We start from the raw sequence: 69413 nt of genomic DNA, 5'->3' as shown, positions 1-69413 counted from the left end.
AGCTGGGAACAAGCTAGCTAGCTTTAGCCAGAATTGGTTGGCTTCCCTATGCATACTCTATCAGGAGGAAATTGCCTGTTGTAACGGGCTTCAAAAAAGTATTACTTCTTACCTGTCCTCTCTGTCATATGGTGTTTTAAAGCCAAGGGAGAGGCAGCTGTGTGGTACTTTCTCTCTCCTTTCACGTGTTTCAAATTCTAAGGAGGGGCAGATGTGATACTTACTCTTAACATCAGTGTTGCCAGGGACATAGGAGCGGGTGCAAAGTCGATCACAGAAGTGGAGTCCATCCTAAATGATGTCTAAACCTGCCAATGTGTGACTGACCACCTAACAGTTGCAGAGAACATGCATGAGATATATGGGTATTCAATTATTCTGTGATGTTCAGGCAGGAAATGAGCTTGTCTGTCTGCTCTGGGTATTTCATATATATTCTCATGGTAACAGTTATATTAGCCAATGTCAGAACAAAGATAAAAATGCCTGATTACAAAGATATTTCTTGGTTGCATTTTGAGTTGTTTTTTTAGAAAAAAAAAAAAAAGACCTTTTAGATATGTCACCTGCTAGTAATTTGAAATCTAGCCAATAATGATGATATTTCTAAGCCAGTACCTGCTTGTCTTTTCCATGTAATTATGACTCAAGTATATGGTGTCTTCACCAATAAGGTCTTACTATCAAGTTCACGGGGGTAAGCAGGAGCAGTGGCAATAACCTTTAATGTTTAGGGAGCTTGGTGTGGACCCACTGTCAAACAACTTGGGAAAAAGGTAGCACATAATGGTACTAGGTTTTACAATGGATAACATATGGTGTTTAGGGAATTACTGTCCCCTTTATAGTGTAACTCCATTTAAATTGATTTTCTATGTGTATGCATTTTAGGATGCTTCTAAAGTGGTCAGTTTTCTATAAAAATTTCAAAGTGCTTTAGTATTATTTATTCCTTTCCATACCCCCTTCTCTGCTTTGCTCTCTCTTTCCTTAACACTACTTAACCTCTTCTTCATACTATCAGCGTTTTTCTCATCTCCCTTCAAAGCTTGCCCTTCCAGCACCTTCCTAGTTTTTGTTTGTTTGTTGGTTTGGCCTTCTATAAGTACTTCAATGTAAACACACCTGTCTGAAGTTTCAAAGCTGGCATCCACATCCGAGAAGGAACATGGGGCATTTGTTATGCTGTAGAAATAATATTCCCATAAAAATAGACACATTAATCAATGCAAATAAAACTGAGAACGCAGATATAAGCCCACACTTTCTCAGCTATCTGATGCTTGACAAAGATGCAAAAAATAAACACTGGAGATAAGACATTTTCAACAAATGGTCCTCATCATTTGCATAGTTACATGTAGAAGAATGAAATTAAATCATTATCTCATCCCTGCACAAAACTCAACCATACATTGATCAAGGACCTCAGCATAAAAGCTATATCCCAGTTTGCTTCTCAGTTGTTGTGATAAAACACTAAATTAAACTAACTTGGATAGGAATCAGTTTATTTGGCTTATGATTTGTGATCACAGTTCATTACTGAGCAAATTAAGCAGGAGCCTAGAGATAGGAATTGAAGCAGAACCACAGAGGAGGTTTTTTGGCTTGTTCTCATGACTTGCTCAGTTTGTTTTCATATAAAACCTAGGATCATGGGTCCAGGAGTGGCAATGACAGTAGAGGCATGGGCCCTCCTATATCAATCATTACTCAAGAAAATGCTTCCAAAAAAAAAAAAGAAAAAAAAAGGGTTGGGGATTTAGCTCAGTAGTAGAGTGCTTGCCTAGTAAGTGCAAGGCCCTGGGTTCCATCCTCAGCTTTAAAAAAAAAAAGGAAAGAAAATGCCTCTTAGACACACACCCACAGGCCAGTCTGATGAAGCAATTCCCAAATTGAGACTCCTTCATGAGTTTCCCATATGAGCCTAGTTGGTGTCAAGTAGTGAATATTTAGATAGGACAACCTGATATTCTGAATCCAATATAGGAGAAAGTAGGAAATACACTTTGACTTATCATCCCAAGAGATGACTTTCTGAACAAGGACTTTGCTATCACAGACATTAATATCAAAATTGACAAATGGGGCACATGAAACTAAAAAGCTTCTGTGTAGCAAAGAGTACCATCATGATGGTAAACAGAAAGAATAGGAAAAAGTCTTTATCAATTTTATATCTGTCAGAATTACTGTCTTGAATATATAAAGCACTAAAACACTAAACTCCAAGAAAACAATCCCAGAACAAATGTGATATAGAACGAAACAGAGAGTTCTCAGAATAAGAAGCACAAGACCAAGAAATATATCAGGAAAACACAAAACAGAAGTCTTTGGATTTCATTGTAAAACAACCAGAATGTCCAAGGTGAAAAATACAAATCATAACAAATACTGGTGAAGATTTGGGGAAAGAATACTTCTTCATTGTTGGTAGGTGTGTAACCTGTTGGAGCCACTATAGGAATCAATGTGAATCTTCCTCAAGAGGATAGAAATAGATCTACTACATGTTCCCAAGATGAGTGGGATGTCTGAGGCATGAGACATCTGCCAAGGAGAGCCAGAAACAGATAGTGAAACAAGCACAAGTAGGAACTGTATGTTGAAGGCAGCAAAGCTAGAGGGCTGGAGCCATCAAAACCCTTTGAGACTAATACACCAGATGCCTCATACACCAGATATAGAGCTATAGGAGTTAGTGTTTTCCCTGCTGGATTTCTGTCTTGCTCTGCTATACCCTTTCCTTATTATATCCTCATTTTATCTATTTTTGTTTATTTGTTTGTTTTTATGTGCATTGGTTTTGCGCCATAGTTGTTGGTTCCCTTGGAACTGCAGTTACAGACAGTTGTCAGCTGCCATGTGGTTGCTGGGAATTGAACCTGGGTCCTCTGGAAGAGCAGTCAGTACTCTTAACCACTAAGCCATCTCTCCAGCCCATTTCTCTATTTTTAAATGGGGATTTATATTATGTTGGAAATATGTAATTCTGTTTTATTTATTTATTTTTTATTATTGTTCATGAGGTCACAGGTAAGATTTAGTCTTAAGTCTCAGGATTGACTTTAGACTTTAGAATTTTGATCCGTGTTGAGACTATTAAGTACTATGGGGATTTTTGTGTTGGACTAAATAGGTTTTGCATTATGGCAATGACTCTTTGGGGTAAAGAGTGGAATACTGTGATATGAATGAGAGAAGGCTCATAGCTTTATGTATTTGAACATTTGGTCCTCAAGTAATGAAACTGGGGAGGTATGAAAATTCTAGTACTACCTCATTTCTTCTCAGCCTATGTAACTTTGCTGAAGGAAGAATAACATTGGAATCATGCTTGAGAGTTTGTAGCCCTGCTGGTTTACAATTTGCTCTCTTGTGCTTCCTGTGTGAAGCTGAAATGTGGTCTCTCAGCTGCATGGCTATTTTAAGAACAGGGACTTAGTCTATGCCCTGTCCTTTTGTTAATTTCTCAGTTTATAGAGTGCTCCAAGTCTATAATTCTGCAAGAACTTCTCATCCCCAGGCCTGGTTCTTTTGTCCTTCCCTTCTTCCTCAAAATAAAGCTCTCTGCTACTAAGCAACTGAGTTCTGTTGTGCTGTGACCGTGACCGTTCCACAGGGAACCAGTGCTGTAACCAGCACCATTTATTAGTCATTTCATGCTGACCATCAATTGAGGCTCAGGTGAAGGTCTGTGAGGGCTGGGTCTGAATTCCCTCTAAGGACCAGACAACTCCCTTTTCCTTCCTGTTGAGAGGTTTTATTCCTTTCTGCTTCTATTTTTACTTATGTCATGAGAATCAGGGTCCCTTGTGTAACTTCTTGTAATAGAAAAACTCAATAATGGTCTGAAGAAGAAACTTAAGGACAGATTTATTGGAGTTTTAGAGAAAAAAAAAAGCATCCCAGGTGTCAATCTTAGTAACTACCAAGAGGAGGAGATGGGTAAGAGAAAGAGAGTCATATTTTCAGAATCAGAGCTTTAAAAACAAAACAAAACAACAAACAAAACCAAGCAGCCTCAGCAATGGTGTTAACAGGTTTGTAGTTACATCCTGTGCCCCAACAAGCCAGGTTCTGCCACCCATCCTAGATAAGCCAAATAAAAGAGGCAAATTAACAACAAAAAGCAGAAAAAGGTTTCATTCAATGTGGGTACATAGAGAAGAAGCATAAAGAGATTCAGAGATATTTCAACCTCCCCTATGTTTGTCTTTGTGGTCCTTAAAGGAAGTAAGTTTTCAATAGAAGAAAGAGATGCATAACTAAACAGTCTGGCTAAGGTGTGGCCCAATGCCTACCACCGTCTCAGCTCTGGTAAAGATCCAAATTCTGTTCATTGTAAATTTTTAGTCTCAGATAAGGTCACCTGCAAGGCAAGCCACTGGGCACTATCCTGAGGGACTTTTTTTCCCTGTATTTAAATATATTTATTTATTAAAATTTTTTCATTTTACATATCAACCCCTGTTTCCCCCTCCTCCCCCTTCTCCTGCCTCCTCACCTAACTCCCACTCTACCCCGATCTACTCCTCAGAGTGGGTAAGGCCTCCCATGGTAGTCAACAAAGTCTGGCATACCAAATTGAAGGAGAGCCTAGCCCATCCCCATTGTATCAAGGCTGAGCAAGGTATCCTACCACAGGGAATGGGCTCCAATAAGCCAGTTCATGCATCTGGGATAAATCCTGGCCCTGCTGCCAGGGACCCCACTAACAGATCAAAGCCATACAACGGTCACCCACATTCAGCGGGCCTAGTTCGGTCCCATACAGGTTCTGGAGCTGTTAGTCCAGAGTCAGTGAGCTCCAACTAGCACTGGTCAGCTGTCTCTGTGGGTTTCCCCATCATGATCTTGATCCCTCCTCCTCCTCCTTCTCCTTCTCCTTCCTCTCTCTCTCTCTTTTTTTTTTTTTTTTTGAATTCCAAATGCCTTTTATTGAAGGAGGGAGGAGGTCTTAAATACAGGCTTACAGCACAATGGGAGAACCCCAGAGGGCAGAAGTTCACTTCTGATTTTTTTTTTTTTTTTTTTGAGCTGAGGATTGAACCCTGGGCCTTGCGCTTGCTAGGCCAGCACTCTACAATTGGGCTAAATCCCCACCCCCACTCCTGATGTTTTACCATCTTGCATCTAAGCTGTTAACGCCCAATACGCTAGATACACAAACAAGGAGCTTCCCTTAAGCATTCTGGAGGGTGGAATCTAGCAGGGAATCAGTATAGGGAGGGTATCAAGGTCAAGGTCAGCAAGCAAGGCAACAGTTACCCAAAATGGGGGCCAGGGACCTACAGGTCCCCCCTTTTACTAAAAAAATGAGCTTCTGACTTAGGTTGTGTGGTACATCAGCAGGTCATCTTACCTGTCATGGACACACCTGTCCAGGCCACACAGGCGTTCTGTCTTAGGTTGGTGAGTGCCCCCCAGGAATTGCCCGTCTCTGAATACTCATTATCATAAAAGCTCAATCATGTGAGAGCTGCAGAGTTAACTGTTGCCAAAGATCTCTAAGTGGCACTGAGCTTGCAATCTGTGTGTTTGACACAGAAAAGACCAACAAAAGTCTTAACCCATCCATAGCCAGTAGGCTAAAGGAAGCTGAGCCATTCTCTTTCTTATCGAGCCTTACTGCAAATTTGAGTCCTTGTAAGATGGTATCCCGAGAGCAAATGGAACTTGAGTTTGTAAATTTATAACTTTCAAAGCCAATCGAAATGTATATAACTATTGATTTAAATTTGTCATGCCCAATAGAAGGAAAAATTAGTTAACTGTGGTAGCTACTTTTGCTGCCAGGGTCTCCACTGTGCTAGCTGTAGTAACCAGTTATGAAATAGCAATCCCAGAAACAGTAGTAGCAGTGGTCATCACTGTTATAACAGCAACAACGGCAGCAGTGATGTCAAATTCTCTTCTGGAGTGTGTGGGTATCCATTGGCATGGACACAACTCCAGGAACATGAACTGCTGAGGCCCATTATTCTTCATCCCAGCATGACTTAAGCTGGCAGTTCTGCAAAAGAGCAACTAAGAACCATAAAGGAAAAACAGGCAGCTCACAAGCAGCAGAACTAATGGTCTCATAATGGCTACATCCAGACTCACAAACTTTAAGGTATCGTCAAAGGGGGCTAAATGAACTTCAGGAGGCCAAAAAATGTTGCACAGAGCCACTCCTGAGAAGTAGGTACCGCTCCAGCTTGAATAGGGTTGTGAGAATGAAAATGCTTAGCTGGCATGCTACTGTTACTAAATGGAGGTCAGTGATCTTCAGGGTTATCCTTAATCACCTAGGTGTCTGGGTGACACGTTCTCAAACATACTTGAAAAAGCAGTTACCTCTCTTTCTCTTCCTTCACTCTTGTTTCCAGGGACTGGTCTCTGCTCTCTTCTATGCCCCTTCTTTGCCCCTTCTCTCCCATCCCCTCCCATGTGGGCCCTGTTGTATGGTGTGACTCCTTCCCTGCTATTTTAAAAATACATTTGGTGATGAGATTTAGATTCAGTCTGAGACATGCTGGGACCCTGCACCTGGCCCACCAATGACAGCCCTACTTTTTTCCGACCTAACGAATTGCTGGGTCTCTCCATCCAACACTGACGATTGTTTTTGTGAGTTCCAGGGAGTCGACTTGGATCCACCTCAAACAGCCTGACAGTTCCACAGAGCCTGGACAGTGAAGTGTTCAGCTATCTACCCCAGGACATGGCCAGCACCCCAGATTTCTCAGGTCTCCCAAAGATGATTGATGTCCCCAGACCAGAAGGAAGCAGTCTCAAGAACGTGGCACCCTCATCCCTGCCTCACCTGGTACCCCTTTCTAACTCCTCACCTTTTTATAATAAACCGAAGGGAGGAATGTGGCATTTAGGCATCTGTACTGGCCTGCCCTTAGGGTCCTGTCAGGATATATCCTCAGCTGCTGCCACTAAGAGCACACCCTAGGCATTCGCTATGTTTCCTTATAAAAGGGGGCCTTTTACACCCTGAGGGACTTCTTAATCAGACAGTTTAAAATGTTAAGACCTACCCTAGGCATCGCCAACAACCTTTGGTTGGCAGCCCACATCAAAAGACATGAGAGAAGGAAAGTTTGGCTTTCTGCTGCCTGCCTTCATTCTTGCTGGAAGTTTGTCTGTTTTGTTTGCTCTCACTGTGCCATTACTTTCCTGATATTAGAACCAGCTTCTTCAATCTTCTAACACAAACTGAAAGCCAGCAAGCCTCCATATTGGGTCTGTTGAGAGATTCATTCTTATGGACTGACACACTTACTCAGCCTTTCTGGTCTGAAACAGCCATTATTGGACGAGCCTGACTGTATCATGTAAACTGCTCTTTAACATATATTCATTCTATTGGTTCTGTTCCTCTACAGAATCCTGACTAAATATAACACTTGACAACTTATTCTTTCTCTGGAAGACAGCCTCTGCTTCTGCCTGCAAGTTCCTTGTCAGGAGCACACTATGCCAGAAACAGACAAACACGGTTGTTATCTTCCCATAGTGTCAGAATTTACTGAATAACAAAAATTTGTAAGGTTACCCATTTTCAGTGACTGCAATTTCCCAGATAATCCCACCTATTTTGGTAATCTGATAGTGGCAAATACAGGTTATTTTATCTTAATTTTAACTACTAAATATTAACTCTCATACTACATATCACACAGCACATAATAAATGTTCTTTCATATATGCAGTTTTCATAATGAAATTATGTTAAAGTGGTTATAGTAGCATTTAAGAGGTTTGAGAAATGGGCTGAGAAATACAAGCAGAGTCTATATTAATAAGATAAGGAACCCAAAACTAGCCATTGGGAAGTAGCCATGGTCCAGAGCCAAGCTTCTGGGTGGAAGTCCAGCTGCAAGGGGAAAGGAGCAGGCAATGGTGTGTTCAGGCCCATCAGGTGAGCATGTGATTGGGCCACATTAACAGCAGGGAATCAAGCCAAGCTCAATCCCCAGGAAGAGTCAGAAATTATCTGCTTGGTTGGTCTCTGGTGCACATAGCAGTTGTTAGATGATAGATTGGTTTGGAGGCCACTGTCATCATAGTCCCGGGTTTCTGCTCTTTATGGTGAAAGAGGTGTACCTTTTTCTTTGTTTGGCAAGTTTTGGGTCTGGTTTACACAATAAGAATTTAATACAAACATGTGCCCATGTTACAGTAAAGAGGGCATCTACTCACTGGTGAAAACATGTCAGTGTTTGTTCATTTAATAGTTAGTCCACTGGTGCTAGTTAGTTACCTGGCCAAGGGACCCTTCCCTCATCCCAGGAAAAGTGGAGCCACCTTAACTCATGCTAGAGATAAGTAGAATAATTATCCCTTAGTGAGACAATGTTCTTTTCCTTCCCAGAATTCCTGCCTCTAGTGCAGTAGCTTACAGAGTCAAGACTATACAGTTTCCTAAGTCTGCCCCTTTTACTGAATTACTCAGAAAAGTGTAATTCTCCCTTTGCTTCTTTCTGTCTCTTTGCAACCATGGTTTCCCTGACACCTTTGATTTACTGCGTTTTCTAAAGCCGTCCTTCAAGCCGTGTGACTGCTTATCCACCATGTGGCTGACCTCCATGCAGCATAACAATATGTTCCAAGCTTTTTATCTCCCTGCTCCATGATTTACAGCTTGCCTGCCCTGAATTTCTCTTTTCAATTCAAATAAAATTGTAATTGAGCCTCCTTTTGAGTCCATTTTTAAATTATTCTATTAATGAGACAAAGAATCCCAAGAGGGTACCCCAACTTCACTTGTTAATAGCTACAGTTTCAGTTCACCCTGATAAATCTACAAGGTGACACCCTTCTCACTCTCAGAAACAATCACTTCCCAGTCTGTGCTGTGTGGGTGGTGCTCATTGAATGAGGAAAACTGTAGATATGAGGGAGAAAACAGACAGAGGTATCTGGAAGTGTCCAGACTGAACTGGGCCATAGTTCGGGGTGGGAAAGAAAGGATGAGAAGAGAGAGGGAGCAAAGGGTGCATCTGTGAGCCTAGAGAACAAGAGGCAGAAAGACTGCGTGTCCAAAATGGCTGAGGTTATTCAGGGAAGGGGAGCTGGGGAAGGAGAACAGAAACCCAGATCAGGGGTTGGAGCGGTTCAGGATGGGGGCAGGGACAGAAGAACTGAGAAGAACCAGAACTCAGCAAGAGTTAGTTGTGATCCTGGGGTTTGCTGTGAGAACCTGGCAGCCAAGTCTGCTTTGCTATGTTAAACAGGCACCCCAGGTAGCCATTTGTTCTGAGTTTGAAACCTTACACTAGTGATAAGGCATTGTTTACATGTCCTTCCAGTAGTGCAAGTGCCTTTGGTCATCAAAATGGAGTCCAAAGTTGCTTGTAAAATGGACTCTTTCAGGACAAGGCACAACATGAAAAACCCATGCTGTAGTTGATTCATTTGCACATATATGCAAATATATATACATGTATACATACACACACATATGTATGCTTTTTTTCTATTTACTCTTTCCATATAATTCCAGTGGACAAGTGAACCTTGAATGAATAAAGACTCTGATAGGAAATCACAACATGTCCACACAGTTGGGCTTGCCTGGCGGACCGCCTAATTTTTTCCGGTTCAAAATAGCCATTTCCAGGTCAGAACATCTCGAGTGGCTAGGACTCCATGGCTTTACATGGTTGCATAAAGCACACACGCACACACAGCCATGTAATCTATGTGCATGCGTGGAGTAGCCACATGCGGTCCTGTACGCATGAGCGGCCCACTCTTTTAAAAAGCCGGCGCCATTTTGCACAGGTCTCTCTCTTCTTTTCTCTCCTCTTCTCACTCACATGTGTGCTTCACACAGGCCTGTCACATTCTCTTTCTATCCTATATTAATAAACAGCTCTTCTGTGGATTTGTCGTGTTCGGGATATGTTCCTCGCTGGGTAAGAGTGCCAATAAATAACTAACAGGTTCTCTTCCCATGTTCTGTCTCTTTTGAATGATTTATCCTGTTGCTTTCTGCCAAGTCTTGCCTAGTCCTCCTGCGCTTTAGTAGTCACATGCTGTGATCCAGGAAGAGTTAGGATCTGTCTTATACACCTGAGATTTCAGAGAGTGAGACAACACTCTCTGGGGACCACAGTATTGTGCTTTATGAAGTAGAGAAAGACTTCTTTGCACAGTACAGCTCTGATGATGTAAAACAAACAAACAAACCCAACTAAACTAACAAAACAAATGCTCTTACCTCAAAGGGGATAAGATAATGTATTGTGTAGCTAAACATGAGTGACCATGGCCCAGGGATGACTCAGCTTGTTTCAAATATTATGTTCCAATATGGTAACAGTTCAATGAAGTTTTCATAGTCACAGAACAATAAAAATCATTAATCAATTCACTTTTCAACACAGTGGCAGAAACATGAGTGGGGCAGGCTACATCAAAGAGAGGAAATCTCTGCTTAGGGCCTCAGATCCTATGTGACGACATTTTCATAACCTTTGAGTTGGTAGAATCTAGATGTTTGTTTGCAGTTTCTGAAATATTTATCTCATAGTTATGAGATTGTTAGGTCAAATACAGAAGTGGACACAAATGGCTATTTAGGGGCTAAGATAGCCCAAGATAACGTAAGATATAGCATTCCAACTCTCCAAAGTAATTGGAGTTCTAATCAGTTAGTCTTGAAGTCAACACTTAAAATAGGTTCGGCCTTCTACCACCCTGCCTTCCACTGGAAACTTCAGTTAACATTTCCTCTTATCATTTAAGCCACCCGTGCCCTGCTACTGAAGAGACATTCAGTTTCATTTCTCAGTCAAAGCCCATTTCTCAGAAATGTTTATTTATAGCCACAAGTGAAAGTAGTGTTGTCATTCAGCTTGATGTCTGTTGATTAACCAACTTGGATATTTTTGGTAAGCTATTTTTTCCATGCTTTCCTGTTTCTTTCATTTTGTTTTCTTTTGCTATCACTTCCCAAATTTATACTCCATTTGAAACTTTGAAGTAAGAAGACTTGTAGCACCGTCTGTTGTCTGTTATATTTAGAGCATTGTGGAAGCTGACCCAGTCTTCAACACTGTTGTTTGTGGATACTGGCATGTTATGTGTAGTACAGGCAGCATGAAAGGAAAAAGTGCTTTCCTCCATCTATCCCAGGGTGGGCTGGGTCCCAAAGACCACTGGATGACAGCTGTGCAAATAGACAGACCAAATGCTGGTAAGAATCAAGGAGCCATAGCCTCTGGTGACCTTCCTTGTCTTAATTCCACTTGTTGAGAATAAGACCACTACCATAATTTAAAGCCAGAGTTGAAGCCAGCTTTAATCAAATACCAGTCAGGTGGATGGGCTCTGGCCAGGTCCATACCCAGTTTCCCAGAAAATGGCCCCAAATCACATTTTGCAGTAACATAAATATTTCCCATCAACTCTAATCACAGGCAAGCATATATCCTGATGTACACCAGCCTACATCCAATCAGGAGCAAGCATACATCCTGGCATATTTCCTGCCCATGAACCTCCCGCCCAGATGTGATCAAGCATATCAAGTATAGATGAATCAAACAAACTTGTTTAGGGAGTGAAAACCTGTGGTTTGTTATCTCTCATAAACAATAGCCTTCAGCATTTCAGAAACTATCTGCCCTTGGGCAAGGGGTTTGAAGATCAGAGACATTTTTGTTCCTATGGATCTCTTAGGCATAGTAATTAAAGCTTAAAATGTAACTTTGGCTCTCATACTTGCTCCCTATTAACCTCCACACTTTCTCTAGAATGGTGGTTATTTGTCCTGTAGGCGAATATCTGAATTCATCTCATAAAGTAAGTATGGTAGTAAAAATATTCTAACATTCAAATCAAAGGTCTTCAGCCATATACTTTACAGGAATGTATTTTAAAAAATATTATTCTAAAATAATTAAAACCCCAGTTCTGATGGTTTTCTTTTTTGGAAGATGTCATTCTGTCCTCAGCTCTGGGCTTCTTAACCATCTGTAGACTTCTTCCATTTGCTACCTCACACTTTTGATCCTCTTTTCAGTCTAAGGCTGGAGCCGGTGCCTCCTCAGAGGAGTCAAGGGGGCAGCTCTAGATAAGACTGTATTGAATAAGTATGGACAACTTTGTCTTATTCCTTATTTTAGTGGAATTGCTTTGAGTTTCTCTCTACTTAAATTGATGTTGGCTGTGGGCTTGTTGCAAAGTGAATTTATTATGTTGAGGTAAGTCCCCTTTACCCCGAATCTGTCCAGTACTTTTATCATGAAGAGGTTTTAGATTTTTTCAAAGGCATTTTATGCATCTAATGAAATGGTCATGTGGTTTTTATCTTTCAGGTTGTTTATATGGTGGATTAATTTTCTAATTCATGTATATTGAACCATCCCTACATTTCTGGAGTGGAACCTATTTGATCATGGTGGATGATCTTTTTGATGTGTTCTTATATTTGAGTTGCAGGTATTTGATTGAGTACTTTTACATCTATGTCCATAAGGGAAATTGGTCTGTAATCCTTTCTTTGTTGGGTATTTATGTGGTTTGGGAATCAGGGTATAACTGTGGCCTCATAAAATGAATTGAGCAATGTTTCTTCTGTTTTATTTTATGAAATAATTTGAGAACTATTGGCATTAACTCTTAGTTGAAAGTCTGTTAGCATTTTGCATTAAAACCATCTGGCTCTGCGCTTTGTTTTTTAAATGACTGCTTCTATTTTATTATAGCATATAGATCTGTTTAAACTGTTTATCTGATCTTTGTTTAACTTTGGTAAGTGCCAGAGTTCAGCTCCAGATAGGGTCTGAAGATGGGTGGATGTAAGAGCGGTAACTAAGGAATCAGATATGGGGTACTTCTTAGTTTTATTTTAGGAAAGGTGGACAGAGAAGAAGTATTTGGAAGTCATCCCTAGTGGGACAGGTCCCAGAAGAGGATGTAAAGAGTCAGCAGGTAAAGGAAGTGAACCAGGCCATGGTGGTTGGAAGAATCTTGCAGCTTGACTGACTAGCAGCCAGGGTGTTTATTTATACAGAACTTAATAAACAGGGATACATTCATGATATTCCAAAACATAGATCATATAATTTTTGATTTTGGACATGTGTTTAACTTCCTTTTGCTCATCTTTTAATCACCACTAATAAACTATGACAGAACAGACTTATCATATCTAATCATTTCCCCTCAAGTTTTGACATCATTAATAAACAGAGTTATCGTTCTTACTCATTAACCCCATAACTCAATTTTTAAGAATCTAGAAGCATATGACAGCCTGTTCTCAGGCTGGTAGCTTTGGTAGCTTCAAGGACACTAGAGTCTGAGATGAATCTGGAAGATTTGACTAGAAGGATGGAGGAGAAAGTGAAGACCTGCAGTCAGCCTGCTTGCTTCCCTAGAAGATGTCCAAAATACCATAATAACATACATATATATATATATATATATATATATATATATATACACATATATATATATATATGTTACAGTGAATAGTGAAAGCACAATTTATTTTCTATATTGTAAAAACACACTTGTCATTTTATAGAGAGGAATTACCACATTCACTTGGTAATCAGTTCAGCAGGTCTAAAATGGCTAGAGGTTATTGGTTTTGTTCTTCTTGTTTATTTGTCCTTTGATTTTTCTATGTTAAGCTTCTAATTAGAGGTTATGGTCAGGAGTATGTAAGTCAGTGGCCTTGGTATATGAAAAACCTGGATCTCTGCACACAGATCCAATAATGAAGGAAAAAAAGAACTGCAGAGACAAGGCTGATCACCTGGCCAGAGGGACAAGATTAAACTAGGGTTGATTTATCACTGGTTTTGTTCTGGTTCTGTATGGAATATGTTAGAAGGCTCAGGGAAGGCATATTTCCCTCTGAATTTGCAAAGTCCAGTCTTTATGAAAATAAAATCTAATAATATGACAATGCCACAGTCATATTTTTGGTGTTAGTATATCATTGATTTTTTTCCATGTCTATTGTACTGTCCACCCATTCACCACTTTCTTTTTCACTTACTTGTCATCTTGAGGATGAACTCCTGCTTTCAAGTTGTTGCTCCAGAAACAAGTACATGGAGATCATACAGCTTCTTCCAGGCTAATTAGCTGATGACTGCTGATTGTCAGCTATGACTCATATATCATTCTCTGTATGTAGGCAGAGGCTAAATTTACTGTCAGAGCAAGATACCTCCCAGTTGTACTTGCTGTTACAGGAAGTTTTGCTTTTTCCACATGAAATACTTAGTTGTGTCACTTGGAAACACAGGGAGACTTTTCTAAGTTCTTAGTCTTGCTGATAAAATAATTTCAAGATGGACTCTGTAGGAAATGAGGTCAATTTTTATTGGTATTTGAGTAAAGCAGAAAAAAAGCCATCAACAGAGCAGATTGAGATCTTAGCATCTGGTGAAATGAGGGGGATAGAAGAGAGAAAGTCAGACTCTTGGAGTCAGAGGTCATTATATAATCTGGCAGGCTCTAAAATGAGTGTCTAAATAACTAAATGTTCATGCTGTGTGCTTACATGTCTTAGTAGAAAGAATGAGACTGTCCAGAGTGCCAGCAAAAGTACCTTTAGGATTACAGATGGCACAGACACAGGGCTAGGCCAGGCATGATGACACAGAAGGCAGGTGGATTTACAACTTTTAGCATAATCTGGACTAGAAAGTGAGTTTGAGGTCAACCAGAGTTAAAGTGTAAAACTCCGGTTTGAAAAAATACAGAAGGAAGAATTCAGAAATAGGAATGGGGAATGTTTCTATGGGATAGTGGGATTTTCTTGAGAGGAATGGAGGATGCCTACTCTCTGATGGGCTTTAATTCAGGAATTACAATGCTGTATACTCATGGAGAAAAAGCCAGAGACACTTCCAGACTCTTGTCTTATGAATTTGAAGAATTAGTTTCATGGACAATGGGAGGGTGAGTTTAAAACAGAGGTTTTTTAGTGGATTTTGTTGCTGTTGTTTTGTTGATGGGAGCATAAGAGAAAGAGCCAGTCCCTGAAATAGGATATCAGCAAGGGTCTCCACTTTGAAATTAATAAGGTTTTATTGGATGGAGTCATGGCTGGGGTTCAACTGGCTGGTCCAATATGTTCCTTCAGAAGGTTTCCAGGTGCCTCTCAGTTTTGATTTCCCACCTTTGGGTATAGTTTCAAGATATGGTGTCAACTTTGTTGAAGAGAGAAGAGGAGATTATTCCTCCTTTCTGGCATTCCTGGCCTCTGGCCAGACCACAACTGAAGACATTTTGTCTTTAACATTTCTAGCATCTCTGGCCTTTAACAAGTACAGAACCAAGAGTATTTCAGATTTTGACCAAGAAAAACTACTCACTTTCAGGGTCATTACACTTCAATTGCCCTGTCAGTTCTTAATCTCCTGTCCTCATAAATGTTGATCTTTCTTAATTAGGATTCAAAAGTAGGCAGGCTTAATAGTGAGGAATATAAGCATTTCCATAAATGAAGGACTTTTGGGATTTATAAGTAAATATATCATTAAGATTATATTATATTAATACAAGAATAATTATTCTTTCTACTCGAGAGTATCAGATCTGTTGATGTTTCTGGAACACACAGCTTTTTGGAGAAGGATTTTCTTGCCTAAATCACTGACAAGTCCACTTGGATTAACTCCTAAAATAAGGGACATTGATAGTTTTTTTTGTAACTTAAAAATGATTTAGATAGTTTAGAATGTTACGTCTCTACCCAGGGCCAGAGTTATAATTCGAATTCTATTCTTGGACATATATGTATGTATGTATGTATATACATATATATGTAAAATCTCATATATACCATATATATGTAAAATCTCTTGCATTATACATATTCAGTTACTAGGCCAAATTTTGCTTCTCATTAAAAACTCTGTCCTATACAGGAAGGGAAATAGCAGCTAGAAGAGCCCACTGCATCTGATTATGTTACCAACAGACAATTTAAAAAGTTTGTAAATGAGCAGATTTATGCTATTCCCCCTCATTTCTCTCCTTTTCTCCTTCCCTCCCTCTTTCCCTCCTTCCCTCCCTCCTTCCTGCCTCACTTCTGTATTTCCTAGACTCACTTACAGCAATTCTTGTGTCTTAGTTTCCAATCTGTGTTTGTGTGTTTTTACAGGAATGAGCCACCACACATTACATTGTAAGTATATATAGTTAATATAATTAACTAACAAAGTAACAGGTTTCCATATGGGATGGATTTTCACATGTACTACATTTTGGTTGATTCTCACTCTCTTTGTCTACTTGTTCACATTACCCCATTCTCCCTTTTTACCTCATGTATTTCTCCTCCAATTTCTTCTACTTTGGTCCTCAATCACCTAATAGCCTCTGATTTTCTGTTTTGTCTTGTTTTATTTCATTTATTTGTTATTTATTTATTTATCTATTTATTTATGTGTGTGTGTGTATGTGTGTGTGTGTGTGTGTGTGTGTGTGTGTGTGTGTGCGTGCAGCCTCATGGGCCTAGTTCTAGTTTCCTGGTCTTTCACCATGTTACACCAACCCAATGGTTTGTTATCTCAAAGGTCTGTTGCTTTAAGCCTATTTCTTCTGCTATTGGTGTCTGTCAGATGAAAATGTACTTTTAGATAAACTCCTTATTTTTAGTAGGTACTATCACTTTAAAGTACTTGTTTAAAATATTATTACATTAAATATATATCAATGATATACAAAATTTCTTTGTATACTGTTTTATAAGTATAATTAATATAAGTATAAAATTACAAATAGATCTTAAGGATTCAGAATACTTAGCCAGATAGTTAAGTACAAATTTTACTTGTGACATAGTGAAACAAATTAATATTTAGTTCATAATACCAAACCCCATTTTATTTTAGTAATTTTTAAACAAATGTCTTTGCTATCAGAATTTTAAGATATCATTTTCCCCCATATTTTCTCCCTTATTACCCAAAGTTTTCTCTTGAACACCTGTACTTCACTTAGAACACAATGAGGTAATAATCTTAAAAAAAAAAAAGGTTTTGTTTCTTTCTATGTAAAACAGACATCATAGGTGAAAATTCTTAGGGCCATCATTGAGAAAAGGGGAGCAAGGAGTGGTATCTGGGTTTGAAGGGGCATTCTGACTACTGTGTCACTTTGTAGCATGCTCTCCTTCAGGAAAGATGTCAGAAGCCTCAGTGTTCAGGAAATAAAAAGACAAAAAACAAAAACTGATGTGCTCAAAACACACACACACACACACACACACACACACACACACACACACACACACCTGTGACATCTTAACTTGGAAAGAGAGCAGAGAATTTAAGTGTTCTCACACAGTGTCTTACCAATAATGCTTAACTTCTCCAACATTTGGGACTGCAGATATGTCCTAGACAGCAAGAATTTTAATAGTAGTCACAGATAAGTTATTACTAGCAAGGGTAATAAAAGTCATCATTTTGAACATATTTCTGGGACATACTTTTGATCAGTTATTCAGAGAAACAGAAAATTCACATATCTCAGCCATTGGAAAGACTTTGAAAAGCCATCCATCCTTTCATACACATGGACATAACACAAAGATAGACAGACAGACACACAAACACATAAATAGAGTTGTAAGTAGTTGTTTTTCAATTGATATTTCCTTTTCCTCCTTGAAAGACCTTTACACAGGTAGAAGAGATGGGTCTGATACCAACCTAGGAATCCATACATTTATTTGCTGCTTTTCAGGAATCCTCTGTGTACGACGATGGACATGATTTCCTGTGCATCGCCTGTCCCCATCATTCTAGAGCCTGGGTCACTCACGCTTCTTTCCCCAGAAGTCCAATTTCCCACCCCTTTTCTATTCCACACAAAGTTGAGTCAGCTTTCCCCTCTCCACATGGTCCTGCATTTTAATAAATGTGTGTGAACTTTCCTGTTTGTCTGAGTATGATCGGTTAATTTCACAGAGAATAAATGATCAGACGCTGAGAGGACAGAGGAAAATCTAAAACCTCCCTCTACTGTCTCTGCCCTTAATATGAGCAGGACAACCTCACCCTCACATGCAGACAAGGATCAGATAAACTGTGTTTGCTGTAGTAAGATCTAACTGAATAACTGTCATGGGGATAAAATGAAGGTTGTTTTTAGTTAATCTTAGTGTTTGGCCTGTATAAATGTTCGCAAATGAATTCCCTTCTCAGCAGCATAGAATTGAATTTGAAGATCAAACCTGTCAAACAATAGGAGAAATCAGAAAAAAACACCGTGACATTAAGTTTGAACCTCTGAAGGTTTCCTTATGACAGCTTCTGTCTTCAGATTTAGGACTTCATATAATGACATTTCCCAAACATATTTCTTTGGCATGCAGAGCAATTTGATATGAGGGGAGAAGATCTTCCTAATCCCCTCATCTATCTTAGGACCACACCACAAAAGGAAACATAATTGCCTTCCACCTCCACCATGCATTTCCATTATCTATCTAAGAAAGACTGAGGTCACTTTCCTTACTAGGACCTGTCTCTTAAACTCATTCAGATTGCAAAGATACTATTCTTGAAACCATTCACTCACCTAAAAATAATTTGGGAACTCTAAATATTGTCTCTATTCCTCAACTTCTTCGTATTCCAAACTATGGTAACTTTACTTCTGTGCTTCCTTTTATGTTTTATTCATTTCATTTTGAGTGCTAGTAAGTCTTAATTTTCTCCTATGAATTTTTGCCAATTAATTCCAGTTAACTTTGAGAAAGCAGGGGCAACCTCTTTTTATCCTTACCTGGTTTCTGATGAAGTTTTTACTGTTTCACTCTGCGATCTCTTGAGTTAGGCCTCATGTGCTCTTTCTTGCTATACTATGGGATGAAAAATGACAGCATTTGTTTGATGGACTTTGAGATTTCATCTCAGTGAGGCCACACTACCAATACACAGAGTCATCTTAGTACATGTATGTTATTGACATGGCTAAAGATTTCCTCCCACAGTAAAGCTCCTTTAATGAAAAAACAGGAAAGCTCTACCCAGATCAAAGGGAATGAGGTAATTTATTGTAGAGTCAAATACAAGTGACCATGGCCCATTAACAGAGTCATGTCATCCTAAAAACTGTGTTTACTTAGTTTTATGAGGTTTCTGTAATAAACTAAAGAAAAAAATATAAATCAGGGCACTTTCAAACATGTTAGTGGAAGAATTGAATGTGTTCCAGCACAGCAGAAAAATTTCTGGTATGGGCTTCAGCTACCATCTGATAAAATTCTTAGTCTTAGTTTGCTGGGGCTTTTGGCCTGTTCAGGTTTGTCTAATAGTTATATGCACAGAGGTGAGTAGCATTTGGCTATTTAGAGACTGTGATATCACAAGATGATTTGGCCTTGGGATATGATCCCAACTATCTACAGTTGTTGGAATTCTAATTAGCCTTGTAGATTGTTTAAGCATTAAACATTGCTTAAAATACTTGCCTTTTCTTCTTTGAACTTCAGCTGACAGATTCCTCCATGACTCATACCTCAGTATTGCAAAGAGACATTCAGTTTCATTTCTCAGTGAAACCACAATTCTCAGAAGTGCTTTTGCTTTCTCTCTCTCCCTCCCTCCCTCCCTCTCCCTCTCTCTCTCTCTCTCTCCCTCTCTCCCTCTCCCCCTCTCCCTCCCTCCCCCTCTCTCTCCCTCCCCCCTCTCTCTCCCTCCCCCTCCCCTCCCCCCTCTCTCCCTCTCTCCCTCCCCCCTCTCTCTTGGTGTCTGTCTCTCTCTCTTAAAGCACAAGAATTTTGATTGCTCTCAGTCAGGAATCAGGAGTACATTTTTTGATTAATCACCATATTTGTAAGCTATTTTTTCTAGGCACGTTGGCTTTTCGCATTAAAATAATTGTTCTCACTTTGTAAATTTAAGACTTATTGAAAAAATCATACCATGCTGTTATTCATTAAAGCATACAAGTTTAACCACATATTCCTGTTTATCTATTATAAGCAGAGCAATTTAAAAGCTTGTTGATTCTGGATTTTTTTTTTTTTTTTTTTTATAGAGACTGCTATCTTTTGTAGTTTTATCAAGAACAGAAAAATCTCTTCCTTATAAACTTAATGCAAGAAGTTTAACACATTATATATTCATGATGTTGCATAAACGACTGCCTTAATAAAATTTCTGCTTAGGAATTTTATGTATAAATTACCATGGGAAGGCAAAACAGAAATAATCAAGAAAAGAATGATTAATGTCCAACATTTCAAAGTATTTAAATCCACACAAAAATATGACCCATAATTATCTTAAAGCTCCAGTGCTTAAAGATTATTTCCTCTATGTCACTAATCTATATTAGATGAAAATGCACTTTAAGTACAGCATTCATTTTTGGATAATTTTGTTCCTCTAAAATAGATGCTTTTATGTAATTTGATTAGATGTCTCTTAATAATGCACAAAAATGTTTTTGAATGCTACTGTTTCACAAAACATACTAATAAGCCCAAGCGTGATTTCAAGTGTATTTTAAGAATTAAAGAATATGTGAATTCAAAAGACAAAGTTGAATAATACTGTTCTTTACTAAATCATGCTTAAGACATAGTGAAACCAGTTGTGAAATAAATTATGATCACCAGTTTATGTAATCAGACTCTAAATTTGTTTTGTTGTATGTCTTAAGCAAATCTTATTGCTACTGCAATTTTAAAATATCTTTCAGCATTACATTATTTTTAAATATTAACTTTCTAGTAATTTCTATTATTCGTTATTAGAGGAATTTCTCTGAATGAGTAGAGTCCTGGAAGTCCTGGGAGAGGCACAAAGTTCTCTCCTGTCTGTACAGTTGGCTCTTGGCTTTGTTTTACTAAAATGTGTTTCTTTGCACATTTTCCCCCTTCAGCCCCAATTATGTTTAATTCTTTTATATCTGCATTTCAATTAGTGTCTGTTGAGGTATCAATATTGAAAAATAATAATTTTTTTCTTAAAATAGACACCAGGAAAAGAAAGAATCCAAAAAGGAAGAAACAAACCTAGAATTGTAGCCGGAAAAACACTTTCAAGATGCTTGCACCCACATATATACCATGCCCATAGGAAAACATTTCAATATATATGGCAAGACTGTCAGATTAAACATGTCTATAGGATGAACTCAAACAAAAATGCAAAGATGATATCACCACAGGTATAGTTACCAAGATGTGAAAATTGCAACAAAGATCTCACCTTAATGTTCAAGTGGCTCATATAAATTATAATAGAGTACACCGTTAGTCAGGGGAAAATATGCATACCAGGTTTGAAATGGCAGGATTTTTTCCCATTTGAATTGTACTGAATTTAAACATCTGAAGCTCAAGGTTTCAATGGCCATTTTAAACGTTTAGGATTTAGATTAAAAGCATTATGTAAACCAAAGTTAGTAACTAGAGATGAAGAGATTTAAGAAAAGGCAAAGGAAGGTGAGATCCTGTTTGGGGTCTCAAGATGAGATCTCTTTGTTCTCCTTCCCAATGAGGCCACATTGAAAATGTTTTCTTTTCTGCTTTCCATTATCAATGTGCTTCTTTAATTGACGTATTAGAAATGAGTGCCTAACGTAGCTATTTAGGTCTGGATTAATCACTAATTCGTCAAATCACACATGCATACATAGGAAATGATCTCCTGTGACAATGTATGCAAGGCTACTCTCTACTTTCTCTTCTGTTAGGTTCAGTGTAACTGGATTTATGTTGAAGTCTTTGATTCACTTGGACTTGAGTTTTGTGCATGGTGATAGATACGGATCTATTTGCATTCTTCTTACATGCTGACAGCCAGTTAGACCAGCACTATTTGTTGAAGATGCTTTCTTTTTATCATTTGTTAAAAATCAGGTGTTCATAGATATGTAGATTTGTGTCAGGTCTTTAATTTGATTCCATTGATCTCAGAGTTTGTTTTTAAGCCAATACCAAGCTGTTTTTATTACTATAGCTCTGTAGTAGAGCTTGAAATCAGGGATGATGATACTTCCAGAAGTTCCTTTATTGCACAGGATTGTTTGGCTATCCTGGTTTTTTGTTTTTCAGTGTGAAGTTGAGTATTGTTCTTTTGAGGTCTGTGAAGAATTGTGTTGGGATTTTGATGGGGATTGCACTGAATCTGTAGATTGCTTTTGGTAAGATTGCCATTTTTACTATGTTAATCCTACTGACCCATGGGCATGGGAGATCTTTCCATTTTCTGATATCTTCTTCAATTTCTTTCTTCAGAGACGTAAAGTTCTTGTCATACAGATCTTTCACTTGTTTGGTAGGAGTTACCCCAAGATATTTTATATTATTTGTGGCTATCATAAAGGGTGTTGTTTCTCTGATTTCTTCCTCAGCCCATTTTTCATTTGTTTGTAGGAGGGATATTGATTTAATCTTGTATCCTGCCACATTACTGTAAGTGTTTATCAGCTATAGGAGCTCCCTGGTAAAATTTTTTTGGGTCACTTATGAATACTATCATATCATCTGCAAATAGTGAAAGTTTGACTTCTTCCTTTCCAATTTGAATCCCCTTGATCTCCTTTGTTGTCTTATTGCTCTAGCTAGAACTTTGAGTACTGTATTGAATAGATGTGGAGTGAACAGCCTTGTCATGGCCCTGATTTTAGTGGAATTGCTTTGAGTTTCACTCCATTTAATTTGATGTTGACTGTCAGCTTGCTGTATATTGCTTTTATTATGTTTAGGTATGTTCCTTGATCCCTGATCTCTCCAAGACCTTTATCATAAAGGGGTGCTGGATTTTGTCAAAGGCTTTTTCAGTATCTAACGAGATGATTATATATTTTTTCTTTCAGTTTGCTTATATGGTGGATTACAATGACAGATTTTCATATGTTGAACCATCTCTGCAACTCTAGGATGAAGCCTACTTGGTTGTGGTGAATGATTTTTTTAATGTATTCTTGGATTCTGTTTGCCAGTACTTTATTGAGTATTTTTCCATCAATGTTCATGAGGAAGATTAGTCTGTAATTCTCTTTCTTAGCTTGTCTTTGTGTGGTTTGTGTATCAGGGTAACTGTAGACTAATTAAAAGAGTTTGGCAATGTTTCTTCTGTTTCTATTGTGTGGAACAATTTGAGGAGTACTGGTATTAGCTCTTCTTCAAAATTGTGGTAGAATTCTGTGCTGAAAGTTTCTGGCCCTGGGCCTTTTTTGGTTGGGAGACTTTTAATGATTACTTCTATTTCTTTAGGGGTTATAGGCTTATTTAAATTGTTTATTTGGTCTTGACTTAATTTTGGTATGTGGTACCTATCAAGAAAATTGTCCATTTTGGTATGTGGTACTTTTCAAGAAAATTGTCTTTTAGATTTTTGAATTTTGTGGAGTGCAGGATTTTGAAGTATGACCTAATGATTCTCTGGATTTCCTCAATGTCTGTTGTTATGTCCCTTTTTACATTTCTGATTTCATTAATATGGATATTTCTCTCTGCCTTTTGGTTAGTTTGGATAAAGGTTTGCATTAGTTTGGATAAGGGTTTGTCCATTAGGCTGTTTTATACTAATAATGAAAATGGCTTGAAATATTAAGTAAGGATCTAGAGATGCTTTCAGTGGTAGAGCACTTGCCTAGCATGCACAGACCCTGGGCTCTATCTACAGAACCACACATGCATGTACACACACACACACACACACACACACACACACACACTCACACACTCACACACCCACTGTTCTTAATTATTCAGCATCAATCTGTTCAGATGTACCTGTCAGTGTATCTCCAAAGGGAACCTTTTTGAAGCATGATGAACACTTTCATGAGTCTCCATTCTCTACCATTGTACTATCAGGACTTCAGGTTAAGAAAGTTAACATAATGGCTAACCCCACTGAGTACCACATGGCAGCCAGTAGTTTGAATGCTTACATGCACTTCTTCTGCAGTCATTCCTGTCATTGTACAATACATGCCATTATGTATTTAGAGGAGAAACATGAAGTTTATGGGGGTTAGACTTTTTTCTTAATCAAGGAGTAGAATACACACAGAAATTCTTGTAATGCTCTCTTCTATGACTCCCTTGCATCTCTACTATCTTCCTAACAGGTATTCCATGGCATATGTGAGGAACACAGGACAATTTTGTTCAGTGCTTTCTTAGAAGGACTAATATTTTTTTTATAACACAGTCTGTATTCACATGCAGTGTGTGATCAGCAGTGTGTACTAGTGCTTCTTACTATGGTTCCAAACAACTTTGTTGGTAGTCAAGTGTGATTTCCATAAGTCTCAATCAAGAAAAATGTTGAAATTTTCATGGGGTCTGAGTTTTATTTTTGTTTTCTTCTTCTTTTTTTTTAATTAAGAGATTTTATATTCATTTGCATACCAACCACAGATTCCCCTGTCCTCCCTCCTTCCCCCCCACCCCCAGCCTTCTGGAATTCAGCAATTTTGTGGCTATCATTGTCACATGTTGATACTTGTGTATATTGGAATGGCCATAAAAGATAATGAAGACAGATTTAAACAATTGCTCACTATCAAGCTATATAAATTTGATGAGTCATTTTCGTTCACTTCTGGGAATGGGGATGAGACACAATCTTCTTGACAGATCTCTTTCCAGTTCTCATCATTTCCACTCTAGCATAACCCCATGAGAGATTAAATGCTAAGTCCAGGAGGTGTGGATGCTGCTGATCCCAGAAGTCCATAAGCACCTGAGCTGATAATAACTTAAGGGATTTTCCAGATACAGTCATGTAGTTCTTAGGACAGAGAGTTTAAAGAAGCAACAGGGGGATATGTACAAGGCATGGTCCCCAATGATGTTCTTTCTTTCTTTACACTGCCCATTCTCAGGTAGGTGAACTGAAGCACCTGGTACTCCAAAATCAAGTCCTAAGATTCTGTTGTTAGCTTAGAAACCACAGAACTACAATATTGCAGTTTGAAGAAGGAAAGCCTATTCCTCCTTCTCTCTCCTCTCCTCTCCTCTTTTGTTTTTCCCCTCACTTCTTTCCCCTTTACTTTTCCTTCCCCTCCCCTCCCCTGTTTTCTATCTGTTGCTCTTTGTCTAAGAAACATCACCTGCTTTCTGCATCATATATGACTTTCTCAGAAAGAGTAGCAAATGAGGCTGTATTGTGAATGCTGACTTTGTGAATGCAATATCTGCCTCCATAGTTTTCTAAGAGAAATCTAGTATTTAGGATACATCAAAACACCTTAGCAGAGAAAGTGTTCATAAAGAAGCTGTAACCCTAGAAGTTTAAGAGGGAAGAACGGAGATAGCACTGCTTATCATTATCAGCCATGTGTCATAGGAGATGGTGTCTTCTGAGAATAAGCCTGTAAAATGAGTTTTTCCTTTGTATTTTGTTATTCATATCTTTTATACAACATATTAGGCTTGCCAGTGTTTCTCCCACAAGTCCATGCACTGTGCTTCTTTTCAGTTCTTCTCCTTAGAACTCTTCCTTCCTCAACCTCCTGTTCCTCTTTCTGTATCTTCCTTCCCCTTTCAGATATTTTTCACCTTAAGAAGTTTCCATATTTGGATAATCATATTACCCTTCTCTTTCTATGTTTGGTTTCCTTTGGAAGATGATTTGAATGGGTGTGTCCAGTTATTTAACGTAATGGGTGTATGCAATAGGTGCATACAATGGGTCCATATACTGTCGTGGAATCCAGTGGGCATTAGGGAGCTACATGCAAAATTTGATTGATAGCAAGCAGAGTGGGTATCTGGAGGGACAAGAAAAATAATTTTGAAGATTAAAATATGAAGTACTGACCAGAAGTCTTAGTTTGAGGCTCATGAACATAAATTTGGTCTTATAATGAGACTCCATTTAAAGTTTTAAGTCAGAAAATTCTGCTTTCATATATACTTTTGAAACAACATCTTTTAGGAATGGAGGTGGATTTGAGAGATGCAAGAGGTTTGAAGGGGCTGTTGTCATGGGCTAGTGATGTGGTACCCTGTGTCTGAGGCAGGGGCTGCAAGTGGAAAGAGGTGGAGAGAGGTACTTTGGGTCAGTAGTTCTATCAGGTGTTATCTGCTTACCATAGTAAGCAATGGAAAAGGTGTTGTCCAGGTCATATTTAGGATCTCAACCTTGAGTGTAATGGTAATGTCATTCAAAGACAGAACTTCATGCATGGAAGCAATATTATTGCTTAGAGAAGTGACTATTAATTCCATAGCTTTCAGAAATTAAGCATAAGTTGATTCTGAACTATTAATTGTTCAGAATTGTTATAAATTACTTTCAGTAAATCATAATATTCAGGGAGAAAAGTGATGTCATAGCTGAGTATGTAGAGGAATAAGAGAAGGAGGTAGGAAGGGAAGAAGAAAGCGTAAATATAGTTAGTGAATACCTGAATGGTTATCACTATGGATGGTAATTTTAAAAGATAAGGTCTTGCCACGGGGCTTAATAATTCCTAGAACTTCCAGTTTCCTAGTCTCACCCTCTGAATGACCATGATAGATATGAGCCACCACATCCTGCTGTGGGATGTTCTGCATGTCAAATGTGTTGCTCTGATTGGTTAAAATAAATAAAGTGCTGATTGTCCAGTAGCCAGGAAGGAAGGATAGGGTAGGTGGGACAAGGAAGAGGAGAATTCTGGGAAGTGAAGGTGGGGCATAGAGAGATACTGCCAGCTGCAGCGATGACAAGAAAGAGATAAGGTAATGGTAAGCCACAAGCCACATAGCAAAGTATAGATTAATAGAAATGGACTAAATATAAGAGTAAGAGCTAGACAATGGTAGGCCTGAGCTAATGGCCAAGCAGTTTAAATAATATGAATGTCTGTGTATTTATTTTATAAGTGGGTTGTTGGACTAACAGGGCTTGGCGGGGGCTGGAGAGAAGCTCTCCGACTACAACATCCAGCTTGCATAGCTATCTTTCTGGCCATTTGTCCCCCATCTGGATAAATGGATGGAGGCAATGGGTGACTGGTGTATAGGACTAGGGACCACAGAGTGTAGAAGGCTCAGTTCCATCAAAATGTAGAGAGAGGAAAAGATTGTGGTCTGATGATTAACTGCTTTGTATCAAAAGAGGGCCTAATAATTAAAGTCCCTGAGACCAATAGACTTTCATCTTGATACTAGAAAAGACTCATTTCAATATATCAATAAAATGAGTTTCAGCCTCAAGGATAAGAAAAAGTAATAGGCACTGGTGAGAGGAAGGGCAAGTGCCTATTTCTAGGTGAATTCAGTGGGACAGCTCCAGAGTTTCCAGAAGACAAAGTGGAGTGTTACCAAAATCAGAGCTTGTCTAAATGAGGGACTGCATGAGCATGAGGAAGAAAATAATATTGGCCTCAGGCCACACATGAAACTCTGTCTTTGTTTTCCTTATAGGGCGGAAGTCTAAGCATCGATGAGGGAGTCTCGGGATGGTTGGTGAAGGCCACAACAGCTCTGGGTTGCCTCCCTTCATCTTGACAGGATTGCCAGGGATGGGGACCTCCCAGCATTGGTTGTTTCTGCTCCTTGGTGTCCTTTACACCGTCTCCATAGTGGGCAACGCCCTGATACTTTTCATCATCAAGGAAGAACAGAGTCTGCACCAGCCCATGTACTACTTCCTATCTCTGCTGTCAGTCAATGACCTGGGTGTGTCTTTCTCCACACTGCCCACAGTCCTGGCTGTGTTTTGCTTCCACTTAAGAGAAATCAGTTTTAATTCTTGCATGTCCCAAATGTTCTTTATCCACCTTTTCTCTTTCATGGAATCTGGTATCCTGCTGGCCATGAGCTTTGATCGCTATGTAGCCATCTGTAACCCACTGCGCTATTCCACAGTGCTCACTGATGCCCGGGTGGTGTGGATGGGGGTGTGTGTGTTCCTTCGAAGTTTCTGTATGGTTTTCCCATTACCTTTCCTCCTGAAGAGGTTGCCCTTCTGCAAGGCTAATGTGCTCTCCCATGCCTGCTGCCTTCATCCAGATCTGATTCGCCTGCCCTGTGGTGATATCACCGTTAATAACATATTTGGTCTTTTCATAGTCATCTCTACCCTTGGACTTGATTCTGCACTCATTCTCCTTTCTTACGTGCTCATCCTTCACTCTGTACTGGCTATTGCTTCCCAGAAAGAAAGACTGAAGACCCTAAACACATGTGTGTCACACCTGTGTGCTGTGCTAATCTTCTATGTGCCCATGGTAGGTGTGTCCATGGCTGCTCGCTATGGGAGGCATGCCCCACGGTATGTGCACACGCTCCTGTCACTTGTTTATCTGTTTGTGCCTCCAATGCTCAACCTTGTCATCTATTCCATCAAAACCAAGGAGATTCGTAGGAGGCTTTGCAAAATCCTGCTGGGGAACAAGTTTTGAGCTGGGGAAGGTAAGGTCAGTGTACAAAGGATGTTTACCCTGACTGCATGACCTTGTGCTCTGAAGACCTGCTTCAACCTGGAATTTTAATCAATCTCTCTCTGTCTCTCTGTCTGTCTCTCTCTCTGTCTCTGTCTCTCTGTCTCTCTGTCTCTCTCTTTTTCTCTCTCTCTCTGAAATTTCTGTTGGGATTCTTGCTATCAGATGGTATATGTCAGTGACATCATGGTTAAAATTCACACCAACAGACTTTGATGGGGTAAAAGTGGTCAGATCATAATTCCATTTCCTTCTTTTCAAAATAAAAAATGTAAATTCCTGTAATCATCCTCTCATTATGTCACAGTATACCCTGGTTTTCTTTATTAAAAGTCTTATATCACCTTAGATTTCTTATTAACAGAGAAACATTGTCATAATGGGAATTAGATTTTTTCCCCAAAGCGTTTGGTCAAGAGATATTAACTAAATTTTCTGTTTCTCTCTTTCTCTCTCTTACACATGTACACTAATTACATGTAAATATTTTATACAGTATGGTGTCTATCTGGCCTCTAAGATTAGATAACTGTTATTTTATATAAATTATATTAAAAGATCATTTTTAGTAATATTAAAATTTAGCATATCTTCATATTACTGCTTAAATTGTATACAATTTAATGTATGGCACCCGTTAATAAAATAATTAAAATGTTAGGAAGGCTATGTAACAAAATACTTGCATTATATGAAACGATGATTTGATTTAGGATATGACAAAATAATGTACTACTTTATAAAATGGTTGAAGTGCTTTAAAGAAATTAATTAGTGGGTATGGAAAAGATGGCAAGTTATTCAGTTTTGATCCTTTAACAAACTTTCAGACTAGACCAACTTTTAGAAAATGTAACCCAATTTAAAATGAAACTTGGACATTCTATGTCTTCCCATGGTGGAGATACTTCCAAGGCTGTAATAGTGTGTGTGTGTGTGTGTGTGTGTGTGTGTGTGTGTGTGTGTGTGTGTAATTGTTGTGAATGTGTGTGTAATTGTTGTGAATGTGTATGTGTTTTATGTTGGGATATATACCCACCTATATATATGCCCAGGCCAGTGGGGTTTCAATGGCGGGGGGACCCACCTGTGGGAGCGAATGAAAGAGACAGGGGACACAAGAGACGAACAGCAAGACAGGATTCTGATCAAGCTGCCAATTTTATTTTAATCTGCAAAGCTTATATAGCATAGGAAGGAGGGAAGGGGAAAAGGGGCGTGTAGAACATGGAAGGGGTGCAAGATGTGTGAGACAGATCATGCAACTGCGAGATGTCGGCTAAGGTCACTGGTCAGGGGCCTTTTATTCTGTTGCTAGGCTACCTGACCATGGGATGCTCTTTACGTTCGGTTGTCATGGCACCTGACTGTGGGATGTTCTCTTATCTTTGGGCGCCTCTGGCTACTACTCTGGGAAGGGGCTTATGACTTGTTCTCTGGCCTAGCTAGTACTTTCCATGGTTCATGTTTGGTTCCTGACATCTTGGTCCCTAACATATATACATGGAATAGAAAGAGTTGTTACATCTTCCAGGTTGATCCTCTTGTTTCATCCCCCTTAATGGCTTAGCCTACATATATTATATAATTAAAGTGACCCTGATTTTAGAAATCTCTCAGTATACCTTCTCATATTAATGAGTAAAATAGTGAAAGATATGCATAAGCAATAACAAATTTAAAGGAATACCTCCCTCAGAAACCTAGGCAATGCTTAGACACACATTTTCCTATTTCATGATTTCATATACTTTCTTGTTAAAATATGCTTTTAATTCTTCTGCAGACGACAATGGGCTGGTTTCTCTCAGCCTTTAAATCTCTCACTCACCTCATGTAGTTTTCATTCTTCCAGTGGAAGTTCTATGCTTCTGAGGGGACGCACATTAAATTTATTTTTATCAGAAACATCCCAAAACACTAAAAATCATCACTATCATAAAGTGTGTCATTTTTCTTTTAAAATATTTTATTAATTTTTTGAGAATTTAATATACACATACAGTATACTTTGATAATATTTATCCCCCAGTCATCCTCCTAACTCCTCCAAGATCCATTTTCTACCCCTTCTCAACTTCGCGTCTTTTTTAAAAATCAGATTTCATTTATATTTGAGGATTATATACATGGGTACACTGTACTTGCATAATTTCCACCCTTCCCCGTCCACTTCCTCCCATGTCCCTCCTACAACCCTTCTTGAGTTTATGACCTCTTCTACATTACAAATACATATGTACACACACACACGCACACACACACACACACACACACACACACACACTTCCTACTGAATCTAATTAGTGTTATTCTTACTTCGTTGTGCTTTGGACTAAGTGCTTAGGATTGGGGTCTCATTCCTGAAATAAGAAGAAAATGAATACATAAACAAATATTGGCTCACTCTACCTCAGCAGCCATTGACTGCTTGTGGCTCTTCATATAGGTGTGAGTCCTTGTGAAATATACCTCCTTCCAAGTTAGGATGTTTACAGGTGTTGTCTTTTCAGGTGTTACGCTGGCAGATATTTTGTTGGGAATTCATGGGAATGACTTCCTTGTCCAGTGCAAAGACAGTATTGTACAGCCACTGTCCTTATTCTCAGTCTCTTACAATCTTTTCATCCCCTTTCAATGATGTTCCCTAAGCCTTAGCTGTAACAATTGTGTCATAAATGTCTCATTTGAGTCTGGGAACCCTATGGTCACTTATTGTCTGCATTTGGATCAGATGTGTGGATCTCTCTGCAAAAATACATCTCCATCAAAAAGAATCTTCTTTGATGGGAGGTGAGAGTTGCACTTACTTATGGGTATAAGAATGAGTGTTTAGAGGGCAGTTGAGACTATATCATGTTGGTTATACAGTAGTACTAGGTTTTTTTCCCCTGGGGCCCATGATCTTTCTAGCCATGAGTTTGTAACTTAGTTGACCATGCCAGGCATGAGTTCTCTCCAGTTGAGCAGGTAATGACAGTTATTGGTTGCACCAAAGATTCAAGTGTCACTGTTGTACTGTTAGGGATATTTTGCAGGTCCTGTCTTGGTTGAGGTTCTCAAGCTTTAGAGGTGGCTAGCACTGCTGATAGCTTTTCTCCTTTGACAGCTTTTATAGCAGCACCTTCTCAGTATAGTATGAGCTAATCCTCAGGCAGGAGGCTCCCAGATCAGTAGCAGCTTGATTCCTCCATCTCCTGTGACTGAAGTATGATGTATCTTCAGCAATAAGATATTACCTTGATGTTCTTGTTGGCAACCATGAACAACAGCAATAGCTTATGTATTGGAGTGTAGTCTATAGCTCTCTCTCTCTCTGTAAGATGTGGGTGACCATCTATGTAGATGTAACCGTCTTGTTAAATAAGAAACACAGAGCCAATTGCAGAGTTAAAAGCCAAAAGGTCAGAGCAATAAACCTTACCCTTCACTGCTGTCTTTCCTCTCCACAAGAGGCCTACTTCCTGTGTCCTGTCTTTTATATAGACTTTCTGTTCTGCCTTCTCATTGGTTGTAAACCCAGCCACATGACCTCCTTGTCACTGCCTATCTGTACAGACCTCCAGGTCTTCTATGGTTGGTATTGAGATTAAAGGCATGTGTTGCCATGCTGGCTGTGTCCTTGAACACACAGAGATCCTGCCTAGCTCTGCCTCCCAAGTGCTGGGATTAAAGGCATGCACCATCACCACCCAGCTTCTGCTATGGCATGCTCTAACCCCAAAGCAACTTTATTAACATACAAATAAAATCGCATTTCAGTACAAATAAAATATCACTATCTATCTATCTATCTATCTATCTATCTATCTATCTATCTATCTATCTGCATTTTCCCACCATGGGGGCAAAATTGTACTAAAACTGTATATGTGTATATATGTATAAATATTATACATGTATTTTCAAGTAAGCACATAAAATAATATGTTTCCCTATGGCTTTTTCCAAACATCCATAGTGTTATTTATGCTTTTTCTTATCTCATCCTATTATCCTCTTATTACTCCCCAATTAACTATCCCCCATTTCTCGGATTCCCCTTCTTAAAACCCTTTTCCTCACCTCTCTAGAGCTCTTCCCACTCCCCCAATGGTCCTTTCCTATCTTCCAGGTTTTTGTAGTTACTCCAAGTTACACACAAACCTGAAGATTCAGATCTAAAATCTACAAATAAAACAGAAAATGAGACATTTGTCTTTCTGGGCCTTGATTACTTTACACAGTACCTTATTTTTCAGTTCCATCCATTTCCATGCAAATTTCATTTTTCTTTACAGCTGAATAGAAATCCAGTGTGTATATATACACCACATTTTCATTATTCATTCATCAGTGGACAGTTATGTAGGCTAGTTCCATTTTCATTCTCTTATGAGTAACACAGCATAGATACTGAACATAAATGCACAAGCACCACGGATTATGAGGTGTTGCCTTTTGAGCACCATCTGAAAGCCTTGTGAGATGTGAATCACTGGTTTGTGTTTGCATCACCATGAGCACTGCTTTGTATTTTGTCATTCTCCCATGCTGTTGTTATTGAAATGACAATTGTTTTGTCTTGATTTAAGAAAAGGGAATAAAAGAAGACACTTCATTTTTTTCTCAGTTTCCCCATTTCCATTTGCCATTGGAAATGGGGAAAAAACCCACTAATATATTTCCAGTGATGGCAATAGAGAGACATTGTTTAGACTGTTTTACTTCCTTGTTGACAATTATGCTTTTGAGTGGTGGTTGTTCTATTCTTTTGACACAATGTGCTTTGTATTATTATTTAATGTTATAGGGAAAAAGCTATGATTTCTAGTGCCACAGGTTCAATTTAGTACATAAACAATACACCTGTTCATTTGTACTTTTTAAATTTTTTTGTTGGTTTTCCTGAGACAGGGTTGTTTTGGAGCCTGTCCTGGAACTTGCTCTTTAGACCAGGCTGGCCTTGAACTCACAGAGATCTGCCTGCCTTTGCCTCTCGAGTGCTGCGATTAAAGGTGTGCTCCACCACTGTCCAGCTCATTTGTACTTTTTATTAGTGTATAGTCATTGTACATACAGATTAATTTCATAGTTATATTTGAATAAATGTATGTCATAAGTATATTTTGTAGATATTCTCTCTTCCCTTTTCTTCCCACTCCTCATTGGATCAATGCTCATTCATTCAGACTTACTTTTAGTTTCATGACATATCTATCTGTCTATCTATCTGTCTATCTATCTATCTATCTATCTATCTATCTCTATCTACTATATATCTCACTTTATATATCTATATAAAACATATTCACAAGTAAGAGAAAACATGATAATTTTATTTCTGAGTCTGACTTATTTAGTTTAAAGGAGGTGGGGCGGAGAGAATAGAAGGAGAGGAGGGAGTGGAAACTGTAATTGGTATGTAAAAATAAAAATAATTAATTAAAAAAAGAAAAAAAGTCCCTTTGCCCTAAATGTTCTGTTACCTTAAATGAATGTGCTTGTATTTATTTACAACATTCGTGTATTTATCTTAGGTGCAGTAAACAAATTCATAAGGTTTCCTCCTAAGTGTGCACTTGGCTGGAGTATAAGTTCATTGATTTCTCTTTTATTCTCTAATCCTGATAAGAGAGCATGGACAGTGATGATAATCTGGATGTATATCAGGATAATTTACATTCAAATTCTGACATTGTAAATCACTTCTCTATACTTATCAGTAAATTTTTTCAGCTTGAGTCTCCATTTCTCCATTATAAAAGTTTGGCTGTGGTACATAATGGCCCAAGAGCTCTTTTAATTTTAAAACTTTAAATTAAATTTCTGTCTTAGAAGTCAATCTGTATTCAGAGACAACTGGCCTTTCTACTATTCCTCTTCTTTTCTGTGGAGAAAAAAGAGCAAGTTTTCCAGCAGTTTCAAAAGTTCTTGCTAGGTGGTGTTGTGCTCAGATCTATAGGAATTTGTCCTTCATGTTACAAATAAGGGATCTGAAAACCAAAAGAATTAAATCAACTTAATGGCACTCACTTAGGGAAGGAGCTGGGTTTTAAAAATGTATTTTTAAATGTATTTATTTATTTTCATTATATGTGCATGAATGTTTTGCCTGCACATAAGTGCACATACCACTTTGTATCCTGTACCATGGAGACAAGAAGAGGCCATTAGATCTCATGTAATTGGAGCTGATATGTGTGTACTGGCACTAACCCTGGGTCATTTGCAAGAGCAATCAGTGCTTTTAACTGCTGAGCCATTTCTCCAGCCTGAGGAAGCTAGCTTTGACTTTAGGTCTGGCTGCATGGTAACAAACGTCAAGCAGATTCTTCTCTTGAAAGACTTTCAACAGTTAATCAGGTGATTTTCCAGATAGACCAGGATGTTTTGTCCTGTTTGCTGACACCATATAACTAGGCTTTTACTGGATGTATTATTCCTTTCTTGAAATCTCTTTGAATCATGGAATGGTTAACAGAAAAATCTCTCTTCTGAGAGTCAGGAGGAATCCATGGGTCTGAGAATCTACCCAGCTCTGGTGATGAGTTACAGAATCAACTGTTTCTGAGTCTCAGTTCTACCAAATGAAGAGCTGAATAAGGGGAACATTCCAGGATAACCCCAGCTTTTACTCTCAACTTCTTTGATATCTTTAAGTCGGAAAAATGGCAGAGCACAGGGGAGCAAAATTACTCAAGAGTTTTCCCACTTCTCATTGCCTTAGCCATCTCCCCAGGCTGCACTAACTAGGCTCAGGGGACTCTTAAGAGGCAGCTTTGTAGATCCCAGAACAGGAAGTGAATATAGACTAGCACAGTATGAAGAGCAGAGCTGTGTTCTGAGGATTTAGAGCATTTGGTGTTTGAGGAGTTAGAGCATTTGGTGTTTCTCCTCTGGACAAGCACCTTGACTATCTCTTTTCTCACAGCTACTAGATCTACCCTGAAGGGGTAAGTGGGGACCTTAGCCCTTCTGTCACAGGGATCCCCAGGAACTGCTTCCTAACTCTTGGATTCTGAGATGACTAGGTTATGAAAATTTCAGGAAAGTCCATCAACTCAGCATCTAGTTCTAAATGGTTACAACACTGTTCTGGGCCTCATTCTCCATTTACACTATGGGTCCTGGCATGGAGCCTCAGAGAGGCATCTAGTCTTTTGTTTCTCATAGACAGTTTCTATTGGGATCAATGTTTCAGTGTGATTAACCCCGTTATTTTCATTAGGTAATTAGACAAGAATGATATAAAAGAAGAGAGTCTATGAATGGGAAACTGGTTGGAACTAGGCAAGTAGTTTGAAGGCAAGACCAGGTACTCTGACCTTCTAAGAATCTGCTTTCATTGCTACCTTCTTATCTGTCATTTATTCAGCATATGACTTGCACTAGAGGCCTGAATATTCACATTAAGTACTTCATTCTGCATTAATTTTCATATTCTTAAATGTGAAAATGGTTTATTAGAAAGTTAAATTTACAGTTAGTATGTTAGAAAGTGAGTTGAGATTAATTTACATGTATCAAGAACTTTACACTTAAAACGTAGGTGTTAATATACTGTTAAAAGCAGTTTATCAATTTAGTAACATTTTGTAAAAGTTTAAAACTAGAACTAGCAATCTCTGAGTCCTAGTTTAGGAATTTGCATGTCATTTTACCTGCCTAAGCATTGAGGATAAAATGAGGAGAATGGAGATGTGAGATGGCTTAGCTGGCAAAGGCAATTGCCACTGACCTTGATAGCCTGAGCTTCTTCCTGGGACCCACATGGTAGAAGTGGAAAAGCAACTCTGCAAGTTATCTTCTGATTTTCACATGTGTCATGGTGCATGCTCTTACACTAAACAGGTAAATGCAAATAGAATATAATTTAAAAATAGAAGGAAATGCAGGCGATGATGGGAGCTCATAATTTATTAAGGTAGAAAGACACTAATCAAATAACCATGTGTCTGTCACTTAATAACCTATGATAAAAAAACAATAAATAAAATATGGTAAAGCAAGAGCCAAACTCTTGAGTCACCTTAGGGGTGTGCCAGTCGATGAATAGATAAAGGAAATGCACACACACACACACACACACACACACACACACACACACGTGTGTATGTGTATAAACATGAATTTTATTCTCCTTAAGAAACAATGAAATTGGGCTGGAGAGATGGCTCAGAGGTTAAGAGCACTGACTGCTCTTCCAGAGGTCCTGAGTTCAATTCCCAGCAACCACATGGTGGCTCACAACCATCTGTAATGAGATCTGATGCCCTCTTCTGGCCTTCAGTCATACATGCTGTATATGTAATAAATAAATAAATCTTTTTTTTTTTTTTTAAAGAAACAATGAAATTACACCATTTTCAAGAAAATATATGCACTAAAGACAGTCATTAGGTGAAATAAGCCAGACTGGGAAAGAAAAAAAATATTACATTACCTTTTTTAGGGGATTTGCTAGTCCTTCTTGCAAGCTTTCAGATGCAACTTCTACGCATGTGACCTGAATAGCATTTTTAAGTCCCTCAAGTCAATGCAGCATACAGTTCAATTTGAGAATATTTGACCCAAGGAAACATATGAACACATAGGAAGCAAAATCAAAGGCAACAGGAGTGACAGAGAGTGAGGTTATTGAATTCTAATGACTAAATGAAAGGGTCAGAGAACAAAGAGGAGATGAGTTACTGGGTGATATTTGAATCCAGGAGAAAGCAGACAGACAGCTTAGAATCTAGTCAAAATGGGTCATAACTTGCATAGAAGAGAATAAATATGCCTAACATATTAAGAACTGAATTCATTGAGCATTGGTTATATGATGATGTCTAAAAACCAGAGGCAAGACAGTCCAGGTCATACAAATGTAAGCATCTGAAATAACATGGCACAGGAAGAATAAAAGATAATGCTTGAAAAAGAGTCAAGGGAAGTCTCTGGGGAAAGGGAAAGGGCTTATACAGTCTGTCCCCCCCCCCCCCCGCCCCAGATCTTTCCATGGTCTTTAGTGTGAGAATCTAAGCATCATTTCCCTCCTATCTTGAGACTCTTGCTGGCCCTACTCTTCAGTTTTTCCTTGGCACAATCTCACCTCACTCTGGTGTATCTCCCTACAGCTGTTAGGTAGCTATTCTGCAATCCTGATGAGGAGCGTCCAGACTAACACTTCAAGTACCACTAGCTTCATACTAATGGGCTTCCCAGAGATGGGGAGTCTGGAGCACTGGCTGGCTGCCCTCCTGCTGCTGCTGTACGTTATCTCCATTGTAGGCAATGCCCTGATTCTCTTCATCATAAAGGAGGAACAGAGCTTGCACCAGCCAATGTACTATTTCCTGTCCCTTCTTTCTGTCAATGACCTGGGGGTGTCCTTTTCGACTTTGCCCACGGTGCTGGCTTCTATGTGTTTTCATGTCCCAGAGATGGCCTTCGATGCCTGCTTGGCCCAGATGTTCTTCATACACTTTTTTTCCTGGACAGAGTCTGGGATTCTCCTGGCCATGAGTTTTGACAGGTATGTGGCCATCTGTAACCCCTTGCACTATTCCTCTGTGCTTACAGATGCTCGTGTGGTCCATATGGGCATGTCCATCATTATCCGTAGCTTCTGCATGGTCTTTCCACTTCCTTTCCTACTGAAGAGGCTGCCCTTCTGTAAGGCCAATGTTTTGACCCATTCCTACTGCTTACACCCAGACCTCATACGCCTACCCTGTGGAGATACCACCATCAACAGCATGTATGGTCTGTTTATTGTCATCTCTGCCTTCGGTATAGATTCAGTGCTCATCCTTCTCTCCTATGTGCTCATTCTGCGCTCTGTGCTAGCCATTGCCTCCCAGGAAGAGAGGCTTAAGACACTCAACACGTGTGTGTCACATATCTCTGCTGTGCTCATCTTCTATGTGCCCATGATTAGTGTGTCAATGGTCCACAGATTTGTAAAGCATGCCCCAGAGTATGTGCACAAGTTCACATCCTTGGTCTATCTCTTTGTGCCTCCAATGCTCAATCCCATTATCTATTCCATCAAGACAAAAGAGATTCGCAGGAGGCTACACAAGATGTTATTTGGCACCAAGTTCTGATTGGGGATGCATTTTCTGACATTTTTGTTTTTCCTGATATTTTAATGTATCAAGATAGTCTGTGGAGCCTTTATATATATATTCCTATATTTGGGAGTATGCATTACTTGCAAGATACAGCCTAGACAAAATCTGTAACTCAAAACACCATGTAATTAATTAGGTCATAGTTTGCTGCAAATTAATTCTCTCCAACCAAACAAGAAAAAGGCTCTTGAATTAGATCTTGTCTGGTTCCAATACACCACCACTAGCTATGTTATCAAGTAATATAAAAATAACTTTATTCATATATATAAAATATATAATACATACATATGATATTATCTGATAAAATAATAATCATTTTGGATATTTTTAACCTTTAAAGTTTTGAGTTATACAATAGCCATCACTCAGGCACAACTAAAGGGAAGATTAAATTTCTCCTAAGAAGCTAACAGACACCCTGAGTGGATGATGAACTGGTATTAGTGACTAATGGAGGGGCAAGATCCCTTTATTAGGTATGGCAATGTGACCTATAGTCTACTGGCATGTGGTTCCTGTCCTACAATGAGTAGCACTGCCAAAGACCACCCCTTGAGCTACAACAGAGACCAAGAAATGACAGATACCAGGGAAATCACAGAATCACAGCTATAAAAAGGCAGAAATCTTCTGAGATCTATAAATGTGAACACAACCCACATGACACAGGCAGGTGGACACTGGTAGTGTTAAACACAGTTGCCTGGGGACTTCCATCAGGCAGTGGACAGGACATCATGTAAGTCAAACTTGAAGGGGGGCAATGGAGAAAGCAGGTACTTCAGGCAGAATTCTTTTAAAAGTGATATCTCTTTACATTTTTCTTGTTAGATGATGAAATAAGTTTCAGAAAGTAAAGCTCTCTGGACCAAGTAATAGGACAGTGACCTAAACAAAAGAGAATATACACTTGAATTGCTGCTAAATGCCCATCCTTGAATGCAAATTAAGCAACAGAAAAGTAAAATAAAAACCTACATATGACATAATGAATGTAACAGAGATAGAGAAATACTTGTTTCCAACAATAAGCAAATATATTTCAAGAAGAAACTTGAGTAGATGGCTTTGCTATGGATTGGTAAAACTAGGAATGAAGCTTACGTTTTCCAAAGTCTCAGAGGCATGAGGTGACCAAGTACTGCCACCATAGTCCCAAGACTCTGCCAGTCTCAAAAATGCTCAGCAAATGAGCTCTTTTAAAAGAATTCAGACACGACCTTAAGTAAAGTGCATTAAGTGAATGCATGAGGGAATTGTGCTAGATAAAGAAGGTTCTGAAAGGGCAGCAGGAAGAGTACAGGGAGTCAGGTAGAAGAGAGTGCTGTAGTGTTGCAAGCTGAGGGCTGACTTGGGAGCCACTCCTCTACATGAGGCTGTAGCAGAGATTGGATGGAACATCCTCCAGAACACAGAACACAGTCAGCTCTGACTCAGAAACATGCTACATTGATCTGGTTGCAAAGCTACAGGAAAAAACTAAAAGCAAAGCCAGCAGAAGTTTTCTCTCTCCAGAACTTTTTGGGTCATCATAGAAGCCAACTTTATTAGTATTTGGAGAGAAAGAGGGAAAGAAGGCAATTCTACACACAGTTATGTGCAAATATGCAAAATGCCAAGGATGACAATGAGCCCTTGGCTTTTAATTCATATTAGCAGGAATTTGTGCACTCTCTCTGAAATCATAAACCACCTTCTGGAGTTCAGTGTTTTTCATGCTTTTTAAAAATTGCCATTTGGGATGAGTGAGATGGTTCAGCAGGTAGAGGACCTTGCACATAAACCCTGATGACCTGGGTACAATCCCTGGATCCATCACAGTTTGGTTTCGACAGAATCAACTTCTGAGAGTTGTCCTCTGACCTCCATTTGCTTACCATGGTACAGATATGTCTGTATTCTCACACACACTAAATGAAGAGATAGATAAGTAAATAAATAAGTAAATACAGTGAAAAGTACAGTGAAGCTCAATTTTAGCTATATAATTTAGTTACACAATAGGGCATAAGAATGATAAGTGAATACTTGAATCATACTGTTATAGGGGAAGTACTGTACCCAAATTGAGCATGGAAAGTATTTGCCAATCATACTAACAAGTGTGTGTTCTGCTTTGCTACTGCTGAACAAATATGAATCTAATCCATAAATAAGAAATTTAAATTTTTTCTTTCTGAATGAATATATTTGTTCTTACTGTCAACTTCTAATAAATTAAGAACCATTGATAGTGTTTTTGTATTGACTGGAAGCTTCATTATTTTGAAAAAAAATTATGCCTAATAATAAATAAAATAACATTGTCCAGTTTGTACCTGTTTTATTTCCAACAACTCTTCTTTATAGTTGGAAACAGTTATTTATGCTATTTATAAAAATAGTCTTATAGACATCTGGATTCTAAATGCTGAGTTGTATTTCTTATTAACCATAATGACAAATTTCCCTTCTTGTTGAATAATTATTTTATGAAACATTTCCAATCTACTACCTGTCACTCACTTACATACAGGCTTTGGATATGTCTGCTAGCAGGAATATGTTTGAGTTTTTAAAGTTATTTCACGTACTTTCCTACATCTGCAAAAATCAGCTTTGTGTTAAGTTGTGTTGAGTAGCCACTCGAGCATCTGTTAAGCTCCAACCCCATCAATATTTAAGGAACAGCTCATCTCAGCTAACAACAATAATGGGAATTGGATGTCAAGACCAGAAAGAACTGGAGATGCAGTTCAGGAGCACAGTGCTAGTCCAGCATGCACCAGGCCCTGGGTTCAAGCCTCAGAACCTAGGAATCTTGTTTCTTCCAGCTTATGTTTACCTTCAATATATAGTTTTGTGGTATTCAGCCTTTGTTATGTCTTCACACAATTTATATGGAGATTGACTTCACTGGTGATATTATGTCATTGCAATTACTCACAAATACCACATGTTCTCCCTTTATGTGGAATTTGAGAAAGAAACCTGGGTGTAGAGCTCTAATTACTAGAGGTTGTGAAGGGGAGGGTGGATAAAAGGTATACAGCATGTATGAATCAAAATATCACACCAAATCTCATTACCATGTGTAATTAATAATGTTAATAAATAAGAGGAACAAAAAAGGAAAAAAAAAAGGAATGTGTGTGTAGATAAAAAATAATCGCTGGAGTAATTGAAAGACCACATTCTTCCTGTAACTCTTCATATAGGATTTTCCCCAGCCTCCAATGACTAAATCATATTGTCACAGTTCTAATCCCACATCTGGTACATTGCAGGTCTCAATAAATATTATTGAGTGAATAAATAAATGAGTGAGCCATGACATTCCTTTAAATGAAAGAACAAAGTTCAGAAACATTGCACTGGACCTTCAGAACCTTTCATTCCCCAATCTCCATAGTGTTTTAAAGCTGGGATTAGATACAGGCTGGTAATTAATTTCTGTCCTAGGAAGAATGAACTCTGAAAAGTAGTACTTTAGAGGGAATTTTCTGAGCAACATGCTGGAAGCAAATGATGTAAGAATGAGGTTGTCTGACACGCAGCTCTGCCTTTAGAACTTCTACTGAATGAGACTCTCTTGACATCTGAGCCTGCCATGCACCAGTTCTTGGGTGAGTAACATCTGCATCCAGAGATTCAAAGAAGTCTTATCTTGATATTGTACTATCTGTTTGAAGAGTGTTGGAAGTTTAAGTGAATTGCAAGGAAATAGCAAACCTTTAAGTGCTGTCAGCTGGTGTGTAAATTATACAAGCACAGATAAAATCAATAAATTAAACATTCATTTAAGGATAATTATTTCCTCTACTTTATCATGTATGTTTGATGAACTAATCCTCTGTCCATGATGGAAGGAAAGGGCAAGGTCTTTTATTTAATAAATATGAACAAGATGTACAAGCAGCAGCAAATAGATCCCTTCCTAGCTGAGCATGAAACAGAATGACAGACGACACTGAGTTCCTGGCTCATCATCACAATTAGAAAATATATCCAGTTGGTGTGGAGCAGTGAATCCTCTCGATGAAGAAATGCCCTTGGGGGTACCTAACCTAACTTGGGAGATGAACTTATTGTCCCCTTCTTTGTTTATTACTTTATAAAGTCTGGCAGGTGGAGACCCTTTCCTGGTCAGCCGAACTTTAGCTGTAGCAGCAAAGTTGTGGCATCTGAGAAGAGCTGGTCAGATTTACAAACCACTTCCTGAATTCTGCTTCATGACATAGAAAATGACACTAATGGACAGCTAGGGTCAGGGGCATGGTTACTATATTCTTGTGAGGATCATTTCTGAAGAATCTCTCCTTCCCTGAGTTCCCGTGGAGCTTCCTGCAATGTGACTTGGTGATTTCTTATGTTCTGTATTGGATCTTATTTATCATAGGACTTTTATGAGTCTAGATACTTTGTTATTTCAATATGGGAACTAATCTTGGGTTCAAAGGAAACATTGTAACAAAACAACAACAACAATAAAATCAAATGGTGTGTGGCTTGGGTCTGTTTAGGGTTACAGCTGCAGAGGTGGCCTGCCTATGTCTATGGCAATAACTCTATGAGCTGTCACAACACCCAAAACAAAGCAAAACAGAACTCCAGTCTTTCCCCTTTGCTTCTGAAAAGCGTTAGGATTTGTATTTGATTGTGGAGAAAGGAAGGGAGAAAGTGGAGCAGAACCAGAGTCCATTTGAAGAGCCCCCTAGCCTCCTGGTCCTTATTTTTTGTTTTTGTTTTCTTTTTTCTCTTAATGTCAGATTATGGTCAAACAAAGCCCCCCCCCCTCTGTCTTTGGTTGGTCACCAGGGAGTGTTTTACTTATGTTTATTTAGTAACTCCCTTCAGCTTTTTCTTTACATCAATATCTTTATTTAGAAATAAAATCTCATGCCATTAAAATTATCATTTGTATCCTCAAGCAAGATAGGAGTTTCTTATAATACTCATCAAAGTTATTTTTAAATTTACAGTTACATTTGACTCTATTTATTTTTCCTTTGAAACCATGTTGCTACATTATTCAACAATTCTCTAAAATGTTACCAATGCACCAGTAAACAAATGAATTTGTTACTGTAGTCAGGGGTGAATTTTGAGATCTGGCCCACAAGTACTGACACTATCTACATTCACAGAGAGCTCCCCTTCCCGCTTTGTAGCTCATTTTTGATATTTCCCCAGTAGAGCCTTGCATACAGAAGAAAACATTGTGTCAATGATGTCCTGGGTCTCTAACTATTTTCCTGACAAGACAGATTTCATAGTCACCCTCACCTAATTTTTTTCAGCTGGAAATAAGCCTAAGCTTAGTCTGAGATAATCAAAATTAGGCTAAGGGATTTCCTAGTATTTGTTAGCTCTCTGTCATCAATGAAATGACATACAAGGAAAATCATTCTAAAAGAAGGGAAGAAAGAATTACTTTCTAATTGTGAATCACGAATGTTTTATGCTGTATATCCCAGAGATTTTTTTCTTTTTCTTAGAATCCCAGAACATAGTTTCTGACATCTCTTAGCATGAAAGAGAATTATTATCCCAAGAAAGGAAGTGAAAAGAGAAACCATGTCTCCGGCATATGGGCCACCCTATAGAAAAGTTCATTATTTAGAAATCTGTGATATTGAGCACTGTCTTGGAAAAAGATAAATGCAGTAGACAGGAAAGATGCAGAAAGAAGCCTAGAAAGTTCTTAGTGTCATCAGCTGTCAGCATTCTGCTTCATCTTTGTTCATTCTCTTCTGTAGTGAGTTCTAAAAGAATACCAGATTCCACCTTGTGAAGTTAAAGCGACCTGTGAATGTTGAGAGCAACAGTGTTGGGGATTAGGACAGCAATGGTGATTTTCTGCAATGCAGATCAGACAATGAAACACTATTTGTACAGTTAGATGTTACACCAGAATGGGAGACGGACATGAATTTAATCTCAAGTATCTATGTAACTCTGAGAAATTGATTCTCTGTGCCTCATATGATTAGTATGAACATTAAGTAAGTCAATGCATATAAAAATTTTAGAATAGAACACGGCACATTTAGTGACTCAGTAACATTGTTACATTCAGAAAATTTGCTATTTTTATAAAAATAATTCCTAGTTTAGGTTAATCTGTAAGACATTACATAACTACTCAATCACCTCCAACATTTACCTTTCTGGGGATGACACAGGTGCCAGCTGAATGCACTATTGCTTTCTATCTCCTTATTTTATGTTTTAAGTTTTATATTTCAATTTTCCTGGTCTCATAGCTTCCCCTAGATTTGCATATCCATATCATACTTATGATATTGATAATGCTCATGCTTAAAATTATAATCATAATGACATCATCAATGAAAATCCATAAGCACTGTAATCATCAGATCCTAAAGAAAGATGTGAAAGTCACTGTTTGATTCGGTGAAACATTCGGAAGATGGCACGGCGGATCTCTTTGGTCTTGGCACTGTAAATGAGAGGGTTGAGTACAGGAGGCACAAAGAGGTAGATGTTGGACATGAGGACATGTATGTATCGTGGGACATGCTTCCCAAAGCGGTGTACTGTAGAGACCCCTATCATTGGCACATAAAATGCAAGTACAGCCAAGATATGTGACACACATGTGTTGAGAGCTTTGAGGCGTTCTTCATGAGAAGCAATGGCCATAACAGAACGCAAAATGAGCACATAAGAGAGGAAGATACAGAGCAGGTCCATACCAAAGGTGGACACAAGAACAAAGAGCCCATAGATACTGTTGATGGTGATATCAGCACAGGCAAGCTTCATCATGTCTGGGTGCAGGCAGTAGGAGTGGGAAAGAACATTGGATCTGCAGATTGGTAGCCTCTTGATGAGGAAGGGCAGAGGGAACAGGGTGATGAAGCTTCGAGCAGTCACAGCTAACCCCATCCCAGCAATGAATTCATTGGTGAGCACAGTGGCATAATGTAAGGGGTCACATATGGCCACATAGCGGTCAAAGCTCATGGCCAGAAGAATCCCCGACTCCATCATGGAGAAAGAGTGAATCAGGAACATCTGGACTAGGCAGGCATCAAAAGCAATGCTGCGGGCATCAAAGCAGAAGGTTCTAAGCACAGTGGGCAGTGTGGCCATGGACATGGCCACATCACTGAAAGACAACATGGACAGGAAGTAGTACATGGGAGCATGGAGGCTGGGCTCCACTCGCACGGCCTGCAGGATCACACTGTTTCCCCCAAGGGCCACAGCATACATCACACAGAGGGGCCCTGCCAGCCAGGGATGGAGGCTCTCCAGGCCAGGGATACCAGTCAGAAGGAAAGAAGGAGGGTGAGTGACATTGAACAGCGCCATAACAGGAAGAACCCAGGATGTGTCTCAGGGTCAGATCTTCTTGCTTGGAGAATTCCAAGAGCTGTGCATGCTGGAGGACAAGAAACCAGGAATCAACAGATACAGTAAAGAAGTCTCTACAACTAAACGCTGGTTCATGAAACCACTGGTTTGAGAACAATGCACGCACACTGTCTTTCTTTATATTTTATGTTCAACAAGCTACAGATGAGGATAACATTCCCGTTTCATGGATGTAGAAAGATGTTGTATTATACTTCAGAAATCTCATTTAACCATAAGGAACATGTTTCCATCATATGATTCTCACTTTTCATGAATTTTAGAAGCACCGTTCATCAGAAATATGTAAGCAGTAATGCAAGGGGATCATTGTTACAGAAGGAAAGCAAGTATTGGAGTTATCAATAACTCTTGGAAGTGCTTAAATAATTCATTGAAAACACCCTTTAGTCCAGGTATGTCATTATTATGGAGACAATTCCATATATATATATATATATATATATATATATATATATATATATGTATTTACAATTTCAGGAGTTGATATATCTTATTTATATGCATATGTGTTTGTTTGCATTTGTTTATGTACATGTGTGTACAGAAGCCAGTGGAAGCCAGAAGAGAGTTACAGGTAGTTGTGAGCTGCCGTGTAGGTGCTGGGAACTAAAGCTAGGCCCCTGAAGGGTAGCAAGTGCTCTTATGACTGAGCCATCTCTTTAGATCCCAGAGCTAGCATTTATCGGTAAATACTTGGGAGGTAAGGGGAAGGGACAATAAGAGACTGAGGTAATTGACCACATTTGAACATCACTTTTCACCGGCACAGTTATTGAAAACAGGGGATTTTAAAAATCAATAACAAAATGTTCTTTAAAAATCATAATAGGACACACCTTGGAAGGCAAATAAAAATTTTTATGTAAATAAGCTATATCAAATATTTAAAAAAATTAATATAAATTGATATGATACATAGAAAAATAGAGTAATAACAAAAAGTAAGGAAAGTACCCATGTATTTGTAAAGAGACAAAATAGATTCTATTTCTGAAAAAATGATAAATTCTAAGTATCCAATAGGTATACTCACCCTCAGATTATAGGAGGGCACTGTCCCCAAAAGAAACTTCCACACCTTGATAGGGTCTCACATATTCTCAAAATATCTGTTGTTCAAATGACACATTTGTGTCCTTCCACACTGGATTCAGCCTGACTTCCATCCATCTCCAATGAAACACTCATTTCCACTCTCTTCCTCACAATCTTGCTTTCTTCACACAGTTTTAGCCCCACATTCCTCCTATACTTCAACAAAGAAGTACACATGTCTTGTCTTGTTCATTCTCTCAGTTTATCAGATGTATAGGCAGCATTTACATGTGTAAACACACTCATGAATATTTATTTGATTTTTCATACTTCTAGCTACATACATGGAGGTTATTTTCTTCCAAATGTTTTAAGATCACTACTTATATGTTACTTAATTCTTGTAGCCATCCTTCTATGAGTGACTATATTGTGTCTTCTCTTATTCCAATGCTTTTGATATGATTCCATGTTTCACTGTCTCCTGATAGATAAGGGTAGTAGACTCCTCATCTGGCTGACTAGTTTTTCGCTTTTAGGGCCCCCTCCTTTGGGAGAACTCCAGAAATTCATACCAAAGCTAGACTTAGGTTGCTTTGCCCGAGAAACCCAGAACATTTATGTCACACAAAACACATAGATTCAAAGTGATTTAAGGAGATATGTTTTAGGCTTGAGGTTAGTAGTGGTGAGGTGTGCCTTCAGCTGCAATAGAAAAATAACACTCTTGACTTTTTCCTTCTCTAGTTTTCAAATAAGTATGGTCAGACTATGCTTTGAAAGTTCTCTTTGATGGGAGAAGAGGAGGAAGAGAACCAAGGGTCCCAGGTATTAATACCTAAACCACTGAGACAGTGTAAGGCTATGCAGCATTTTTTTCTTTTGGAAGTCTTTCTTAACTTCGCAGGGCACTGAAGAACTTCAGGTTCCCATCAAATCAGTTACCACCTCACTGTGCTTAGAACAATTGCCTCTCTCTTGTTTTTAGTACTCAATAATTGCATACCCTTGTCCCTTAAGGACTGAGTCATTAAGATCCAGAACTGGCCACCCTGAAATGACTTTTGTGTTTTCCATCTGACTAATTCCACATTTAGTTTTTGCAGCCCAGGCTGTCCTTGGACTTGTGATACCCCTGTCTCATCATCTAATCCTCTTGACTGCTTGAATAAAGGTGAGTGGCACTATGCTAAGTCTAATTCTTTGTAGAGCAACATAGAATAAAATTTGAAAACAAAAAAAGAGAATAGAACTATAGGGAACAGAGAGAAGAGAATTAAGCCTTAAGATGTGAATCTGTTTGAAGGAGAGTCATTCTAAGTCTAAGAAATCAAGTTTTAGAGTTTTTAGAAGAAATAATGCCTGAAAGATCCATGATTATACTTTTTTCTTAATTGGGTGGTTATGAGATTGTGAGCTTCTTGGATATCAGTGAATAAAGAAACAGACGAAGAAAAAAGAACATAGGTGTGTTGGCTACACTTTGTGCAAGGTTCTCTACAGAGACATGTTCAAGTGATTGTACATTTAACCCCTGACATATGTGGAAACAGTCTCAGTGATGAATGCTTACCTCAAAGGTCATGGTGAAGAAGTGATATACAGAGTTTTCATATAGATCTGTAGAACTGTCTGTCTACTCAGGATCTTGAAGAACCATTAAGATATTATAGGGGAAGGAGAAAACAGAAAATACAATTTTGTATCTCTGAGCAGAGGTTTCCCAGGAGCCTGTGAACCGGGAGGAAAATGACTCAAGCAGATACATGTGAAGAAGAGGACACTAACAGCACAGCTCCAAGGCCAAAGTTTCTTTTGCTTCTGGAAACTAGAATATGAATGTTAGTGTAGCTCTGCAGACGCTAATGTGATAAGGGAAGGTCCCTTTGGGTCAGACTGTTGTGGTTTCGTCCTGGCTCTGATACATACTAACTTTGGAAAAAAATAATCACTGTCTCTAGTGTATGGCTGTTTTGTTAAAGGACACTATACATCCTTCCCAGCTTTTATTTTATTTTATTTTTTTATAAAGCAATACTTGTGTATTACATAGTTATATAAAACTTAAATTTAGGTCATTAATATATATGAAACATTATTTTCAATAAAATTCGCATTACTTAAGGTTTATATCACAGCTTATTAAAGAATTCAACAATATTTGTGCTTGGGATCGAGAAAAAATTAGCATAAACTCTTTAGTCTTCTGGGTATTTCATAAGATGTATTTTTATTTTTTTTACTTAGTTTATTTCCCAGAAGTTATATTTTAAGCAAGGAAGCTACTTTTGAATATTAATTACATAGTCCTTCCCAGCTTTTAAACTATTATTTAATTAAGTAACAGATATTTATGAAGATTTTCATGGGTCTAGAAAGGAGCGAGAAATAGGCAGAGTTGGTTTCCAGGAAGGCTTGTTTATAGACCATAGTTTTCAATCTATAGCAAAACGAGAAAAAACCAGAAGTGACTATTTATGGCTCATCTGTAGGTATAGCTAGCTGACTTCTCTTAGTCTTTTTTATTTATTTTTATTTTTTTAGCTGGGGATTGAACCCAGGGCCTTGCATTTGCTAGGCAAGTGCTCTACCACAGAGCTAAATCCCCAACCCTCTTAGTCTTTTAATGTCCCAGGGACTTAAACAAGTCTGTCTCAAAGGTTATAAAGTAAATTTCAGCAAAAATGTTTTCTCATAATGTGAGGTAAATATTAATTTTTTATTTTAAATTGAGATTATAATATAATTACATAATTTATTCCTTCACTTTTCTGCTTCCAACCTCCCTATATGTCCCTTCTTATTCTCTTTCAGATTCATAGCCTCTTTTACATTAATTGTTTTTATATGAATATATATTATATACACACACATCCATATATCCCTATGTACATACACACATATATACACACATATTGCTTAATATCACTTACTTAATCAATGTAATGTTACTAATATGTATATTTTCAGAGATGATCACTTGGTATTGGATAATCAGTTATCTGGGGAATGCTAGTATGCCATTTAGAATGGAAAATGTAAGAGTGAAGTTTGATTACCTGTGTTTAAGCTTTTGGGCCAAGGACAGTGGGAAGTCTTGAGTTCTGAGTCCCACTTTGTTGCCTGAACTTGAGGCAGTGTTGTTAAACCCCAGAAAGCTTGACTTTTTTTTTTTTTTTGAGCTGAGGATCGAACCCAGGGCCTTGTGCTTGCTAGGCAAGCGCTCTACCACTGAGCTAAATCCCCAACCCAAGTTTGACTTTTGAAGCTTGGAAGTTGTCCATGGGAAGTGAGTTACATTGGAAGTTGACCATGGGAAGTGAGTTACTTGGTGATGTAATTCCAAAATGAGTGAGTGGCATCTATAGAGCAAGAACCCATTTTTTCAGCTCCTCATATTTCTGCCATCTCTATTCATTCTACTCGGAATCTGCCATCAAGAAACCACCTATCTAGCCCATTATACTCTCACCTACTTGTACTCAGTTAAACCCTCTTGTGAGTTGGATTTCAGAGATCAGCCATCTCAGCCCCCATCAAGTTTCAGAACTCACCAGAAGACAGGCAGATGAGGGACCCTCTCAGAACATGCTCTTCTTTTCTCTGGACTGAATTCATGCCTATTAATTTTATATCTCATCCTAATCTCCACAGAGAGAGCACACTGATACTGACTTTGTGCCTGGGAAATCTTCAGGGAGGTCTAGGTCTCCTGAGGTCTTTAAAGAGACTGATACAATTAAATCATGTACTCTTTTAGCTGAAAATAAGTTCAGGTAATTCTCACACCAACATGACACATCATTTGAAGATTTACCTGTGAGGCCCAATGCCCAAGAAATCTCAGCTTTATGCCATAGGCAATGTGTAAGCCCAGGAAATAAAGGGTGAAGAGAAAATAAGTCTATATTTTTATTCTTATCCCTTGAAAGTGTTGAGTGGGCCCAGTTATTCCTAAATCCTCTGTTGAAACTCAGTTCTCTGAATTTTGGGGATCATATCCAGATAGTGAAGTATCTTCGGATGAGTAGTTAGAAATTATGGTCTAGTGTAACCACACAACTACCCAGCATTCAGTTACACCTTTGGTCTCCTCCCATTCTTCACTTGCTAACACAAGTCTCTGGATTCTTATCTAGGGAAGAGGGAAGTTCCATGGTTTACTGGCATTTAGGTATTTAGTTTATCTATTAAATAATAGATAAATAATTCAGAGCTAGTTTTTCATTTGTTGATTTCCTATTCAAAGAAGCTCCTCTTCATTGTTTTCTCATTCTGTATTTGATTTAAACTAATATGTCATTGGTATTTATATTTATGAGTCCATCCAAAACCCAGATTTTTGCTTTGTTAGAGCCATGTACTCATTTGAAAAGGGTACAAGCCAGAATCATGCTGTTCTATCTAGGATGTGCCTCATCCATGAAATGCAAGGCTTCCTCTGCTCCATGAATGTCTGATCTCAAAGCTCCAATCGCTTCTCACTCAGTCCTGGGAAGTGGCAACTTCCACATTTATTTCTAGTTAACATGTGTTAAGTGCACATCATGTTCTGTTAATAGTAGGATTCAGATGTTTGTGAGTCTCATTCCAGGAAGCAACAAAATCGAGATTACTTATAGTCCAGTCAAAACATAAGAACCAAAACAACTTATATACAGAATTATTAACCATGTGTTAGAGAGCATTGAGAAGTTTTTGCACCCTGAAGGCCTCTCCGCTGATGCAGCAAACTGAATCAGACTGAATTGGAAAAGCCCAGGTTTAATGGGTAAAGCACTCCCAGGTAATTCCTGGCCCTTCAGAGAGGACACTGGAAGAACCACCTGTCTGTTTTCTGGGATGCAGCTTATATACTCTGTGGGAGTGGTCTTGAGCCTCTTTAGGGGAGGAGCTGTGTTTGGCGGGCTTTGAAGGAGCAGGTTTAGGGAAAGAGATAGGGGAGGTGAGTTGAGGTGGATCTTCCCCCATAACATTCTAGACTCTTTGGGTATAGGGATGTTAGGGTGCCAGGGTTTGAGGTTGAGATCCCACCCAAACATTCCAGACTCTTTGAGTATAGGGATGCCACAGTGCCAGGGGTTGAGGTGAAGCTCCCACCCAAACAAGCATGACAGATAAAACAAAATTCAAAATTATCATTAGAACTAGCAAATTCAGAAAACGGCTTCTAAGTCTAGGATGAGAAAAAGGAGGGATCTGGAATTATTAAATGGTACAATCTTGAAATAACAGGCCACAAAGCTGAAAGTGAAGATTTTGTAGGAGAGGCCATGGATTAGGTGGTCTTGGGCTCTCCAGAGTTCAGTGAAGAGGTTACTTGTGATAGATATTTTAAAGGGGTTTGGAGGAGGTTTTTTTTTTTTTTCTGGTTTGTTTTGAGGTAATTTTAAGAACACATAGTAACTTGTTTTGAGAAATCTTGGAAAGCTGCAGAGTGGAACCAGCTAATGCTTCTGGTATTAGTCACTTGTTTTCAAGTGGAGAAGTAATATTGGAATAACCCAGTAGGACAAACCAAATGTGGCCATACAACCTGCTTCTGGACCTGGTTCTTCATGCCCCATGGCCACTTATCTTAGGTGCTGACTGTCAAAGCAGGAACACAGTTTGAAGTGCTTAGCTATAAAATCACAAACAAGTAGCACTGAAGGTAGAGCTGAGAGATTAGTTACAAGATAACGAGCATGATAACTTCAAATGAATTTTATCCTGGACATTGTCTATGCAGATTGCAAAGCAAATGAGAAAATGAAGAGCAGACAGTGATGTATCTTGGAGATTTACAATAACCAGATGCTCCTACTATGCAATGACATGAGCTGGAATTATTAGATAGCAGCAAAGCTGAACCCAAGAAAAGAAGGAATGGAAGAGGTGTGATCTACCTGAGTGACACCTGGAGGTAACGCTGGGGCAGAGAGACTCTACATACCTGTGAATGCTTCCCACCAGCTGAATTTATCTGAAAAGTGGCTGATAGAGGACTTTGGAATATTCCCAAAATAACAGTTGAGCACTTGCTGTATGGAGAACAGACAGCCAAGGGTAAGAAGTGGATTCTAAGGCATACAAACCTTGCCTTGATAGAACAAAAACATGGTTAATTCATCTTACTCTGATTATAATGTTAGTATTGTAGGATAAATGGTCTCCCATGGGTTTTCATATTCATAATAAGCACTATGCAAAGAACTAATTCACCATAAGACGCTGAAACGTGACCAAGTAACCGACAATTCTGTCAACTTCTGAGGAATGGAGATTTTATTGTACATAACTTCTTCAAAGTCAGTCAGATTTCTCTGGGAGCTACTTTAGTGTTTATATATTAGTGAATCTTACTCTTGTCTTTGAATCTGACCTTCCCAAAGAGGACTGATGGCTCTTTGTTCATAATGCTGTCTATTTTCCATGAAAATGTGGTTGTGCATGGTTCCTATCTACTCACGTGTCCATTCTATTAACCATTTATATATTCATCTTGCTTTTTGGAAACTTTTCAAATATATGACATAATTACACCCCCTAAATGTGTGAGCATTTATATTATTTATTGAAATTCAATAATTTGCATGGCTCTTTGGTCTCTTGCAAATATATAGAATGTGGATATTAGTAAATAACCAAAGTGTCCAAGAAAGCACCTGTGGGATCTCAGGGTGACTATGGCTGTGGGTTTCCCTGCATCATATGTAGTATGTTGATATTTCCATCAAGGAAATATTGACACACTAGTGGGTATAGATGATGACATCAAAATTACTGAGGCCAAGCATGAAATCCTCTTGGGAGCAATTCTCCTTTGGAACAGCTCCCTTATTCATTGATGGCACCCTGCTAATTATGCTACTTTCCTGCTATCTACTTCATAAAGAGTTTTGGGATTTGGAAGGAGTGATAAATTTGTGTCCTAAAGGGATGAATTGAGGCCGCTCTGACGGCTGGACCCACAGCACAGCACATTCAGCGACAGAGAAAAGGCACAGCTCCCATCCAGTGAGTGCTCCTCCCTCAAACTGACCATGGTGATTCTTACCCAGATAACTTAAATGCTGTCATTTTGATACATAATCTATGTATCTCTCCTCCACAATGGACCAAATGTATCTCCTTTTAAAGTCAAGGATCACAGGAAAGTGCCAGGTTCTATCTAAATCAAAACTCTAATACGAGACTATTTGTTATTAGGCTAAGGAGATGATGCATCAATTTATATTTTGTCTTGAGGGTTTTTAAAAACGTCTTATTTTAAAAGCCTGTATTTTGAATTATGATTACTGGTACTCAGCTACAAAAACAAGCAAACAAAAACAAAACCCCACAGGAACAAACTTCCCATTCAACAGCATGCTTTTTAATTTTTAGTTGATTTCTTTGTTGATTGTCTAATGAGAACATAATTGGTGAGAGTATTGTGTGTTTGCTAATGATGCATTTGTTATTTCTTGTGTGAGTATGTGTGCGGAGAGTGTATTTATAAGTAAAGGAGTACACACACACACACACACACGTATAAACACGAACAAATATTTGTAATATATTATGTAATGCCAATAAAGCAGCCATAGGTTTTCCTAAGTTTTATGGCATAATAGTGTCAGGTGTGACAAAGGACGATGTGGTAAGTTCTGTGTATTCACGTCACTCTTATGGATGTGATATAGTGACTATAGATGCTTGGACATGCTTGTATGGAAGTATAAATGCATATTTCCTGAGGTATTAGAGGAGCTCTGGATATATATGTACATGCTCAAATATGCTGTTTGCCATCTTCTGACCTTTATTTCTAGAGTGGTTGCAACTGAAGGGCTTTGACTAATACACAAACAGAAAATCAAAGAAAAGACTTCAGTTGGAGTGGGAATTGCTTTATGTGGGAGGTTTTGAGAGCTTTTACCCAGACAGGAAGGTCTGGCACCTTCATCTATTCCTTCAGTTGGCTCACCAGAGCAAAGGAAAGGAACTGAGATTAATCTTCGTTTTGGAAGAGTTCTTAGTATTCCTTGGAGCTGACAATTTTTCCATTTCGTATTGATCCAGAGACAGTCTACAATAAAAAAAAATAAAACAGATCAGATCTGTATAGACTAAGTCTGAAAAAAACTTATTAGAGACATCATCCTGATTTGAAATAGAAAGAGAAGTTGGCAGAGAATAAATGACAAGAAGCCCCACAGTGAAAGGAACGTTTTCATTTCTCAATTGGAGGAGACAGAAGCCAAGACATAGATTTCCTCTCATACCTCTTACATGTTTAGGATTATGACTAGTAAGTTTACTTTCTCCAGACTCTTGTCACCATCAAATTTCAGTGTGCTTACCTAGGATACTAAGAATAGAATGACAACTCCAGAAATGGCAAGGATCTAAGGAGAAATTTTACTTATGTACCAATATAGAGCTTTAATTTTGGGCTTTCAGGCATCATGGAAGCACCTTTGAACAAAAACTACAAAAGTAGTCTTTTATGATGTGGTTTCTTGGTGTTCATGATTCTATTATTTCTTTTACTGGCATTATTATGGCTGCTTAAAGATAGAGAAAGAGGTTCCTATAAAGGAAGAATACACAAAGAAACTAATGTAGGTAGAAAATTAAGATGTAGATTTTAAGGGAAGCTGGTAGAAAGTGGATCTGGGGGAGAGGGACCCTGAAATTTTATTTTACATCTGTGGTTTTCTATATGAATTTCAAAGAGAAGAAAGGCAGAGGTCAGGGTAACTGTGAGTATATCAGGAAGGGCATGAAAGAGGAAAAGCTAATGGATAAATTGACCAGGAGAAAATGGAGCGACTATAGAGTTTCCTAAGCAAGGCACAAACATTAGATGGCAAGAGAGCTGGGCGGTAAAAATCTAACATTGAAATGTAAAAACATGGAATTTAAGAATTCAGAGGTAGGATTGTGTGTGTGTGTGTGTGTGTGTGTGTGTGTGTGTGTGTGTGTGTGTGTGTTGACAATTTCAGGGTGACCATAGCACTGGGAAGTTAAGGCAAAGCTGGTTAAAGGTTATTGGAGCCACAGTTTTGTGGCTACATTTAGTTTATCTATGCTATCAACTGGTGAGTTCCCAAAGGCATGGGCATTTTCTTATTTCTGGTCTACCTTAACTAATGTTTTTCTCTCCAGTTCCCAGGATATGATTTCTGGAGTCTAGGGGGAAGTGGTAGAATACTGTAGTGAATGGTATGGCCAGAGGGCTTTGCTCACGTGGGCTTCTACCCTGGTGCTATGTTATAGGCACTCATTTTATCACCAGCCTTTCATAGAGTTTCCACTCTGTCCTTGGGAGTATACTGTGCCTGACAGTACAGAAATAAATGGACATATGTTCCTTTCTCAAGAAACTAACAGGCTGATGGGGAAGGTAGAATGCAGGCACACACATTAAATCTCTGACATTTTGTGTTGGAGACAGGATATCTGAAAGAAAGAAAGTGAAGAACTCCCTTCACATCCCCTCTTGGGTCTAACCCTCATCTGCATTCTCCCATCTGCCTGCCATGCTAGGCTTGAATGGCACTCCCTTCCAGCCAGCCACACTACAGCTGACAGGCATTCCTGGGATGCAGACAGGCCAAGCTTGGATTGCCCTGATTTTCTGCTTCCTCTACTTCATCTCCATTTCAGGTAACCTCAGTATCATTGCTCTGGTCATTCGGGAACCTCCACTGCACCAGCCCATGTACTATTTCCTCTCTATGCTCTCTCTCAATGATCTGGGAGTGTCCCTATCTACACTTCCCACTGTGCTTGCTACCTTCTGCTTCAACTACCGCCATGTTGGTTTTGATGCCTGTCTGGTCCAGATGTTCTTCATTCACACGTTTTCTTTCATGGAATCTGGCATACTTCTTGCCATGAGCTTTGACCGTTTTGTGGCTATCTGTGATCCACTACGTTATTCCACTGTGCTTACCAATAGCCGCATCTTGGCTATGGGCCTGGGTATCCTTACCAAAAGTTTCACTACCCTCTTCCCTTTCCCTTTTCTTGTAAAACGATTGCCCTTTTGCAAGGGCAATGTGTTGCATCACTCATATTGCCTCCATCCGGATCTGATGAAAGTGGCATGTGGAGACATCCATGTTAATAATATCTATGGCCTCTTTGTGGTCATTTTCACATATGGTGTGGATTCAGTTTTCATCCTTCTGTCCTATGCATTGATCTTAAGAGCTGTATTGGCCATTGCTTCCCAGGAGCAGCGACTCAAGGCACTTAACACCTGTATATCACACATCTGTGCAGTGCTAGCCTTTTATGTCCCCATAATTGCCGTCTCTATGATCCACCGCTTCTGGAAAAGTGCTCCAGCTGTTGTTCATGTTATGATGTCCAACGTCTATCTTTTTGTACCTCCCATGCTCAACCCCATCATCTATAGCGTGAAGACCAAGGAGATACGCAAAGGCATCCTCAAGGTCTTCCATAAATCTCAGACTTGAGGAATACTGCAGATACCAAGGGAGCTCCTTTAGAGGAAGGACTGTGTTTTGTCTGCCAAATTTAAGAATTTGCTAAAACAACATAGAAGACTCAAGCTCTTAATAGTTGTGAATTTGAAATCAATAAAACAATGTCTAACTTAATACAATGATGTACTTAGTTATTGGTCACTGACTGTGATAATCCTATGCTAGTTACTAAGAATGTTATAATGGTGAATATAATACATTACTAAATGAACAGAGATACATGTCAAAAGATGTACAAACAACTGATATCCTGAAAAAAAATGTTGGTTATTTTTCAGGAATAACAAAAGTCTTACAGGGCAAACTGTCTTGAACACAGGGAATTCTAAAATCACAAGGAACGAGCTGGTAAAGTTAAATGAAAAAAAAATGCTATGGAGGTTTGGTGTTGATATATTTACAGAAATAAGGACAGGCTATGTTAGGTGGCTAGGAATTAGCTTCTGAAAGATGACAGAGGTTAGATAGAGTGTTTACTTCAGGATGGTAGCATGAAGGGAGGGCTAAGGTCTTGCCCCAAAAAATACTTTGCCTGAGATAAAATATTTAGCCAGAAAATTTAGAGCCTCAGCTCTCCAGTTGTGATCCAATAGGCAACACAACACACTTCAAATCTTGTTAGAGAACAGAATCTTGAGCTCCTCATTCACTTTACCAAGTGAGAACTACATTAAATAAGAACTTGATGACTGTACCTGAGAAAGCATAGTAAGTCTCAGAAGACTTTCCAGGTACCAAGTGCTGTACACTTGCTGTGGGGTAAGGGTGATTGGACACATAGTACTAAGTGTTTGAAAACAGTTCTCTGTGTGTAATTCCCAGACCAGCATCATGAGTCACACCTGGAAATTTGTGGGCCATGACAACTCCAAGGACCCTTCCCTAAGTTCATGAAAGAGATTCTGGAGAGTGGATACAGCAGTTTGTGTCTTAATAAATTGCCTGACTTATTCTGATATCTTTAACTTGGAATATTTGGGGAAAGGCATAATTAATTTTGTTCAATGAAGTTTCCTCTTCAGAAGCATGGGAACAAGGTCTAAAGAGATTATTCAAGTCCAGTGGATGGTTCATAGAGCTGGGGAAAACTAATTCATCTCAGCAGTGTGGTATCCATGGTGAAGAGAGCGCAGACTTACTGCCATCCCATCGCAGCGAGGTGGTGGAGGTTAAACAAGCTTGGCTTCAGATGAGAGTTTGATGAGCATCCTCCAGTCATCTCACACTGGCTGTCCCAGGATAGGCTTCCCTTTCCTCACAATTCTGATCCCTGTTATCTAAACCCACCCGACATAAAAAAAATTTAGATGAGACTGTCAAATAAGTAGATAGAACTAAAGAGAAAAGCAGGTTAGCTTTTAAGATGAGATGAGGGATCAGAGTGTATCAATGAGAATTCAATTTGTATAAGTGCCCTGACAAGGAAGTTTCCTGAGAAATCATTTACTCTACTGTGAAACATTCCACTTATGCTTAAAAGGATGTATTTATTTCTCCACTTAAACTTTCAGCTTGGAGGAACCTCATGATTTCTATCACAAATGGCTAAAATTTAACACAACATTCATTTAGAATGTTTTATTAGTGTATATTTGTTTTACTGGTGTGTTTTATAATAGTATTTTCATTCAAGCATGTCAAGTGCTTTGAACATATTCCCCCATTACATTTTCCTGTTCTCCATCTCCTCTCTACTAGTTCCCATGACTTCTTAAATAGTTCTTTTACTACCTTAATGTCTTGTGTGTGTGTGTGTGTGTGTGTGTGTATGTGTGTGTGTGTGTGTGTGTGTGTGTGTGTGAGAGAGAGAGAGAGAGAGAGAGAGAGAGAGAGAGAGAGAGATCTATATGTGAGAGAAAGCAACAAAGTTTTCTTTCTGAATCTGTACTACTTTGTAGTGAGCACATAAAATAGTTTATGACATTTTCATGTAAGTATATTTATCATGTGGGCTTGTATTCACTCCCACAAACATTTCCTTGTCTCCCCTCCTCCCTCCTGTTAGTTTTTTCTGCCTCCAAATAGTCCTCCTTTTGTTTTCATATTACAAACAAACGTGCACACACAGACACATGTGTGCACACACACACATAAATGCATGCACACACAAACATGCACACATACATGCTCACATACATACACACATATTCACATACACATGCTCACACATTTGCATAATCACACAAGGCCATGTAGTATGTCTTTATTTTCTCTTATCTATTTTCCCTCCCTGTTGCCTTTTTACTTTCATATTATCTAAACATTTCATATCTATTCACATTTAAATGTAGATTCTGTATATGAGAAAAACATAATGTTTTTCTTTCTAAATCTGGATTATTTTGCTTCACAAGGAGAACTTGATTTGCAAATGACCTAATTTCATTCTCTTTCCAGCTGATTAAAATTCTATCTCATGGGTATAACATGCTTTATCCATTCATCTGTTGATGGGCATGTAGGCAGGTTCTACATCTTGACTATTATGACTAGTCCTGCAATAAACATGAATGTGCAAATGTCTTCTCACTGGTGACTGCTGGCATTTACAATAAACATTTTATGTCAATATTTGCAATGATGTTATGTATTGCACTGATATTATAGTATTATCACTACTGGAATGAATAAATATTTGAGATTTAAAAGAAAATTTATCCATTCACTTGATAGATATAGCTGCAGATTTTGTAAAAGGACAAAAGCCAAAGGTCACTAGAGACATGGAAGAGTCACAGCACCCCATGACTTTTGAAATCAATTCTGTGATGTTACAATATTATTTTTATCTAAGTTCTTTTGAATTTTACATCTAAGTTTCAAACTCATTATTCCAGTCCAACTAATAGTATAACAACAATTATTTCCACCTCATCTTCCAATACTCCAGAACTCCACAGGAGGAGAAATCTCTTTGCCAAACTCCATTTTCCTTTCCACTCTCATGCACTGCTTGACAGAAAGAGAAATCAGCTTTCCTTTCATTTTTTCCTCAACAAGGCCTCATTCAATCAGAAACCAAAATGAAGAAAAGGTACATGAAATATTTATATAGAAGAACAGACACAGAAGAAAAACCTACTGGGGGTGGGAAATTGGGATCTGCCTCAAAGCTTATGGTAAGGCTATTATATACACTACATTCAACTCAAATCAAACAAGCCTTTTCCCACGTGAATAACTGTCTCATATAGATATTTAACTATTCTAAGAAAATCAAGTTCAAAGTTGAAAGAAAGTCAATGTCTTACAATTGTGAAGCAGTCAGGGTACCTGGGTAGGACTCAACCAATATCTGTGTAAGTTTGAGTCTCACGTTCCTTCATTGCCCTGAAATGTCTATTCTAGCAGAGGCCCTGAACTTGTGGAAGTTGGTGGAGGGTTCAGTAGAAGATCAAAGTATTGAATAGGAAACCGGCTAGGGGACAGTAGGAATAAATGGATGAATGTAACCAAGGTCAAATTCTGATTGCTTAAGTCCTCAGCTCTCTGAGCTCTCTTTTCATAAACTTCAGGTTCTGCCTGGAAACTGGAACTGTTTAAAGTTTAGTATTCAAAGATCATGCCTCTGGATTCTAAGCACAATTTTAATTTTGGCCTGGTTATTTGTGCAAGGATGAGAGTTTCAGGTAGTGAGCCCAGAAGTTCTTTTCTCTATCTTCATCATATGGAAGGAGCTGAAATTTTTATCTCTGGGGAGAGAGGATAAAATCTCTCCAAGGGAAAAAGTTTTTAAAAAGTTTTTGATTTTCATTCCCCAAGTGAGATCTCATCCTCTTCATTTCCCAGTACAGCTCATTCATCATCACACTGGGACAAAAGAGAACTCCAAAGCTCTTGCCTCGATATATAAAGTTCATCTTCTGTTTTGACTAGTGGCTGCCTGAGGCCACTCTGGAACCATTGCAAACTTTGGCCATCTATAAATCTAAGGATTCATTCATAAAGCCCTCTCAGGTGATGTTGAATCTGTGTTTTCTTGATATGTGTGCAAGAAGTATAATTTTATCTATCATCCTATTCACTTTTCAATCATTATGATCATGCTTCTGTATTTTCGAATTTCTGTTAATTCCTCTGTGTATTTGAATAGATGCTATGATTTGTTTAGTCAATGACAGAGAGGTTAAAACAACAAACAAGTCAACAAATCTCACAGTTATGTAGGTTTTCTGTAGAAAGAGTAATACTGATTCAAATGCCCTATGGTTTCCAAGGTGCTTTCAGTTGGGATTGGCAGAGGTGAACTTAGTAATACACATGATATAATAATAATAATAATAATAATAATAATAATAATAATAATAATAGTGCCCCCATAACATTGGCTAAAAACTAGTCTCTGTCATGTCTCACAATGATCCACAGTCATTAGAAATTCTGTCACAGAATGGAAGAGACCTTGATTGCCTGCAACCTTAGGCCTGAGGTCAGGCAGAGAGCTGCACAGATCTTTAATCTCAGTTCAGCAGGTGCAGATAGCTCCCTCCATACTCCCATGTGGGCTTATTCTGTCTTTGAATATCTCTACTGTCTACAAACAATGTACCTTTAACTCTGGGAAAAACATTCCTCTTATGAGCTTCGAACTACCTTCTGGTGACCCCCACACTTACTCACCTCCTGTCATCCCTGGCCCCACTCATCTCCACTGTAGTCCCCTCTTGTTAAAGCTCACTATCCCAATTTTTTCCGAAGTACCCCATGTGGATTTTTTTCATGAGTCACTGTTGGTTTGATGACTGTCTAGAATATGGAACCCAGGACTCTCAATTTTGGCTGGGCATCACATCTAAACTTCTATTCATCTAGTCATGCTTCTGATTTTCCAAAAGCACAATCATAGAAGGTACTGTGGAGGGTACTTGATCAGTCAAAAATAAGACCTTAAAAGAGTCCATAGTCTAACAGGGAGGGCAGAAGTACACACAGTGTGTACCAATCATTTTTCTAGAAACAATTACAAGTGAGTTACGGGGCATATTTGTTTGGGTTTTGTTTATTTATTTTTGAGGCAGAGTCTCCTATATAGCTGTCCCTAGAACTTGCTATGCAGACCAGGCTAGCCCTGAACTCAGAGATCTGCCTGCCTCTGATTCCCAAGGTGTGTACCACCATGCCCTGCTATGAAGTTAATTTCTTCAATGAGTTTCTAGAGTTTTCAAAATACCCTCATTGAAGACATATTCACAAATTTCAACAGATAGATACCACAGCAGTATGCACTACAAATAATAAAAAGACAAAGGAAGACCACTGCTGGGCACTACCAGCCACCTGAGTATTAACTCTGTAACCAGCACAGGATTACCTCTCAGCTTCAAATGGCACTATGGTAAGTTTGGCTAATGTAAACCTGATACCAATAATGGGAAAAATATGATCCTCAGCACAAGAAAGCTGAATAGTGTTTTTGGAATATTTCTCTTTGTGGAAATCAACAGTATTAGAATACTTTTAGAAAAGAATAAAAAGTCAATTGTAGAGCCATATTTTTAAACTGGTAGACTGTCCCAAGAATGATGCAGGAATCAGTAAAGTGGTAAGGAGATAACTTTGAAAGATTCATTTCATGGACTATCGCTATGCCCAAGAATTTAGGCTTAAAATAAATACAAGAGAATACTTGTTCTCAAGAAGAATTTTAAGCATGTTTCTGGATAGAAATATTATAAATTATAAACAATAATTGTCAATATTTGTTATAAATACTGTTATATTCTGCTCAAGCAATCTATAAAATCTTATAAAGTTAGGACTAAGATAAATTTTTATTTATGTTTACCCAGTATTATGAAAAGCTGTCATTGTGTAAACTGTTCATTCATGTTAAATTTACTCTCCAGAAGGAATCATGCCAAAAGAACCTGGGTGGTCTGTGAATTAAAACCTAGAATTCTGAGAAGTAGACAAAGGAATTTAGTATGAGCAATGTGCAGCATGGAGAAGAATTATAAAGTACCATTTTTGAAACTTCAGTTATTGCTTATATATTTCGATTATTTATCATCCAATATTTTTACACAAATTTGCTATGTATTTAAACTTAGGCAAATATTAGGAATTACTGGAAAAATGGATGGGGTGGATGTTGGGGCAGGCCAATTCATAATCCTGGTTCTGGGCCTGGGCAGCTGCAGTGTTGGTCTGCCCACCAGTTCACCACTGTCCTCATCACCTCAACACTGAGTAATCATGAATGAGTCACATAGAAGCAGTGATTCACATATCTACTCTGTTGTGAATGACTAAACACATGACTGGAACTTACTTAGCTTGAGTATCATTGCATTTACTGTTCAAATTTATTTTAGAAAATTTATTTACTATGCTAACTACCATTCATTATATTACATCGTATTAAACTATACCACATAATTCTAAACTTTAGTATTTTCACATTCTGATTGGTCCCTTGATGGCTGATGGAGCCATTTATCTGCATTTTTGCTCAGTCCATGGATTCAGGGTCAAATCTCATTTTGTAGCACTTCATCATTGATAGGTTTGCTAAACTCTGTTTTCTACTCATAGGTAACTTGTAAGTTCACATTTTCAACTAGAACTTTAGTTTCCAGCCTTCTAAAGGCACAATCTCAATTTATTCAATATATTGCTTCCTGCCTGGAATAGACTGAGAACATGTGGACATAAGTACTTACTTAGGTTTTCTTGTCTTCTCATATTTACAGTAGCGGAGTGAAAATTTAGCTCCATAATGACTCTAACCTAGATTAGAGATTCACTTTCACCACCTTAGAAAATCAGAAACATGAGCCCTGAATATCAATATTCCCTAACTTCTACTCATTTAAATATGAGAATACTGTACCTTCGTTTTATAAGAGAATAAACAAAAAAGCAATCTCTTATAAGATTGAGAAATCTGAAATAACTCTTTGACATGTAATAGGTGGGCACTGGGGACTTAGAGGACCATGAAGAAAGGCTGAATGTCTTTTAGGTTGCTTTACCCACCGCCTTCCTCACTTCCTTCAGTTTTTATAGTGGATGCTAACAGGTATTACTCAACAGGTGTTGGCTAACTTCAGTTTCTTTCAAACACAGGTGAAGACTTATCTCTATTGTTGGTGTCATGGGAGCAGAGAACAATGAAAGTCTTGACCTGCTATCAGTCTTCCTGACTGGAATTCCAGGACTGGAGGCCCAACATGGCTGGCTCTCCATTCCCTTTTTCATCATGTACATGGTTGCCATTGTGGGCAACAGCCTTATCATGGCAGCAGTTCAGGCAGACTCAGCTCTCCATGAGCCAATGTACTTGTTCCTCTCCATGCTGGCCATCTCTGAGGTGGGAGTCTCGGTGTCCACACTGCCCACTGTTATGGGCATTCTTTGGCTTGATGCATATAGAATTAACTTTGATGGCTGTTTGGCCCAAATGTTCTTCATTCACACTTTCTCTGGCATGGAGTCAGGAGTCCTATTGGCCATGAGTTATGACCGCTTTGTAGCCATCTACAACCCTCTCCGCTATACAGCCATCCTAACTCTGCCTCGGATCATATTCATGGGAATGGGTATTACACTGAAGAGCATTGCACTCATGGGCCCACTTCCAATTCTTTTAAAACAACTGCCATATTGTCACATAAATGTCCTCTCCCATTCCTATTGCCTCCACTCAGACCTGATCCAGCTGCCTTGTGCAGATACTAGGCTGAACAGCATTCTTGGCTTGGCCATTGTCCTGGCCACTTTTGGGCTGGACTCACTGCTCATTGTGGTTTCTTATGGGCTCATTCTTTACACAGTGATGGGTATTGCTTCTGGGGAGGGTCGGAGGAAGGCACTCAACACATGTGTGTCACATATCTGTGCAGTGCTTATATATTATGTGCCTATGATTGGTGTGTCCGTGATGCATCGTGTTGCGAAGCATGCGTCACCAGTGGTCCATACACTCATGTCGAGCATTTATCTTTTTGTGCCACCAGTGCTCAATCCCATTATATACAGTGTCAAGACACGTCCAATTCAACAGGGAATTGCCTCCTTGTTCTCCTGCAAGAAGGGATTGATCTGAATCACAGACTTGGGGCGGGGACAGGAATTGTTATTGAATCCATAAACTCTGGTTGTAAGTTTCCCACAGGTACAGTTTTTGGTTAAGCATTTGACAATGAAAATGAGGAAGGAATTCATAGCATTACTACAAATTTGATTCTGAATTACAAGTGACATACTCAAATGCATCCCATCTTACATTTTATTGACATACATGTGTCTCTGAATACACACATCCATACTTTTCTTCTCTAATCACATATAATAATTGAAGGCAGAGATAATAAATTTACTTTTTATTCCATCCTAACTCTTGGCAAATAGCAAGTTAATAATAGTTTTGAGATTTAATAGTATATAAACTAAAATAAATAAAAAACTCGCTTTTATGGGATTCCAAGGGATGAAGTGTCCCCCTTAATTAAGAAAGGCAATTTTGGAAATGTGCCTTTGAATGAGTATACTTTTCCTGTTTGCCCCAGATAGTCATGGTTTAAACATTTTCTTTATTATGATAGAACCCCCTTTGACTCTGAAATTGTCCATGTTTAAATAGTAAATTATGTTATAACTTACCTATGAAGCTACCTTGCTATATAAGTAAGGAAGTGATTCTTCCTCCAACACACTGTGCAATGTTTTCCACAACCAGAATTCATGTGTATTTAATGACTCTGGGATGTGCATTGACTGAATGATCTCAACAGAGGCATAAAGTAAAACATGAGCAGACTCAGCTGCCCAGGCATGATTCTTGAGTGATCTGTCTTCCCCCTGCCTTCCTTCCAGCCCCTCATCCTCATCCTTCATTTGTTCAACACACTGTGAGGTATGTTCTGTTCTCTTCCTTGACACCTTATCTCACTCAGCTCTGTAAGCACAGGTCTAATCATTTCTTTCTCCATTTGCCTGTGGTCTCATAGAAAGCCTCATCCAATAGGGATGGCCATACTCTCACCTCTGCAACCTCAGCTTCTTGTGTAGAGTTGGTTCACATGTCTAGCACCAGGCCCTCAGCCTCTCTCAACTCAAGGCCCCCAATTACAATGACAATATTTTCCATTTTGTAGACCATTCCTCCCTATTCACTTAGTTCAGCAGTCACCTGTACACAGTAATTTTTTGAATTACTTGTTTTGTTTGGAACAGCAATTATAAAAATTTTGTTTATATATTCTCTAAGACAACAAAAAAATCTGTCTAGCTTAAGTGTTTTCAGGTTGATAGCTAATATTTTATAATAAATATATGTAGTTGATGAGAGTTCATTTTCAGAGATATTATAGTAGGTTTAAATTAGTTCATCATACACTTAAATACTCCATGAGTCTAGATATATAATGTTTTAATAAATGACTTTAGTAATTTGAGAATATATTCTATAACAGATATTTACATCAACACATTTGTTGCCTTAAATTCACTTTTTATTTTTGTCTCCAACAAAGCCTTGACTATGAAGTACATTTTTGTGCTTGAAATTATTTAATGTTTATTCTATTATAAATATATGTGACAAAACACACACACATACATACATACATATTTAAATATGTGTTTCCAAAATAGCTATCCTATATTGTTGTTAAAAACCCTTGAATTTGAAAGAGAGAAAGTCTGATATACAGGAGGGTTTGGAGGGAGAAAAGGGAAGGGAGCCATGATGTAATTATAATATCAAAAAATAAAAGAAGCAGTTAAAAAAAACTAAAAAGTACACTTAGCATATAATTTATGTAAACAATAGAAGATTAAAAATTTTTACATTACATGAAAAATTTAGATAGGAAGTGATCTCTTAATGATATGAACAATTATTTTGATCTCAAATAAATATTTGTTAATAAATGAGACCTAGGTTCGTGTGCATTTTACTTTCTGTTTTTCCTGCAGATGTTAACACTGGAAAGCTTGATAACAGACATAAGGAGAGGATATCAAAGTTGCTTGATAACAGACATTAGAAGCTGATATCAGAGTTGTTCTGTTACTGTTCAGAGCCATTGCTTAGCGGATGCTTCTGGAAGCAAATCCCACAATTTAAGTGAACTCTGCATGGAATTAATTAAATTGTTTCTCACATTCCTGTTTCCCCAAACTCTCAGTTTCTTAAACTTATTCTGCTTCAGCACTTGATAGATAGCATTTATTTGTCTTTCATGTAGCACCAAGGCCTGTGGTTTATTTTTTCTTCAACTGGTCTCCTAGTCCATGGAGTTTCTTCCATTCTTATGAGGTAAAATTATATAAGAACCCATGTTTAATTAAATCCTAGCATTTAGTAATGAAAGAGGCAAGTGAAGGCTATAGCGTCAATGAGCATGTTCATATATTATAAGAATTTTGAGTTTACAAAAGAAAATAATATACATTACCATATGTTCAAAACACTGTGGAGAAGAAAGAAAAATTCTACATTTTAAAAATGGATTTCTTCATCTCAAAGGCAAGTGGTTAGAGAAAAGCAAACCTGAGCTTCAAAAAAAAATTCTCCTTTTAATCTCCAGTCAGACAGCAATGTCTCTTCTATCAGCTGGGAGTGTTCTACAGAGCACCTGTTCTTCTCTGCATCTTTGCTATGCACAATTTATGGTGTAATATTTATGCTTGATCCATGTTACATACATAAGATCACTCCTTTCAATGTGAACGTCAATCTTCAGTGCACTTTTCTCTGCAAGAGGAGGCGAGTGATTCCCTGGCGGATCTGCTTGGTCTTTGCACTGTAAATGATGGGGTTCATCACAGGAGGTGCCAACAAGTAGATATTGGCCATGAGAACATGGACCAATGGAGAGGCATGCTTGGCAAAGCGGTGAGTCATAGACACACCAACCATGGGGACATAGAGAACCAGAACAGCCAGCATGTGGGACAGACAGTTGTTAAGAGCCCGGAGTCGCTCAGTCCAAGTGGCTGTGTTCAAGATACTTTTCAGGATGAGTGCATAGGACAGTACAATGAGCAGAGGGTCTAACACAATAATGAGCAGAACCAGAGCAAATCCATACCAGCTGTTGACCCTGATGTCAGCACAGACCAGGTGAATCATATCCTGGTGGAGGCAGTAGGAGTGAGAGAGAATGTGGGAATGGCAGAAGGGCAGGCGCTTGAGCAGGAAAAGGGAGGGAAGAACAGCTAAAACACAGCGGCAAATGATGGTCAACCCAATTCTAACAATGACTTCATTGGTGAGGATGGAGGCATAATGGAGTGGGCGGCAGATGGCCACATAACGGTCAAAGGACATAGACAAAAGAACAGATGATTCCATAAAGGAAAACCCATGGAGGAAGAAGAACTGGGCAAAGCAGGCCTCAAAGCTGATTTCCCGAATGTTGAACCAGAGGAGCTGCATGACGGTGGGCAGTGTGGTGAGAGTGAGACCCAGGTCAGTGAGGGCCAGCATGGAGAGGAAGAGGTACATGGGCTGGCGGAGAGATGGCTCTGTGCGGATGACAGTGAGAATGGTGATGTTTCCCATAATGGAGATGGTATAGAGGCAGAAGAAGGGGATGGAGATCCAGAGATGGAGAGCCTCAAATCCAGGGATGCCCGTGAGGATGAAGTAGAATGGATCGTGAGTGGTATTAGTTACTTCTGACATGCTTGGTGGATGCAACATCCAGAATTTGCATTCCACATTAAGAACAGCATTAGTATGATACTGTAACAGATTCATTGTTCATATAATCAGTACAATCAAGGGTATAGGCTACAGATCACCCCTGAGTCATTCAACAACCAGAAGCTGAACACTGAGGATTTGCATATAAATTTCTATTCAAGATAAACTTATTTCTTTCAACTTGTATTCCTCATGCTGTGTACTAATATTTAGCTATATATTTCCTCTGGTAACATGTACTATGATGACTGGTGTGTCTGTGCATATGTACACACACACACACACACACACACACACACACACACATTTACCAACTGAAACCAATTGTATTAGAATTTTAAACAAACAATTGAAACA

The 69413-nt window shown here is 38.6% G+C and overlaps 6 protein-coding genes across 6 annotated transcripts; 4 read left to right on the top strand and 2 right to left on the bottom strand.

Annotated features, from left to right (window-relative positions):
* Positions 1 to 27408: 27408 nt before the first annotated feature.
* Positions 27409 to 28353, top strand: LOC118574594 (olfactory receptor 51I2-like). Its single transcript, XM_036175551.1, has one exon. It carries the CDS (start codon positions 27409 to 27411, stop codon positions 28351 to 28353), a length of 945 nt encoding a protein of 314 aa, XP_036031444.1.
* Positions 28354 to 37520: 9167 nt separating this feature from the next.
* Positions 37521 to 38465, top strand: LOC118573217 (olfactory receptor 51I2-like). The gene has a single exon (XM_036173425.1). It carries the CDS (start codon positions 37521 to 37523, stop codon positions 38463 to 38465), a length of 945 nt encoding a protein of 314 aa, XP_036029318.1.
* A 6411-nt stretch (positions 38466 to 44876) lies between these two features.
* On the bottom strand, positions 44877 to 45815 carry LOC118572488 (olfactory receptor 51I2). The gene has a single exon (XM_036172159.1). It carries the CDS (start codon positions 45813 to 45815, stop codon positions 44877 to 44879), a length of 939 nt encoding a protein of 312 aa, XP_036028052.1.
* Positions 45816 to 56425: 10610 nt separating this feature from the next.
* LOC118573929 (olfactory receptor 51I1) lies at positions 56426 to 57370 on the top strand. Its single transcript, XM_036174504.1, has one exon. It carries the CDS (start codon positions 56426 to 56428, stop codon positions 57368 to 57370), a length of 945 nt encoding a protein of 314 aa, XP_036030397.1.
* A 7126-nt stretch (positions 57371 to 64496) lies between these two features.
* LOC118576708 (olfactory receptor 51I2-like) lies at positions 64497 to 65447 on the top strand. The gene has a single exon (XM_036176915.1). It carries the CDS (start codon positions 64497 to 64499, stop codon positions 65445 to 65447), a length of 951 nt encoding a protein of 316 aa, XP_036032808.1.
* Positions 65448 to 68087: 2640 nt separating this feature from the next.
* LOC118576670 (olfactory receptor 51Q1) lies at positions 68088 to 69053 on the bottom strand. Its single transcript, XM_036176873.1, has one exon. It carries the CDS (start codon positions 69051 to 69053, stop codon positions 68088 to 68090), a length of 966 nt encoding a protein of 321 aa, XP_036032766.1.
* Positions 69054 to 69413: the final 360 nt, after the last annotated feature.

The sequence above is a fragment of the Onychomys torridus genome, chromosome 1 (genome assembly GCF_903995425.1).
Source record: "Onychomys torridus chromosome 1, mOncTor1.1, whole genome shotgun sequence".
NCBI lineage: Eukaryota > Metazoa > Chordata > Mammalia > Rodentia > Cricetidae > Onychomys > Onychomys torridus.
The sequence above is the reverse complement of the archived record's forward strand: the minus strand, read 5'-3'. Positions and strand labels throughout refer to the sequence as shown.

What these genes read in the sequence shown, in the direction of transcription:
- LOC118572488 (XM_036172159.1), bottom strand. Translation starts at nt 45,815, where the DNA reads ATGGCGCTGTTCAATGTCACTCACCCTCCTTCTTTCCTTCTGACTGGT.
- LOC118573217 (XM_036173425.1), top strand. Translation starts at nt 37,521, where the DNA reads ATGAGGAGCGTCCAGACTAACACTTCAAGTACCACTAGCTTCATACTA.
- LOC118576708 (XM_036176915.1), top strand. Translation starts at nt 64,497, where the DNA reads ATGGGAGCAGAGAACAATGAAAGTCTTGACCTGCTATCAGTCTTCCTG.
- LOC118574594 (XM_036175551.1), top strand. Translation starts at nt 27,409, where the DNA reads ATGGTTGGTGAAGGCCACAACAGCTCTGGGTTGCCTCCCTTCATCTTG.
- LOC118576670 (XM_036176873.1), bottom strand. Translation starts at nt 69,053, where the DNA reads ATGTTGCATCCACCAAGCATGTCAGAAGTAACTAATACCACTCACGAT.
- LOC118573929 (XM_036174504.1), top strand. Translation starts at nt 56,426, where the DNA reads ATGCTAGGCTTGAATGGCACTCCCTTCCAGCCAGCCACACTACAGCTG.